This window comes from Abrus precatorius, unplaced genomic scaffold (genome assembly GCF_003935025.1).
Source record: "Abrus precatorius isolate BTA unplaced genomic scaffold, Abrus_2018 Scaffold5, whole genome shotgun sequence".
NCBI lineage: Eukaryota > Viridiplantae > Streptophyta > Magnoliopsida > Fabales > Fabaceae > Abrus > Abrus precatorius.
In genome coordinates, this window is record NW_020874395.1 from 19,132,152 (window position 1) to 19,204,240 (window position 72,089).

At 36.5% G+C, this 72,089-nt stretch overlaps 5 protein-coding genes and 4 non-coding genes across 9 annotated transcripts; 5 read left to right on the plus strand and 4 right to left on the minus strand.

Moving 5' to 3' along the window:
* Positions 1-6,100: 6,100 nt before the first annotated feature.
* LOC113866869 lies at positions 6,101-6,487 on the minus strand. The gene has a single exon (XM_027501666.1). The coding sequence runs from the start codon at positions 6,485-6,487 to the stop codon at positions 6,101-6,103; it is 387 nt and encodes a 128-aa protein (XP_027357467.1).
* A 2,763-nt stretch (positions 6,488-9,250) lies between these two features.
* Positions 9,251-9,649, minus strand: LOC113866870 (ATP-dependent RNA helicase glh-1-like). The gene has a single exon (XM_027501667.1). The coding sequence runs from the start codon at positions 9,647-9,649 to the stop codon at positions 9,251-9,253; it is 399 nt and encodes a 132-aa protein (XP_027357468.1).
* A 2,088-nt stretch (positions 9,650-11,737) lies between these two features.
* On the plus strand, positions 11,738-11,809 carry TRNAR-UCU. Its single transcript has one exon. It is a non-coding gene; the product is annotated as a tRNA-Arg (tRNA).
* Positions 11,810-15,153: 3,344 nt separating this feature from the next.
* LOC113868303 lies at positions 15,154-15,260 on the plus strand. The gene has a single exon (XR_003505324.1). It is a non-coding gene; the product is annotated as a small nucleolar RNA R71 (small nucleolar RNA).
* Positions 15,261-31,611: 16,351 nt separating this feature from the next.
* LOC113866871 lies at positions 31,612-32,760 on the plus strand. The gene has a single exon (XM_027501669.1). It carries the CDS (start codon positions 31,612-31,614, stop codon positions 32,758-32,760), a length of 1,149 nt encoding a protein of 382 aa, XP_027357470.1.
* Positions 31,660-31,766, minus strand: LOC113868237. The gene has a single exon (XR_003505260.1). It is a non-coding gene; the product is annotated as a small nucleolar RNA R71 (small nucleolar RNA).
* Positions 32,761-32,814: 54 nt separating the features above from the next.
* Positions 32,815-33,663, plus strand: LOC113866872. Its single transcript, XM_027501670.1, has one exon. The coding sequence runs from the start codon at positions 32,815-32,817 to the stop codon at positions 33,661-33,663; it is 849 nt and encodes a 282-aa protein (XP_027357471.1).
* A 14,402-nt stretch (positions 33,664-48,065) lies between these two features.
* Positions 48,066-48,172, minus strand: LOC113868298. Its single transcript, XR_003505319.1, has one exon. It is a non-coding gene; the product is annotated as a small nucleolar RNA R71 (small nucleolar RNA).
* Positions 48,173-50,543: 2,371 nt separating this feature from the next.
* On the plus strand, positions 50,544-52,973 carry LOC113866873 (the record flags this gene model as incomplete). Its single annotated transcript, XM_027501671.1, is given in 5 exon segments — positions 50,544-50,656; positions 50,757-50,995; positions 51,101-51,814; positions 52,109-52,811; positions 52,904-52,973. Coding segments are annotated over 5 exon segments (1,839 nt in total), but the record flags the coding sequence as incomplete, so codon positions are not given.
* Between the last annotated feature and the right edge of the window lie 19,116 nt (positions 52,974-72,089).

The window sequence follows — 72,089 nt, forward strand, 5'->3', positions numbered from 1 at the left end:
TACAATCATTCAATCCTTTAGCTCATGCCACTTTAGTCATTTCAATTATGAAAGATTCACCAAATAATGGTACTCTAGGTACTCACGAGTCCTAAATTGCTGCCAATATACTCTTCCTAGTTATGAAAGACTTATGTCAGCATGTATAGTCATCAGTCAACCACCACACACAGATACAATGTGTGCTTTATATGATATTCATAGCAAAAGTATAGTCAAGAGTCTAGTCAAGAAATGAGTTTAAGGCTTGTGTACACATCAGCTATTAGCATTCATCATCCTTATTTCTCCCAAATTTTCCAAATCGCCTAAGGACTCTATAACCCTGTTTTATCTCTGAACTATTCATGCATAAACTCAATAGTGAAGCACTAAAATCATATTGTTTACACCAATCAATATTGTCCTAATACATGTGTTGTAATCATACTAATTTACAACATGTACTATAATCTCACCCGTCGATGTATTACAACACATATATTATAATCACATCAATCAATATTTTTACGACATACGTATTAATTATTTCTTTTCTTTTACTAATATTTTCTAAGATATTCACATCAAATTTTATTAACCACTTTTACTATTAATCAAGTTTCCTTTATCTCTTCTTCCTCATTTAGTTCATGGAATCATGTCTAAATTAAATTACAATATACCCAAACTTAGTTCACATCACATATACTAAAGGAAAACATTTTAATCATTCTAAATCAATCAATTATACATCATCAACTTTTCATGACAATCAAAGATTTCATTCAAGCACATATTGGTAGAATAAAGAAACATATCATCATACAATTCAATACAATGTGTCAGAGGTCGAACACCTTCAGACTCATATTAATCGCACAATTCATAAGTATATTCTTAGATATCACACTTTCTCAATCTTAATAAAGTCTTTTATCCTAAATTTTAACATTTTCTAATTTTTCATCATCTAACACATATATTATTCAAAAATAATAATTTACAATATCAATAGTACATATATATAAATATAATGAGTTACTTACCTATGAAAACTTCGTAGAAATCTTTCTTGCTCATAACTTTTAGTATAAAATTCCATCCTAAGTGATTCTTAAAACAAACCTAAGCTCTTTCATGCCAAAAATCCATTTTCAATATTTCAGTTTCAAGAAAACTTTATAGATTTGTTAGTTAGAATAAAATAGTTGGGTGTTTCAAATCAAAATATAAATGTAAATATTGGGTTTGGAATCAAATCCCCTTACCTGGAAACAAGTTTTTGAGACTTAGTTCTTCGTGATATCTAGAGGAAAACTCAACGTTTTAATCGTGTACATCTATAGTTTTGAAGATGCACTTCAATGATGCGACCAGTTAGATACACGCTCATATACACAGGCGTGTACTTGCCCATGTATATCTCTGTTTTGATTATGCACTTGATTTATGCAACCAGTGAGATACACGTTCATGTACACGGCCATGTACTTGCCTGTGTATATCTCTGGTTCTTTTCTTGCTTCAATTCCTAATATCCTTTAAGCTCTCACTTTTTGATCCTTTTTCCTGAAATATGAATAAAATACACTTAATAATAAATTCTCTCAATGAATAGCTCAAAAATCTCAATTATCATTCATGAATTACAATGTAGGACCAAGTATAGAAAGCATTTATCAAATTCCTCCGAACTTGAACGATTGCTTGTCCCCAAGCAAAGAAATGGGTCAAATTTACCTTTGACAACAAAGAATCAAATTCCTGAATTTTTATTATTGTTATTTTATTTTATTTTTTTCAAATTTTTAGAGGGACAATAATTCTTAAACATCAAATTGTGCCATCTTTTGCTCCTAACTTTTGTAACTTCAAACAGAACTGAATAAGGACCTTTATGCCATTAGTTCTTAAAAATCACAGTCAAAACTTTGAATTCTTCCACAAGGTGTTATTTAATTTTCTTCACTTTGAGCCATGATCGACTAACAGGGTGCATCTTATGCTCCATCCCAATTAGCACAAGGTATTAATGGAAATTCCATCCTTTGCTTTCCACATCGGTACCTCAAACAATTTCGGGGTTCTAGGATGTGGTATCTGGACATTGCCTGCAATCCACATTCAACTAGATATGCTTCTATGGCATGCTCTTTTATTTTTGAATAGAGCCCCAATTTTTTTTTCAGATATTAATTATTCTATTAATTGCATATATTCTTAAACATTTGGCATAGATTCAAGGTCCTCAAATTAGAAAAGTCTTCTGATACTTCAGTCGAGAAACAATTAAAAACACAATTCAAATAATTAAAATAACTGCATATGAATTTTTTTTTCAACAAAACATTTTATTTATATAAACTATCCAGGAATATCATCTCTAATACAAAGGCAAAACTTACTCAATATTTGCTCGAGAACAAAATAAAAATCCAGTTCAGACATTTATAAGTATCCACCTCACACTGTAAGATTTGCATTGTCCTCAATCAAATATAAGAATTAAAGTGTAAACTGAAACTTCCCTGAAAAACAATAGAAATAAGCAAAGAGTGGTGGGAGTCACAGCTAATCTGAGATTCAAATGAAGAAGAAACCTGACCAAAGTGAATTTATAGGAAAATCATCTCAGTTCAAAATGACAAAAGGAGAGGAACAATCAAAATAACGCAATAAAGAAACAAAAGCAATAAAGAAATAGGAGCAATTTAAATTCTAAAAATAACATAAGTAAAAGAAATCCAACAACTAAGACTATCCTAATTGCAGACTAAACTGCTGCACTAGCATCATCTGAGTCTTCATCATCTGTACTAAGAAAGTGGTCAGAAGGAGATGAGGTTCATGCTGGGGGTGAGGACGCTTATTCAAAATATAAATAAATGAGCAAATAAATAACTAAATTAAAATAAACTAAACCTACCTAACCTAAACTATTCAATGTAATTCAACATTCAACATGGAGGAGTTTAAACTCCTCATTTGCAAAAGTTTGTAGTTGACCCCCTGATACAGTTTCAGCATATGTCCATTCACCTTAAAATTTATTTTTTTTGGATGAGTTAATTTAATTATCCCACAAGGAAATACCTTATGCACAGTAAACGGTCCAAACCAACAGGATTTGAGTTTATCTGAGAATAATTTGAGGTAAGAGTTGTACAATAGTGCTAAATCACCTTTTTGAAATAGTTTACCTTCCTTGATTTTTTTTATCGTGGTAGACCTTTAATTTTTCATCTGGTGGTTCATTAATGGATGAGTTGGGTTGCTTCTTTAATTTCTACTCCAAAACTTTGAAGTCCCTTTTTCTCCATAATGGCTTAGTGGCTTCTAAATGACACCACTGTTCTTGAGTTAGCACGCTCATACCATCTTTTCCTCCTTCATGAACTAAGCTTCTTTTCAATGGGTTTGAAATCAAGAATCCCTGTGCACAATCAGAAACATAATCATCAATTACATTAATAAAGTAGCAAGAATCATCTTGTTTCAAAGACTTTTTCATCACATCAGCAATTTTGAAAGTGACTTTTCTATCTCCAACTCTCAAAATTAACGTTCCATCACTCACATCAATTATAGCCCTTGCAGTAGCTAAAAATGGACGACCTAAGATCAAGGGGACATCAGTGTCCTCATCCATATCAAGAATCACAAAATCAACAGAAAAAAAAAATTTGTCCACTTTTACAAGCACATCTTCAATGATACCCCTAGGATATTTAATTAACCTATCAGCTACTTGAATACTTATCCTAGTTGGTCTAGGTTCCCCCAAACCCAATTTCTTAAAGACAGAATATGGCATCAAATTAATGCTAGCACCTAAATCAGCCAAAGCCCTATCAATTATCAATCTACTAATGAGACAAGGAAGAGTAAAACTCCCTAGATCCTTCAATTTCTTGGACATCTTGTTTTGTAGAATTGCTGAACATTCTTCATTGAGTTACCGTGGCTAACTCCTCCAACTTCTTCTTGTTGGACAATAGATCCTTCAGAAATTTGACATACTTGGGCATCTGTGCCAAAGCATCAACAAACGGTAAATTAATATGAAGTTGACGAAATAAGGAAAGAAATTTACTAAATTGTTCATCATCCTTGTCTTTCTTCAATCTTGCTAGATAAGGAATGTAACACCTTATAATTATAATTTCTAAATAAAATGAATTTCGTAAAAATGTTAACAAAATAGAGGTTTTCATTCAAACAGTAGTTCAAAAACTCAATTTCATAAAATGGTTCTTAATAGAAAATGATTACAAGTTCGTTTCATAGCTTGCTACAGGACTCAAATATACATTAAATTTTCAAAATAAACTTCTAAGTCCTATAGCAGTGTCATCCATCCTTCCTTCATGGGGCTTGGTCTGATCGTCTTGGTTACCTAAAAAATAAGCGTAAGGGTGAGTCCTCTACTCTAGCATAAGCACACAAACAAGCATAAGACTCACTTGAACTATCTCACTCAAGGCACACAACAACAATCACAGGCAGGTGCGCTCACTGCACCAACAACTAATCCACACAGACACACAATCACACGTGCACTCCCTGCACGTAGCCACCCTCCCTGCGGCAATGTGATCACAAATTCCTGATGCCCTCAACCTCAGGGACTTACTCAGTTATACCATGAATGGTCGCCTGAATAGCTCCTGCTCCACGGATACAACATGTGCGGTATTGAGCCCCCAGACAAAGGTGTCAGTCAGAGGCCGAGTCAGGAAGCGAGTGTGTGGCCTGTGGTGCACCCACGCTCACTGTTGGTGTCACCACTACCATCTCTTCCCCAAGGTATTACTACCGCCCCTATCTTCCACACCCCAGTGTATCTCTGAACCATTCATAGATTCAACACCCAAACACATCATCATTCATTCAACATGCCATCCTCACTCATTTCCAACCATTCACATTATTCAAATTGCAATCAAGGGCACGTCAACACAATTTCATTCATATTGCAACCAACCATTTCATCACAATCGTCACACATTATGCTCAACATATTCAAAATCACATTTCTATCATACACACATCATTTCTTTGCATCCAATGGCAACCAACACAATCACATCACTCAATTTCAAACAATATGCCAGAGGTCGGACACCTCTGGACTCAGCCCAATTCGTACAATTCATCAATACACATAACCTCGTCTCCTATTTCTATCACATTACTATATTCATTCAAATAAACTCATTCTTAACAAAGATAACTAGAGTAAAGTACTCCCCTTACCTCAAAAACAAAGACCAACCATGAAACGTTGATGGAATCGCCTCCCCACACGGATTTCATCCCCCCAAAGACTCCAAATGTATTTCCAACCTTCAATCAAGCTTCCAAACGTCCTTGGAGGGCTTTTAATTGGTAGGAATGGGTTTGGGTAGAGAGAATCGTGAAGGAGAGAGAGGGAAATCATGAAAAATAACCCTCCCCTCGAACCCTAACCCTTCAAATACCCCTTTGGTCACGACACTCTCGCTACAGCGAGAATAGCGAAGGGACCTCCTCTGGTTGCAGTGAACCCTTGCTACAGCGACACACCCTCTTACTACAGCGAAAAAATCAGAGAAAAATGCAGTCTGGTTTTTGGAGAATCTCGCTACAGTGAGACTCTCTCGCTACAGCGAGACTGCACCCAGAAATGCACCCTAAACTGTCGCTTTGTCGCTACAGCGAGAAGGCGACAGTTGCATCCCTTTCTCCCAGGGACCTCTCGCTACAGCGAGAATTATCTCGCTACAGCAAGAATGCTCTGCATCAGAACTTGACCTATTTCTTTCAATCCAAATTCCAATCACACACACACACACACACACATATATATATATATGTATATATATATATATATATATATATATATGTATTTACATATATTTGTATTCACACACACATTCCCATCAAACTAAGGTACGCTTATATCATCATCAAGTGAATCAATACACCGTAGAATGATATATATATATATATATATATATATATATATATATATATATATATATATACCCATATTTATATACTCAAACAATGTTACATTTCTCGGGGCGTTACAACTCTCTTCTCCTTTAAGGAATTTTGTCCCCGAAATTTAACCAAACTACATAAACAAGTGTGGATAGAACTCTCTCATTCGACTCTTTGCCTCCCGTGTGGCATCTCCTTCGTCACTTGAGTTCCATATCACCTTTACCAATGAGATCTCCTTGCCCCTCAGTTGGTTAATACGATGATCTGCAATCCTCACTGGGTACACCTCATATGACAAATCCTGCCTCACTTGAACTGGGTCGAGATTAATCACGTGAGAAGGATCCAGCACATACTGCCTGAGTTGTGACACGTGGAACACCGGAGGTAGATTTGAGAGGTTCGAAGGCAATGCTATCTGGTACACTGCAGGACCAATTCTACTTAGCACTTCGAATGGCCCAATGAATTTAGGAGATAGCTTCCAAGATTTCAGAGCTTTCCCAACTCCCGTCATAGGTGAGACCTTCAAAAATACGTGGTCACCCACCTAGAACTCCAAGGGTTTCCTCCTCTTATCATAGTAACTCTTTTGCCTATCCTGTGCAGCCTTCATTTTCTCTTTGATCATTTTGATATGTTCATTCTGTTTTTGGATCATATCTGGTGTACATAGAGTAGCCTCTCCTTCCTCATACCAACATAATGGAGTTCTGCACCTTCACCCATACAAAGCCTCGAACGGTGTCATCCCAATACTGGCATGATAACTGTTATTATATGTGAACTCCACTAATGGTAAACATTCCTCCCAAGTCCCTTGTTGTTCAAGCACACAAGCTCTCAGCAAATCTTCTAGAGACTGGATAGTCTGCTCGGTTTGGCCGTCAGTTTGCGGATGATACGCCGAACTGAGCTTCAACTTAATGCCTAACGCCCTCTGTAGGCTCTCCCAAAATCTCGAGGTAAACCTCAGATCTCTATCCGACACAATACTAGTCGGTACTCCATGCAGCCTGACTATCTCCCTCACGTACAGTTCTGCAAGTCGTTCCAATTTGTACTTCATATTGATTGGAAGAAAGTGCGCGGCCTTAGTCAACCGGTCCACTACCACCCAAATGGCATCATGGTTGTTTCTGGTCCTCGGCAACCCAGAAACAAAATCCATAGAAATGCTATCCCATTTCCACTCAGGGATCTCCAACGGTTGCATCAATCCAGGTGGACGCTGGTGTTCTACCTTCACTTTCTGGCAAGTTAAACATTAGCTACGTATTCAGCCACATCTCTCTTCATTCCATTCCACCAAAAACTCTTCCAGAGGTTCTGATACATTTTTGTCGCAGCAGGATGCGCCTCGTCAAGTATTATTTGCTTTAGTTCATCCACTTGGGTAATGCACACTCGATTTCGAAACTTAATCACTCTATTCCCATCACAGTGGAACTCCAAGTTTTTACCTTCACCCTTTTGCCTCATCACGTTTTGCAGGAAAGCATCTCCCTGCTGAGCCTCCCAGACGTACACTAGAAGGTCATTATGAATCGTCATTGTCCCGAGATACAAGCTCCTTGGTCTCACTTCCATAGCCAGATTCATATCCCAAAATTTCTCAATCAACTCCACCTCCTTCACCATCATTGCTGCCACGTGCAGTGATTTTCTACTCAAAGCATCAGCCACCACATTTGCCTTGTCGGGATGGTAAGACAACGTGAAGTCGTAGTCTTTGAGAAATTCCATCCACCTCCTCTGCCTCATGTTCAATTCCCTCTGATCAAATAGATACTTCAGGCTCTTGTGGTCGCTGAACACCTCAAACCTTGCTCCATAAAGATAATGCCTCCACACCTTGGGAGCAAATACCACCGCGGCTAACTCTAAGTCGTGAGTTGAATAATTAACTTCGTGCGGACGTAACTGTCTTGAGACATAGGCAACAACTCGCCTGTCCTGCATCAAGACACATCCAAGTCCATGTCCTGATGCGTCACAGTATACGTCAAACTTCCGTTCTGGGTCGGGCAGGGCTAACACCGGCGCCGACGTCAACCTTATCTTCAGCTCTAAGAAGCTAGCCTCGCACCCCCTAGTCCACTTAAACTGCTTCTCTTTATGGGTCAGCTTCGTTAGGGGCAGAGCTATCTTAGAAAACTCCTCAATGAACTTTCTGTAATAGCCTGCCAACCCCAGAAAACTACGGACCTCAGTTACATTCGTCGGTCTCGGCCAATCGACTACTGCTTCCACCTTTGCAGGGTCCACTCTTGTTCCTTCCTTTAACACTATGTGTCCCAGAAACTGAATCTTTGTTAACCAAAACTCGCACTTGGAAAACTTTACGTACAACTGTCTCTCCTTCAGGATTTGCAAAACAATCCTTAGATGTTCAGCATGCTCTTCCCGAATCTTAGAATAAATTAGGATGTCGTCAATGAATACCACCACAAATTTATCCAAAAACTCATGGAATATTCTGTTCATGTAGTCCATGAACATTCCAGGCGCATTGGTCACTCCAAACAGCATCACCAAGTACTGGTCCATCAAATCGTCAATCCTTGGCAGTGGGTACTTGTTTTTAATTGTGACCTTGTTTAACTGCTGATAGTCTACACACATCCTCATACTTCTGTCTTTCTTCTTCACCAATAGTACTGGCGCTCCCCATGGTGATACACTTGGTCGCACAAACCGGTGACATCCTATAAGGTGCCACAAACATTGGACTTGCTCCCGGAATGAGATCAATAGTAAACTTTATCTCTCTTTTGGGCGGTAACTCAGAAACATCTTCTGGAAACACTTCCAAGAACTCCCTCACTACCAGTATACACTTCGGTTCCACTGCACTCTAGGCCTCCATTGAAAACATAACCATGAAGGCCTTGGCCTCCATCGCATTTTCCCATGCTCCACGGTTCAAAAGTCTCGAAACTTCTAACATTGATGCACCAAAGATCAACGTCTTTTCTCTACAGTCCAATAACACATGGTTGGCAGCTAGCCAATCCATCCCCAAAATTACATCTAACTGAGAAAGAGGTAAACAAATCAAGTCTACCTCAAACTCCCTACCATGCACCATGATTGCACATCCCAAGCATACCCTCGACATCACAACTGATTTACCCGTAAGGGTAGTCACCACAATGTTACACGGCAATTCAGTAATATATAAATTCAAACTCTTCACATAATCCACAGAAATAAAGGAGTGCGTAGCACATGAGTCAAACAACACATCCAACAACTGACCCTTAATAGTGCATTTACCTCAGATCAGCTCTTCTGATTGTGATGCCTCTGCCCTGCTCATGGCAAAGACTCGCCCTGATATGCTCGGCTTTGGTCCAGTGCTCGGCCCAGTACTCCCTCTGGATTTAGGTCTCTGAGCTGAGCTTGTACTGCCACTCTTCTTTGGAGACCAGCACACATTGGCGGTATGCCCCAGCTTTCCACAATTTCCGCAGTTCGTCCTTGGATGTGGACAATCCCTCAGCATGTGTGGCCCTCCACACCGGAAATATTTAATCGGCCCTCTGAAAGAGCTAGTACCAGAACCACTCCCACTACTACTTTTCTTTTGGGATGAACTTCCTCTAGAGTGAGACTTGCTTGAGCTTGAATACGGTCCCTTCGAAAATTTAGGGGGTCTTCTAATCACAAGTTTCATGTTGGATGCAGTACTTATACTAGCAATTACGGTCAAGGATTATTCTATCAACCGGCATCTACTTTGGAGATACCCTCTGACACATTAAAAAAAAAAAAAATTCAGTATCCTCCCACGATACTATTGTTCCGTATCATTATGGAAGAAGATTCGGGTAAAATATGCACTTCCTCGGGAATGAAAAAAAATCGATCTACTTTGATTTGGTATTTTGGCTTAAATTCTTTAACTCCTTGATACTCAATTAAAAAATCCTCTTTTTTAAAAATGGAATTTATTCCTATAGTCCTATATTTTGTAATTCCTGAACTCTGCGTTCGGTATTGAGGATCATCGAAATAAGCAAGAATACTATTTCTACGAAAAATACCATTGATTGGTATTTCAATCGAGATACCGGAAGGGGACATTAGTTCTTTGTCTCGTTCTTGAATCGATTGGAATGGAAATGGAATGATGAATCTATTTCTTCGCCTCTTTGCTAATAAATCCGAAGTGTCATGGAAAATAGCAAGATGTGTAAAATGACAATAATCCATACATATGATTTGATTCAATATTGAATAATCAGGAATCCTTCCTTCTTTTTTACCAGAAAGATTGAAACTAAAGAATTTATGTCTTACTTGTTCATTACTTACTAAAAAAAGTATCTAATGCATTATGAGTTCAATACATCCTGTTTAGCAGAAAGACGGATATTCCTTGCTCATTATCAGACAATTACTTATTCACAAACCTTGTGGGGGGCTAATAGTTTTCATTTCCCATCTCATGGAAAACCCTTTTCGCTCCGCTTAGCCCTACCCCCCCTAGGGGTATTTTAGTGATAGGTTCTATAGGAACTGGACGATCCTATTTGGTCAAATACCTAGCAAAATGAAATAGGCTAACGATAAAAAACCTAAATGCTTAACCTTAGTTTTCTATTGAAAAGCTAGTTACTTGATTCTTGTGAATCTAATTCATAGAAATTCCGTCCAGTAAAATGGACGAATTATAAATCTCCAAAATAATAGATAGAAATATCGCAAATAGAGCCATTGCAACACCCATCAAAGGAGTAGTTCCCCACCCCGGAGCTACTTTACCATATTCTGGCAACAAACATACATGAACCATTTCACGAAGTATATGTCCAGATAACCCAAAGTCTCGATAATTAGCTCTCGGTCTTCCGGTCGAAAAACAACGTCGATGAAGACGTATAGGTGCACTATTACGCGGTAGTGATTCTAACTTTCCATGAATTTCCCATTTATCACTTAACGATGGAATTTTACTTATCTGATCTTAAAAATGGTTCAAAATGTTCGAATTTTTGTTTTCGAATAAATTCTGAATGAATTTTTTTAGGACATTATTCAAATTAAGGATCTCATCGAAAACTTACAGCAGCTTGCCAAACAAAAGCTAAGAGAAAAAAGAGTACGGGTATTACTGGCATAATATCTACAATTGGATTCAAAAAAGCGTAGGCTTCAGGCAATTTCGCCAAGAAAAAACTACTTGAATAAAGGACGGAGTGAATACAAATACAGACCAAACTAAGGATATTAAGCATAACAAACATTTTGTTCTTTCTTTAAAAAAATAAATTTAATTTTTGCTTTTTTTTTTGAATTCTAATTTTCATTTTTAGAATATTGTATTATGTAATGTATATATGTATAATTTATATCAATATAATTATATATATATTTTGTTTCGTTCGGCTTTGAATTAGAGACGTTAAATCATAATGATGAATCAACGTCGACTATAACCCCTAGCCTTCCAAGCTAACGATGCGGGTTCGATTCCCGCTACCCGCTTATATCCTATCTCTCTATTTATTCTATTCGAATCTATCTTTTTTCTATTCTAGAATGAATCTAAATTTCTTAGTGAATTTGTTAATTATTCATTTTTCTTTTTTAACTTAGTTTTCGTTATTTATATTCAATTGAATTTGATTATTTATTTATTATTCTATTTTTTTTTTATTCTATCTATCTATATCTATCTATAGATAGATAGATAGAATTCTTTTTTTCTTTAACCTTTTTTTAAACCTTAGTTTAAAAAAGGTTAAAGAAAAAAAGAGAAGCGTCCATTGTCTAATGGATAGGACAGAGGTCTTCTAAACCTTAGGTATAGGTTCAAATCCTATTGGACGCAAATAATTTGCCTATATATTTCCTTTTATTTCCGTATTTCTAAAAATAGAATATCTTGAATGATTTGAACTGAGCAAGAGCCACTAAAACTTTCTTTAGAAGAATAACTTATCTTATATATATATACAATTTATGCTTTATCCCTTTCTATATATAAATCTTTAATAATCATGAATTTCTTATTATTTTATTATTTATTTTATATTCGAATTAATATAATATTATTAATTATATTCAAATTAAAAGAAAAGATTTTAAAAGATAATAATTAGAAAATTGGTTAGTTATTAATCAATTTTTTTCTACTTGTTCTTGGAGTAAAAAGAGTTCCATCTGTTCTTGAATAACTTCCTTCAAAAGGGCTTCCGCTTCCCCAGTGAATGTCTTGGTAGAAGATATTATTTCTTTGAATTGGGGTTTAGGGTTTAGGGTAACTCAACAAGAAATTTCCTTAGGGTTTAGGGTTTAGGGTTTAGGGTCCACTCCCCCTAGTGTCCACAGTCTTGTCCTCTGAGTTGGCCTAGAAAATTCTACTCTTACTCACCAAGGTGGATAAGTCCGTCAGCTGAAATACATTGACTGCAGCTCTGATGTCCGGCCTCAGCCCGTGCTCAAACAGAGAACACAGGTCTTCTTCTCCATCCCTGTGCTGGTAGTGGGGCCAATACTTCATTAACTCTTGAAACTTTGCCGCATACTCCCCCACGGTCATGCTCCCCTATCTCAGCTTAAGGAACTCCCTGGCTTTTTGTTTCTTCAGGTCTCAGGGAAAGTAATTTCCCAAGAAGATGGTCTTGAAAGCCTCCCACTGTACGTAGCCATCTTCTTGTGGCAAGGTCTGACTAGCAAATCTCCACCAATCTTCAGCCTCCCCACACAACAAGTAGGTGGCATAGGGGACCTTGTGCTCCTCACGACACCCCATAGCATTGAATACTTTCTCCACATTAGCCACCCACCTCTGGGCTCCTTCAGGGTTAAACCCTCCTTCAAACATTGGGGGGTCATGCCTAGTGAAGGCAGACAACCCTCTATACTCCGCTGGTTCTCTACCTTGGTTGTGCACCAAGGCCTCCAGCATTTGAGCTATGTGCTCCATAGGATCCTCAGTGTTTCTAGCTCCTCTACCTCTACCTCTACCTCTACTAGCCATGCTTTATCTAAGCTAATCACAATCAACAAACAATATTCCATAACATTAGATTAATTATAACATTTATAATTCAGGTAAACAAAACAATCAACACTTATCTTGGACGCTTCAGCCCGATACCCCAGTTTGGTTGGATGAAATGCTCTGATATCAAATTGTAACACCTTATAATTATAATTTCTAAATAAAATGAATTTCGTAAAATTGTTAACAAAATTGAGGTTTTCATTCAAATAGTAGTTCAACATTATGCTTAACATATTCACAATCACATTTCTATCATACACACATCATTTCCTTGCACCCAATGGCAACCAACACAACCACATCACTCAATTTCACACAATATGTTAGAGGTCGGACACCTCTGGATTTAGCCCAATTCATATAATTCATCAATACACATAACCTCGTCTCCTATTTCTATCACAGTACTATATTCATTCAAATAAACTCATTCTTAACAAAGATAACTAGAGTAAAGTACTCCCCTTAACTCAAAAACAAAAACGCGACACGAAACGTTGATGGAATCGCCTCCCCACACGGATTTCGTCCCCCCAAAGACTCCAAATGTATTTCCAACCTTCAATCAAGCTTCCAAACTTCCTTGGAAGGTTTTTAATCAGTAGGAATGGGTTTAGGTAGAGAGAATCATGAAGGAGAGAGAGGGAAATCATGAAAAATAACCCTCCCCTCGAACCCTAACCCTTCAAATACCCCTCTGGTCGCGACACTCTTGCTACAGCGAGATATTCTCGCTGCAGCGAGGGGACCTCCCCTCGTTGCAGTGACCCCTCGCTGCAGCAACACGCCCTCTTACTACAGCGAAAAAATCAGAGAAAACTGCACTCTGGTTTCTGCAGAATCTTGCTATAGTGAGACCCTATCGCTACAGCGAGACTGCACCAAAAAATGCACCATAAACTGTCACTCTGTTGCTACAGCGAGACGTTTCTCGCTACAGCGAGAAGGCGACAGTTGCATGCCTTTCTCCTAGGGGCCTCTCACTACAGCAAGAATGCTCTGCATCAGAACTTAACCTATTTCTTTCAATCCAAATTCCAATCACACACACACACACACACACACATATATATATATATATGTGTGTATTTACATATATCTGTTCACACACACATTCCCATCAAACTAAGGTACGCTTATATCATCATCAAGTCAATCAATACACCATAGAATGATAAATAAATAAATATATATATATATATATACATATTTATATACTCAAACAATATTACATTTCTTGGGGCATTACAGGGAAGTGGAGGTATGAATTCCTTCACTATAGAGGGCTTTTCCACAGTCTCTTCTTGACTTTTATCTTCCTCTTCAATTGCAGCTTTTTCTACTTCTTGCTTCCCATTCTCTTGTAACATTTTGCCACTCCTTAATGTTACTGCATTGACGTGCTCCTTAGGATTAGTCTCAGTATTGTCAGGCCAGCTTCCTTTGGGTCTTTCTTAGAAGAGTCTAGAAATTTGACCCAACTGATTTTCTAAATTATGGATAGAGGCTTGTTGATTTCTTAGTACAGTCTCGGTGAATTGAAACTGAGATTCTGAAGTTTGAATGAATTTGGTCATCAACTCCTCAAGGTTTAACTTCTTTTCAGCTGGGGGCAATGAGGGATATGAAGCTTTTGACTTCTTTTCAGCTGGGGACGGTGGTGGATGTGAAGCTTGTTGAAATCCTGGGAGTGTGTTGTTTTGCATTGGCTGTTGGTTGTTGTTCCATGGTAGGTTTGCATAATTCTTCCAGCCCAGATTATTCGTGCCAGTATAATTTTGGTAAGGTGGTCTATTTCCTATCACATGGCATGCTCTTCCTGAATAGCTTGACACTCATGATTAGGGTGGCCTCATCCACAAATATCACATCTCATCACTGGAGCAACTGGATGGTTAACAGATAAACCATCAATCTTCTTCCCTAAGGCTTCAACTTGCATTGCCAAGGATGTTACTGCATTAAGACTATAAATCCCAGCAGATTTTGTAGGTTTGAATCAAGTGGAGCTCCATTGATAGCTGTTCATTGCCATTTCTTCAAACAATTCTTGTGCAAACCTTGGTGTCTTGCTATTTAAAGTGTCCCCAGCTACTGCATCTATCATTTGTTTTGTGGCTGGGTTCAACCCATTGTAGAAGGTTTGCACTTGAAGCCAGTCAGGAATCCCATGATGTGGGCACTTCCTTAATAATTCCTTAAACCTCTCCCATGTATCATATAAGGTCTCTGACTTCAATTGGTAAAAGGAGGAGATATCATTCCTCATCTTAGCAGTCTTTGCGGGAGAGAAATACTTTGCTAAGAATTTTTCTGCCATGGCTTCCCATGAAGTGATAGATCCACGTGGGAGAGAGTTCAACCACTGTTTTGCTCTGCTCTTGAGAGTTCCTTAAATATCTCTCAAACTCGCGACTTTCTCGCTATAGCGAAAAAATCAGAAGTTTTCTTTCTTTAGTGTCTGTCATTCTAGCTACAGTGAGAGCTCCTCGCTACAGCGAGAGGGCTCCAGAATGTTCTATTTTCACCGCCTCCTTCTCGCTACAACGAGATATCCCATAGTTCACACTAATTAAACACTTCTAATTTCAAATAACATGCACAAATAACTAATATTAATTGCAAAAATAATAAATTACAAAATGAGGATGTTACAGTGGTTGTCGCCTATAGTAATTACTATGAAAGTCATAGTAGCTACGCGCAGTCTCTCATCCTGTCATCCCTCTCTAGAGTGTCCACTATGAAGTTCAAAGTGACTACACGTAGTGCGCATAGCTACTATGGAATGGAAGTGGCTACACGCAGGACTGGGTCAATTTGGCCTTCTTTTGAGTGTCCACTATGGAGTTCAAAGTGGTTACGCGCAGACCCTCTTTAGTCTGGGGTCTCTATAGTGTCCATTATCCCCTGAAAGTGATCATTTTGGTTTGCCCTCTGGATCTAGCTTGTTGTAGTGTCCACTATCACTTTTGAAAGTGGTCACTTTCAACTCAAATTTTTTCAAAGGCTAAAAATCCATGGAATAAGCCTAGAAATTCCTGCACAATTATTCAAATGATCAAAATTGCAAATTATATCTATGTAAATCAATGTAAATTAACCAAAAATTAAGAAACTTATGATATTTGATCAAAATGATGTTTCTATGCTATTTACACTTCTTAAGTTTACTTTTTCTATCAAGGAACACTAAAAAGACAAGTAAACATCCAATCAAATGTGGATTCATCACCTGCAGGTTACAAGAAATCTACTTCCAATGTAAATCAAGTCACTGATTCAAATACTTCCTGTCAGGATCTATTTTTATAAAGGGTCAATGATATTCTGCTTTATTGTTCCTTATTCCATTATCTACTTATAGAATAATGTACACGTGGATTAGGGTATAAATTTTTTTAAAATCTGCATTTTAGTATCTCAATCAATAGAATAACAATGCTTCAAAACATTTTCATAAAACACAATAATTTACATAAATATGTCTATACATATACAAAGATAGCTCTACGAGGAGCTCAAAATAGAAGTTTTTGAATAGTAATAATAATTACATTACTGAAGACTGTAACCAAATAGTCTAGACCCACCACCTAGACCTAGACTAACAATATAAAATTACAAAAATCTTCACAAAATTTTGATCCACGCTTTCCTCAGCCAGACTTTCCAACCTAAGAAGTAGCTACAGAACCTGTCACATCTACTCATGTACCACAGTACGATCATTGCCAAACATATATAAACACCGACAAAATAGCAAGGGTGAGCTTGTAAAACACAGTGATAATCATTAAATTATGTAAATTTATATATATAAATTACCAACACAATTATTAAATCAACTTATTATTCAATAACTCCCATCACCTCAGCCAACAATACAACTCCTTTTATTAACTCATTGAGTGCTGATAACTATTATGATGATAACAAGAATGACATCATCATCATCATCAACAACAACAACAACATCATTAAATCTCTACGCAATGATTATAACAACAATTCAGCTCCATTCGACATCACAACATTAGCGAATCCTGAAGGAGCTTACTACTTGGCACAGTAGCCTACCACTCAGCACATTGGCCTACCACTCGGTATATTTACCTACCACTCAGCACATTAGCCTATCACTTTTCTATACAACTTCAACAACATATATCAAACAGTTAAATACATCTGTCATAATTCTTAACAATCATTTTCAGCATATTAACAGTCATATTTTAGCAATTATCTTGAGTATAAATAACTTTATATATTTCACACATCAAGCAACAAAACTTCATCATATCACTTCAGACTCAATATTCTCAATGCATATATCATAGTATTTCAGCATATTACTTCTCATTACCGTATTATAAGTGCTCATTAAGTAACGGAGAAATTCACTCAGTTACACTATCCTGGGTTTTAACTATGGTTTGATTATTCAACAACGTTTTCTCAACTAAGATAGAATTAAACTCCTAGAGAACTCAGCATTTACTAGACAAATAAGCTTACTCAAATAAGCTCTCTTTACCTGGAACAAGTTCCAAGATAATACTCCTAGTGAGTTCCATAGAGATGGATCAACTGTTTGGGTATGAAATACAACTTGAACGACTCAAATCTACTCAAAACAACACGGTATAAATCTCTTGAGAAAGAGAGAGAAGAAACAAGGTAAAAACTAAAAATTGAACCCCAAGAACTCACCTATATCTCGATGAGGTAGAAGATCTCAATTTGATCAGAGAGAAATTCAACTTCGGAAAAGTGTTTGCCAAGGGTAATAGAAGAGAGAACAGAGAGAAGTGAGAGAGAGAAGCTGTCTGGCGAGAAAATGAAGTTTCTGGGCGCTAAGGCCCCTTAAATACCCCTATAGCGCGCGCTCTCTCGCTTAAGCGAGATAATTCTCGCTTGGGCGAGATCACCCTCGTCTTGGCAAGAAAACCAAATAGTGGAACCTCTCAATTTTTTGATATTCTTGCTAGAGCGAGAGTGGGTGTAGAGAGTTACCAAATTTTCCTGCGATTCCTCGCTTGACCGAGAACCTCTTGTTTGAGCGAGGTCACCTCTCACCTGAGCGAGATTTCTTCTCATCTAGACGAGGTTACAACTGAGACAATCCTATCTTTTCTCACTTAAGCGAGACACCCTGCACTCAGACTCCAAAATTTTCTCTCCCGAGTGAAATACTAGCAATTCTTAATCATACTTTCTAATTATCCAAACACTCAATACATTTAACAATCATTCTTCAATTCACACAATACTTCACATATGTTAACATCATCATACAGCACAACAACTACTTTGTTCCTTATCCGACAATTATACAACTTTTATATTTCACACTTTAACATATAAACAATTCATATAGTTCAAATCTATGAAATCCCTAATTATAGGCATAATAATAAATACATATAACTATACCAGTCTGACACTTCCAACATAGGTAATATAGTCAGCTCTAACACAGGAGATAGCCCAATCCAGTTGACAAAGGCTCAATATGATCAGCTCCTAAACCTTCTTCAAACTCAGGTAGCACCTACTAGAATATCGCAGCAATATAACTTTTCAAACTCACCCAAAAATGGTAAGTTGAGTTTTTCTTTTTTCAAGAACTTAGCCTTCACTACATATCCAAACAAAGGAAATTCTTCAATTTGGATAGTAGACTCTGGGGCTACTACACATATTACAAGTTCTATAGCTAATTTTGTCTGCTACAGCAATTTAGGCAATCAATTTGTTTACCTTCCCACTAGAAGTATTGTTGAAGTAATCATTAGCCATTGGCACTGTTAAATTGAGTAACAATGTCATTCTTCACAAAGTCGTGTTTATACCTGACTTTAAAGTAAATCTTATATCTGTAAGTTCCTTAACTTAGTTTACTAGGAACACGATTCTTTTTTATCATTCTTCTTTTGCCATATAGGATCACCAGAATTTGAGGGTGATTGGCAAGGGTAGCATCTTGGATGGCCTCTATATTCTTAAAAGTCCAACCAATAAGTCTTTTAGTTTTTTCTTGCCTTCTTCATATCATACTGTTGCAACTGTTAGTAATAACAATGATACGACTACTACTATAACCAAATGGCACTATAGATTCAGCCATGTATCTGATGATGTACTTAGAATGATTCATGCTAATAAGAGTTTGCACTTGCCTAGTAATTTTTCATGCAAAGATTGTTGTATATGTCCTTTAGCTAAACAAAAATGTCTTCCTTTTCATAGCAATAACAACTTGTCTGATAATTGTTTTGACTTAGTTCATTGTAATATTTAGGGACCTTTCCATACTACCACTTGTGACAATCACAGGTTCTTTCTTACTCTTGTTGATGATCACAACAGATTTACATGGATTTTTCTTTTGAAATCCAAATATCAAACTTCTATTTGTATACAAAACTTTTTCCAACTGATAATTAAGAAAGCTATAGTATGTGACCCAAATGAGGTTTTTATGTTATTTACAATCTCTAAGTCTATTTTTCATATTAAAATTCTATAAAAAGCTAGACAAAATATCTATAAATTATGGATTCATCACAACCCCAAATTTAAACTTTTGCTTGTCTTCAAGCAAATCAAAACTTAAGAAAATTGAAGGTAAAGGGTTGGATTTATCCAAAAAAATTTCTCAAAATTTTCATTCCAATATTAGACCCTAATTGGCACTTCCAATATTTTCAAAATCATGGATTCATTCAACAATGCAATCACACTCATATCAATTATTTTCATGCAATGTCCCACTAAACTGAAACAAAAATCTAGCAAGGTTTCATGCAATTCACACAATGCAAAGAAATCATCCAGCTCACAGTATAGTGTTTCACTCTTCACTCATTAATGTTTCAGGCTAAGTGTTTTCCCTCAACTCATGCATTTTGCCTCATCCTACCATATGCTTGCCCATATTCTCAATCTCCTTTGCTTAGATACAATGAACCACCTATCATAAGGGCTTTGTTAGTCACAAATGTGGTTAGATTAGGTTCAATTTTGATCAAGGAAGGACAAAAGCTTAAGTGGGTTTATAAGAGGAGGGAATTCCTTTGAGTGAATGAGTACAACGACTAGAATGGAATGCCTTAAATGATGTAGCAAGTGAGATTCAAGCACTCTTTCACCATGTTTTTCATTATTTTGCCTTATGTGAGAATTTCTTTTTCTATCAAAATGCCTTGCTGTATTTCTATTTGTTTTTCTTTTTCTTCCATTTATTTATTTTTGTAATTTATTGGACTTTGACAATCATTCTTTTCTTCAAATTCAAGCTTTTTTTTTTACATGTAATATTGACATGTATAATGCTCACCACCCCGAACTTGAGGTCTTGCTTGTCCTCAAGCAACTACAGTCATAATTAGCACCACAAACTTAGTTTCATGCAATCACTCTTAATGCAACTCAAAAGAAATACCTCTCTTAAGGGAAGAAAATTATGTTTGCAGACTAAGTTGGGCAAAAGAAGGGAATGTAGAACAAGGGAAATTAGGTGCAAGGGTGTTCTAGGGTGAGTGGATATGTGCAAAGAGGATGGACTTATTATTTCTCTTGTTCATTTTTTATATGTATGTCTTTTTCTTCTCTAAACAAAAAGGATGGACTTATTTCTAAAAAATTAATATTAAAAACATTTTAAATCCACGCAACGGCCAAACAATTTTGATAAAGTGATGAATTTACCTTCAACATTGCTTGGATTGTAAGGGTTTATCGAGTAGTTGTGTGCTAACTTGAACCCTGTGCAGCAGTGGATTTACCTAAAAATAAAGTTTCCCAAGAACAATTTTTTTTAAAAAAAAAACTTATCAAAAACTCAGTTTTCAAAAGGAAAAGAACTACGTGATAGTTTTGATTCATCCGTTGCGTAACACCTTAAATTTAATTTCAATTAAATAATAATTTTGCAAATCGGATAACTAAATTTTCATAAAAGATTTCAAAATAAATAAAGGGTTACAAATTAATATCAAATAACTGCTACAAGACTAGTTCAATTACAACAATTTCAAAATAAAATCTAAGTCCTATAGTAGTCCATCCATTCCTTCACTGAGTCTGGTGTTGATTGTCTTCATTACTTGAAAAATGAATGTAACGGTGAGTACTCTACACTACCAAAAAACACATAGTCAACATAGAGTCTCACCTCCAGTACTTTTCCAATACATTAAACAATTACATTCACAAGTAGCATTCCACATCCATAAGTATAATTCATAAACCCATGCATATGCATGCCAGTCATATTCACTGCAGCACTGTGATCACAGATTTACACCATGAATGGTCGCCGGTTACCCCTGCCTCACGGATACCACGTGGGCAGTCACGGGTCGTTTAGCAAAGATAGTAGTCAGAGGTCTAGTCAATAAGAGAGTGTGTGGCCCATTGTGCACCCGTTCCGCAGTCGGTGTCACCACTACTCCCTCTTCCCCAAGGTATTTCTACGGTCCTCATCTCCCACATCCCAAGTGTATCGCTGAACCATTCACAGCACATTACAATGGCGCTAACACGCCCATTCACACATATTTCATTCATACATGCAATAGTCATGCTTACATATGGCACACAGCCCACATGACACTCAAATACACGGCACTAGGCCCACATTCATTTCACATTACATGCCACATAGCCCACATTTATTCACAATATCATTAATTCACCAATCAATGACATTCATCACACACAATCACCCTCACGGGTCCAATTATTCTATCACACATCACATTGCATATCAATTTCCATCAAACACACAATTTCTATCTTCTATCTCAGCCACATTGCATTAATAATCAAAACACACAAGAATTACAATACATTGAGATAAGGTAGAGTCGCCCCTTACCTTGGATTGACGTCCTACACTCAGATTCGCCCACGGACGTGCTCCCTACACAAATTTCGGCCTAAAACACATGGAAAAACTCCATGAGAACTCCAAGAAACTGAGAAACAGAGAAAAGGGGATGAGAAACGGAACCCTAACCATTAAAACTCACTTCTAAGCGTTCCCCACACGGATTTAACCTTCAATCAAGCTCCCGAAATGGTTTTGGAGGCAATTTCATTGATGGAAAAAGGTTCTGGGTCGAGAGATTCAAAGGGATTTTTGAGAAATAACTTCTCAAACCCTAAACCCCCTTTAAATCCTTTTCTGGTCACGACACTCGCTACAGCAAGATATCCTCGTTGCAGCAAAATGTCCTCACGCTGCAGCAAAAATATCAGACAAAGCTGCACCCTGGTTTCTGTAGAATCTCGCTACAGTGAGACTGCACCCAGAAATGCACCCCAAACTGTCGCTCTGTCGCTCCAGCGAGACATCTCTCACTCCAGCGAGACATCTCTCGCTACAGCGAGAATGCGACAATTTTTGTCCTTCCTCCTAAGGCCCTCTCGCTATAGCGAGAAAAGCCCAGTATCACGCCCTACACTTCATAGAAAATAAAGGAGAGAATAATATTTTGTAAATATTCATTTTCCCAAGTCAAAATTCAATTTTTTAGTTCTTTATTTAAAAAAAATAGAAAAAATGAATCTTCATTAAAAAAATAAAAGTAAAAAAATCATGTTAGATTTTATTTGAATTTATTTAATACAAAAATAAAAATAAAAAATATATTTTTATAAATAATCCATTTTTCTAATTCAAATTAATTTTTTTAAACTCTTTATTCAAAAATAAAAAATAAAAAAAACAATTTTTTTTACTAAAAAATAAAAATTAAGTTAAATTTTATTTAAATTTATTTAATATGAAAATAAGGAAAAAAGAGAATAATATTATGTAAATAATCTATTTTTTTAATTAAAACTCAATTTTTAGTTCTTTACTAAAAAGTACAAAAATAAATTTTTACTTAATAAAAAATCAAGTGAAATTTTATTCAAATTTATTTAATATGATAATATAAAAAGAATAACACTTTATAAATAATTCACTGTCCCAATTTAAATTAGATTTTTAGCTCCTTATTTAAAAATAGAAAATATAAAAAAATGGATTGTTACTTTAAGAAAAATAAAAAAATCATGTCATATTTTATTTAAATATATTTAATATGAAAATAAAAAAATAGCTTTTTTTTATATATAATTCATTCCTTTAATTCAAAACTTTTAATTATATTCTTTTAAAAAATATATATATAATTAAAACCTAAACAAAATTGTAAGAATAAGAAATAAGACTAAAAAATAAGGACAAATCAAAAAATAATAAAAAAGAAACATCAATGATTTTCTTTTAGAGTGAAATAAATATTTTTGAGTAAAAATAATTTTTGCACAACTAATTAGAAGGTAACTGTTTTAATCAACGAACGTCCTAAGATGCTAATACCTTCTTACACGTAAATGACTCTCGAATCCAAATTTGATTTTGAAGATTATTTATATTAAAAGTTTTTTCAATGTTTTTCTTTAATAAACTTTGGTGACGACTCTCTGTCACCGCTATCCCATTGTGCTCTTAGTTGCGACACATATAAATAATTTTTTTAAAAAAATTAATCTCATGTATAAATATTTTTAGTTTCAAATAGAATATAATTTTTATTTATTATAAATAAAAATATTTATAATATAATATATTAATATAATAATTAAATAATTAAATATTAATAATAATATAATTAAAAATATGAAAAACATATTAATATAATATTATTATTTTATTTTTAAATTTTAGTTTGTTTAGTTTTAATTGCATTTTGATGACTTAACTGTTGTTCAACTTATTTAAATATAGTAAATATAATAATTTATTATTAAATAAATTTATTATTTAAACACGTATCTAAATATCATTAGTTATATTTTTTTCATGCATAGAGCCTTGAAAATTTTTAAGTGTACTAGCACAGGCCATAGTTGTGAACGTATATATTTATAATATATGTGTCAAATTATGTTAAATTTTTGTGTTTTTTTTTTTATTCCTAACAAGCTCCTTTCTCTTAAAATCTAAATATGAGTTATAATAGTCATTTTCAATATAACGAATATTTTAACACTGAAACATAATTATAAATATGTATTTTTTTTAATAATATTCTCTCTTTTTCTATTATTATTAGTGTGAATTTTTATTATTAAATTTTAAATATCTCTATTATTAACTTTAAAATTTTATCTAAAATATTTATTTTATTTTCTAAGTTAATCATAAAATTGATAGTTTATGTTTAAAATTAACTATTGATTATATCAAAATTATCTTTGAAAAAAACTTAAAATGGAGACAAATGAAATACATAATTCATGTTTTAAAAGGAGATGGGTGAATATTTTAGAATAAGAGGAGAGTAAAGTGTAATATAAGCCTTTTAAGGTGAAAAAATATTTTATTCTATAAAATATAAAAATATTAAATTTTTAATTTTGAAATTTTTTAATTAATAAAATATTATTTAAATTGGTTTACAAATATTTCACTATACTTAACGTTGGTAAAATAAAATAAAAAATATTGTTTAAGTGAATTAAAAAAATTGTTTATAACTAAATAAATAATATCAATTTAATTTGAAATTTAATATAAATATATTGACAATGTAAATTATTATCTAATTATATATTATCATACTAATAAAAATTAATTTTTGTAATAATGAATATAAAAACTATATTTACAATGTATTTTAGTTTATTGATACTATAGAGTATTTGTATTGATTATTTATTCAAATTAAATTCTTTAATTTATTATAAAAGTTTAGCTGTCATACTTCTCAAAATGAAGAAGATACATAAATTTTATCAATTTAAATAATGAAAACTTGAATTTATTACGTATAAATGGATATCTAGTGTTTTTTTCTCTCTTTACAAAGTTAACTACAATAATAATATTAAGGACTCTTAAGTAGTTGCTTTTTGGCAAATGTATCCGTTAAAAAGTAATAAAAAATTTTAAAATAAGTTTCTGAATTATTGTCGTGCAAGAATTATTTTCAATTATTAAGAATCTCTTAATTTATTTGTTTGAATAACGAAATTTATATTAAGCTTATTTAAAAATAAATTAATTATCAATAAAATTAAAAGCAAGTAACATAACATATTCCTTGACTGAACTTATAGAAGAGGAACCTAAGGCATATAGATTTATTCATTTAATTTTTTATGTTATTCTTCTATTTAAATCTAAATCTGATTTCTTTGTAATTATCAATCATTGATATAAATATTATCAATACTCAATGGTCATGCAAGATATCAATTAAAGAAAGTATGAAGCATATATGAACATTTTAATTTAATAACGATTTGAAGAGAAAGATTGATTTGGTCCTCCTAATCCTTTATCTCATTTTATCCTAGAGGTCTATTAGCTAATCATGGTACGGTCGCTTATGATGTAATTAATTAAAGTTATGTTATGAGTGGCCAATTAACAACATACAATAATGCGCAATAGGACAAATACTAATCACAGACATAAATCAAACTTAGATTCAAATATCAAAATCACATAAATTTATTAACAAGAGTTCTCATAGTCCTAACTATGAACTTAGTTACTCATGCTAGAGAAAAGAACTAAAACAATCATAAACAAAGGCTTGTGGAGAATAATATCAAAAGGATGTCTAAGTCGCTCTCCCCAAGGTCTCGAGTTTGAAAATTCTAAAATTGCTTAAAATATGGACTTCTTGCATGTAAGAATGGTTGTGCATGCGTCTTGAAGCATGCTTGTGCTACCAGCAATGGAATGGGCATATTGGCTACTGTCAAGCCCAATTTTTCATCCAGTTTGAGCCCAAAATGGACTCAAAATCTGTAACATCCTAATTTTTACTCTCTCCATGTTCAAGTGTGTTAGCACGATTTAATCTCTTTCAAGGTAATTCAATGCATTTTGCAAAAATTTTACGATGTTGGTTAAAGAAATTTTGAAATAAAAGTATTTATTTTATTAAAATAATTCATCTTTAAATATTGTTTGATTTATTTTTGAAAGATGAAATTTTCTAATACTTTGAATTATTTATAATCCCTTAAGTATAATTGATTTCCAAATTTCTTTCACACCAACAAAGGTGGTGTAGTGGTGGACAAGCTACTCCTTTCTCTTATCTTTAAAGAACTTAGGTTCAAGTCCTACTAATTTTAATTTTGATTTCAGATTTTTAGTGTGTGAAAGGTCCATGATGCCCTTGCATGCAAAACATAGGTGGCAATTTACGAACATGCATAACATGTAGGTGGCAAAATTATGTTATGCACGATATAGGTGGCGCAAAATCTCATTCCAAGTTCTTTTGTTTCTCTTCTTCCTCCCGTAATCTCTCTCTCTCTTTCTTACTCTCTCTCAACTTTCCTCTTCATTTTGCAGCAACTTTGTGTTAGAAATCACCACCATCCAAAACGAACATTGCATCATTGAGTTACAAGGAAAATGGTGACATCACTCCTTGTTCTGCATTTTTAGTGTTACAGCAGCAAAGGAGACTATTTTTCTTAGTTCTGTGATCTCCAAAACCTGACATGCAACATCCCTATGTGTTCCTTGTAGAATTATCTTTCTAATGGTGTATCTTGAACTCAACTTCGATATCGTTTGCCCCCTTAATCGCCTAGAATACGTGAGGACATTTGTTTTTACATTTTTTGCAGAGATAGTATAAAGAAATAATTTTTACACCCTCTATATTGATCTGTTTCAACCTGAAAAAATAATTTTCATAAACTACATGAAAGCAGCTTTCCAATGCATATTTTTATGTTAATTTTGGACTTCGTTTGAATACCTTACGAAATGAATTACAAAAATAGTGTGAAGCTGAAAAACCTGCGTGAATAGCAGCAAAGTTTGATTTTTCTGCACTGTCCTGTGAATGAAAAATTAATTTTTAGAAGCTGATTTTGACCCGTAGGATCTTAGCTTTCTAACAAAATTTAAGGATCATGATTTAGACTTCATTTGAGTCCGTTACACTTAATTTTACAAACGTTGCGCAAATATAAAGTTTTCCAGTTTTCTGCGATAAATGCATGGCTATTTCTGAATTTTTAAAAATATTAGCTCTTGGCTATTTTGGCTCAAAGGATTCTGATAAACTCCTCTCTGAACTAGGAAATCAACAAACCAAGAAGCTACAAAATCGAGCACCGGGAAGTCCAAGAAAAAGAACCTGCAGACCACCTTACTCACCAAGGTAAGAGGGAGGAGGTATTTCAAGTAAACAATAAGAAAGCAAATAAATCAAAGAGGGTTGTCCCTTAACCCTGAGGTCTAGAACACATGTATTAGGAGACATGTGCTGTTTAAATTACATGTTGACATTTTTGAATATTTACTTGAGACTTTTGATGTTTTAAAATATAATTATGATTATACTTTGATTTTGACGAATTTCGATCTTTGAGTGAGAATTATTTTACACTTGATGTTTGAGTTAATATTATTTTGTAAAAATTGTGAATTATTTTAAGTGAACTATTTACCCAAGCTTGCCAAAAACTAAAGATCTATTAAACAGATTGTTTTATTGAAATGTCCAATATGAGTAATATGCCTGGTGTATTTAAATAGAATATCTTATGTGTTGTGCTCTTTGAAAATATACGGTTTGGCACATGTGTTATGTAAAGCACTAAGAATATGCATATAGGCATATGCAGGCTGAGTGGGCACCATTTGTGAACTTGAGCCCTTTAAGGGTGGGAAATGCGTGATGATATGCTGAGAGTAAATTGGTATGTAAGTATATGCGCTCTAAGGATTTTGGCCATGGTTTCAGCTCTAACCTTGAGTTCAATAATTGAATCCAATGACTAAAAGTAAACCTTTGTGAAAACTTTGTTTTCTTTCTTTTTGAAAATAAATGAGTAGTGTAATTCTAGCCGGGTAATGATTGAAACTCAAAGAAAGAGATGAAGTTAGTGAGCTTGGAACACTTAGAGAAAGTGCATTGAGGCACGGATATAAGTACTTTTCAATTCTCTATATATATGTGGTTCTGATTAGTTGATGAAATCATGTGAAATCTTAAATTTGGCCAGCGCCTGTGTGCGTGATTAAGGGAGTGAAACTCTGAAAGTATGCATGACTATTTAGAAGTCAAATGTGTGCGAATTCTTACTCCCCTGTGCAGGAAGTCACGAGGTTATTTTATAAATGCTGTTGGTGAAAGATAGGGAGGACTTCAACGTCTAGGGAATTTAATGGAGTTGGGTGACTTACCAATAGCCCTAAAAGTGTCCTAGGCCCCAGAACTCTGGTTGAGAGTCTCCACGCGATGCTCCTTTATCCAGACCTTCTCCTGAGGCTTATCTTGTTAGTCAAGCTAGGTCGATCGGTGGAGGTTCGAGTCCTCACCATACATGCGAAATGTAGGCCGGCTAGTGAAATTGTAACGCCTCGAATTTTGTGATATTAATTATTATCATTTATATAAGTATAAATGCATATATATATGTGCGTATAAGTGTAAATGGATGTTGTAAATTTACATTGAAGGCATAATGATGGTGTTTTTGTATGTAATGAGTATGAATATGTGTATATATATGTATGCGTGGGTGTATGATTGATTGGATTGGATTTTCTGATGCTGAAAACAGGTTAAGGGGGGTAATACTGGACTATCCTCGTTGTAGCAAGAGGGCCCTGGGAAGAAGGGGCGAAACTGTCGCCTTCTCGCTGCAGCGAGAGAGTCTCGCTGTAGTGAGATTCTGCAGAAACTAGGGTGCAGTTTTGTCTAAGATTTTCACTGTGGCAACAGAGGGCGTTACTGCAGCGAGAATTTCTCGCTGTACTAAGAGTGTCGCGATCTGAGGGGTTTTAAAAGGGGGTTTAGGGTTTGGGAATTCATTTCTCAAAATCCCTTCGATTCTCTCGATCCAAAACCCTTTTCCACCGATTAAATTGCCTCCAAAGCCGTTCGGAAGCTAGATTAGAGGTTGAATCCGTGTGGTGAACGCTTGGAGGTGAGTTTTAAACGTTTAGGGTTTTCGTTTTTCCTCTCTATTCTCTGGTTTTGGTGATTTTTGGGATTTTTATGGAGTTTCTCCATGTGTTTAGGCTGAGATTTGTGTGGGGAGCACATCCGAGGTTGAATTCGAGTGTGGGTCTTCAATCCAAGGTAAGAAGGGAACTCTACCCTATCTCATTATTGTGATTTTTGTTGAATATTGCTATGTGACTGAGATAGAGGATAGGGATTGTGTGTTGGATGAAATTGATGTGCAATGTGATGAGTGTTGGAATAGTTAGGCCCCACGGGGTGATTGTGTGTGATGGAATGCCATTGATTGGTAAATAAATGTTGTCGTGAATAAATGAAGGCTATGTGCCGTATGTTGTGGATAAAATATAGGCTGTGTGCCATGTGTAAATATGAATATTGCGTGTGTGAATGAAATGTATGTGAATGGGGCGTGATGGCGCTGTTATAATGTGTTGTAAATGGTTCAGCGATACACTGGGGGTGTAGAAGATGAGGATGGTAGAAATACCTTGAGGAAGAGAGAGTGGTGGTGACACCGACTGTGGAACGGGTGCACTGATAAATGCTCTAAATACTTAGTCCTATATTATGATAATTGAGAGTTTTTAAGCTATTCATTGATAGATATTATTATAATTAATCTCATTTTATTTATATTTCAGGAAAAAGGATCAAGGATATGAAAACCTTAAAGATGTCAAGAATTGAAGAAAAAGAATCCAGAGATATACACGGGAAGATGCACGCCCGTGTATATGGTCGTGTATCTCACTGGAATGCAATGAACAAGGAAATATCCAGCCAGAGATATACACGGGAAGATACACTCCCGTGTATATGAGCGTGTACATCACTGGTGTTGTCAAGGAATGCATCATTTGGGCCAGAGATATACACGGTCAATGTGCATAACCATGTATATAAGCGTGTACTTCGTACAAAGATTGTGAAGGCCAAGTATCACAGACCAGAGATGTACACGGCCAGATACATGGCCGTTTACATGAGCGTGTACTTGTCAGGAGAGATTTGAAGGACACCTATTAGAAGACAGAGATGTACACGGCCAAGTACATGGCCGTGTACTTGGGCGTGTACTTTTACGCGCATCAGAATTTTAACTTATGTGAGAAAATTAACCCTAGGATAATTTCTATAAAAGGAGAACTGAACTCAAACCTAAAAAAAGAATGCAGTTTGTGGAGACGAAAGACTCAGAGACGGTAGGAGGATAGGATCAAGCGTTTTAATTCACCTCTTTTGTAATTTTAATTTCAAGATGTTTAGGTTCTAACTTTTCTTGGAGTATCTAGACGTAATGAATCCTAATTGACTAAATTTTCTGGAATTCTTCTAATGCTATTTCATGTTCTTTTCTCTTGGGTTTAATTGAGTAGTATCAATTTTCTCTATCTTGTTTTCTTGTTTGAATTTGAGTAAAATTCCTGCATGAAATTAACATTGCTCAATTAAAAAGACTTGAATGTATTTCTAGAGATAGAAAGACGTGAGTTTTCTGTATTAGGATTAACCCTAATTATGGAATTCATAATGAACTTAATGCAACCAAGGGGTATTAATTAAGGAAGAGATTCCGATTAATCAACTGAGGGTTAGGAATCATTATCCTTGAGAAAGGTATTGATTTAATTTCGAATTTCCTGCAGCGATAAGGGTTTGGAACTAAGTAGTTGAAGAAGAATTTCAGTTATTTGGACACTTAGGGGGATTTACAGTCTAGATACTTACCCTTTTACATTGAATATTTTTAGTCATAATTTTCTATAATTTATTTTCACTAGAATATCTGTTCCTTTTAATTTATTGTTCTTTTACTTTTAGCAATTTCATCAACAAGGTTTATTTTTCATATTTATTAACCATTACGTAATTAAGGAAAAGTTTCTTAATAACAGTCCCTGTGGATACGACAATTGGTACTTTAATTTTAATTTTAATAATATTACTTCGACAACGGGTACACTTGCCCAGTGATCAGTTTTTACACATCAAGTTTTTGGCGCCATTGCCGGGGACTGTTTAATTAGGATTCCCTTTATTACGTATTTACTAATTTTATTTATTTCTTTAGTCTTGAATTAACTTATCTATTTTGCTTTCATTCTTTTTAGGAGCTAATTTTTCTGGTGTATGATCAGAACCCGTTCTACTGCACTGTCTGAAGAACTATTTGAATTTGACCCAGAGATCGAAAGAACTTTGCGAAAAATTCAGAAAGAGAGACGACTGCTAGTACAGAGGGAAAACGCACAAACACCCATGGAAGGAATGGCAAACAACGAAGATCAACTAAGGACCATGTCCGATTATGCTCGTCCATCATTAACTGGGACAGAATCTAGCATTGTTTGTCCGGATGTGCAAGGAAATTTTGAAATAAAGCCCAATATTATTCAGATGGTTCAGCAGTTTGTCCAATTTGATGGATTACAAGATGAAGACCCCAATGCTCACATTGCAAATTTTCTAGAGATTTGTGATACTTTCAAGATTAATGGAGCTACTGATGATGCAATTCGTTTGAGGCTATTCCTATTTTCTCTCAGGAGCATAGCAAAGCAATGGTTGAACTCTCTCCCGTGAGGATCTATCACTTCATGGGAGGCTATGGCAGAAAAATTCTTGGCAAAATATTTCCCTCTCGCGAAAACTGCCAAAATGAGGAACGATATCTCTTCCTTCTATCAGTTGGAGTCAGAGACATTATACGATACGTGGGAGAGGTTCAAAGAATTGTTGCGGAAATGCCCACATCATAGGATTCCGAACTGGCTTCAAGTGCAGACCTTCTACAATGGATTAAACCCAGCCACAAGACAAATGATAGATGCTGCAGCTGGGGGCACTTTGAATAGCAAGACACCAAGGGCTGCACAAGAATTATTTGAAGAAATGGCAATGAACAGCTATCAGTGGAGCTTAACTCGATCCAAACCTGCGAAATCTACGGGGATCTATAGTCTTGATGCAGTAACATCCTTGGCAATGCAAGTGGAAGCCTTAGGGAAGAAGATTGATGGTCTATCTGTTAACCATCAAGTTGCTCCGGTAATGAGATGTGATATTTGTGGAGGAGGCCACCCTAATCATGAGTGTCGAGCTACTCAGGAAGAACATGCCAATGTGATAGGAAACAGACCACCGTACCAAAATTACAATGGCATGAATAATCCGGGTTGGAGGAACTATGCAAACCAACCATGGAACAACAACCAACAGCCAATGCGGAACAACACACTCCCAGGATTTCAACAAGCTTCACATCCACCACCACTCCCAGCTGAAAAGAAGTCAAACCTTGAGGAGTTGATGACCAAATTCATTCAAACCTCAGAATCTCGGTTCCAATCCACCGAGACAGCATTAAGAAATCAACAAGCATCCATCCATAATCTGGAAAATCAGTTGGGTCAAATCTCTAGACTCCTCTCGGAAAGACCCCAAGGGAGCCTACCTAGCAATACTGAAACAAATCCTAAGGAGCAGGTGAAGGCAGTAACATTAAGAAGCGGCAAAATATTACAAGAAAATGGAAAGCAAGATGCAGAAAAAGCTACAATTGAAGAGGAAGATAAAGTTCAAGAGGAAACTGTAGAAAAACCACCTACATTGAAAGAATTCATACCCCCACTTCCCTACCCAGCAAGATTGAAGAAAGACAGGGACGATGAACAATTTGGTAAATTTCTTTCTTTATTTCGTCAGCTTCATATAAATTTACCGTTTGTTGATGCTTTAGCACAGATGCCCAAATAGGCCAAATTTCTGAAGGATTTACTATCGAACAAGAAGAAGCTGGAAGAGTTGGCCATGGTAACACTTAATGAAGAATGCTCAGCAATCCTACAGAACAAGATGCCTGAGAAATTAAAGGATCCAGAGAGTTTTACTCTTCCTTGTCTTATTGGTAGATTGATAGTTGATAGGGCCTTAGCTGATTTAGGTGCTAGCATTAATTTGATGCCATATTCTGTTTTTAAGAAATTAGGTTTGGGAGAACCTAGACCAACTAGGATGAGTATTCAACTAGCTGATAGGTCAATTAAATATCCTAGGGGTATCATTGAGGATGTGCTTGTAAAAGTGGACAAATTTATTTTTCCTGTCGATTTTGTGATTCTTGATATGGATGAGGACACTGAGGTCCCCTTAATCTTAGGTCGTCCATTCTTAGCTACTGCAAAAGCCATCATTGATGTGAGTGATGGGAAGTTAATTTTGAGGGTTGGAGACGAAGAAGTAACTTTCAAAATTCCTGAAGTAATGAAAAAATCCTTGAAACAAGATGATTCATGTTTTTTCATTAATGTAATTGATAACTTTGTTTCTGATTTTACACAGGAATTCTTGATTTCAGACCCGTTGGAGAGAAGTTTGATACAGGAAGAAGGAACAGATAATATGGGCATGCTAACTCAAGAACAGTGGTATCATCTAGAAGCCACTAAACCATTATTGAGAAAGAGGAACTTTGAAGCTCTGGAACAAAATTCAGAGGAGCAGCCCAGCCCATCCACTGACAAGCCACCAGAAGTAGAACTAAAGGTTCTACCTGAACATCTAGAGTATGCTTTCTTGGAAGACGGTTGCAAGTTACCCGTCATCATTGCTTCGAAACTAACACAAGAACAAAAAGGCCAGCTACTGAATGTGCTCTGAGAGCACAAGAAAGCAATAGCATGGAGAATCTCTGACATCAGAGGGATTAGTCCTTCTTTTTGCACTCACAAAATTTTGATGGAGTCTAACTTTAAAGCAGTAGTGCAACCACAAAAAAGACTAAACCCAAACATGAAAGAAGTGGTGAAAACGGAAGTGATCAAGCTACTGAATGCCGGAATGATCTATCCCATCTCAGACAGTCCGTGGGTGAGCCCGGTGCAAGTCGTTCCAAAGAAAGGGGGGATGACTGTAGTTCCTAATGAGAAAAATGAGTTGGACCCTACTAGAACTGTCACTGGGTGGAGAGTGTGTATTGATTACCGAAAGCTAAATGACGCAACGAGAAAAGACCACTTCCCTCTCCCATTCATTGACCAAATGCTCGAGCGTCTCTCAGGCCATATGTTTTATTGCTTCCTGGATGGCCTCTCCGAATACTTCCAAATTCCAATAGCACCAGAGGATCAAGAGAAAACTACCTTCACATGCCTATACGGAACATTTGCTTATCGCCGGATGCCATTCGAATTATGTAATGCACCAGCAACTTTTCAACGGTGTATGATGGCTATATTCGACGAGATGGTAGAAGATATCATGGAGATATTCATGGACGACTTTTCAGTCTTCGGTGATTCATTCTCCCATTGCCTACAGAATTTGTCAAGAGTGCTTCAAAGATGTGAAGAAACTAATTTGGTACTTAATTGGGAGAAATGTTATTTTATGGTACAAGAAGGCATTGTACTTGGTCATAAAATCTCCTGCAAGGGAATTTAGGTGGATAAAGCAAAAATTGACACAATCAAAAAGTTACCACCCCCTACATCTGTCAAAGCAATTCGGAGCTTCTTAGGCCACGCAGGCTTCTACAGGAGGTTTATCAAGGACTTCTCAAAAATCACCAAACCTCTGACCAAGCTCTTAGAAAAGGAGAACTCCTTTAATTTTGATGAGGAGTGCTTAAGTGCTTTTGAGCTACTAAAGGGAAAACTTACCCAAGCCCCTATTTTATGCGGTCCGGATTGGAATTATCCATTCGAATTAATGTGCGATGCAAGCGACTATGCTGTGGGAGCTGTGCTTGGCCAGAGAAAAGACAAGCATTTTCAACCCATTTATTATGCTAGCAAGACCCTAACAAGTTCCCAATAGAATTACACTACGACAGAAAAAGAATTATTAGCTGTGGTGTTTGCGTTTGATAAATTTCGCCAATATTTAATTCTGTCTAAAGTGATAGTATATACAGATCATTCTGCATTGCGTTATTTACTAAATAAAAGTGATGCAAAGTCGAGACTAATGAGATGGGTCTTGTTACTACAGGAATTTGACTTGGAAATCAAGGATAAGAAGGGTTCAGAGAATTTAGCTGCTGATCACTTGTCAAGGTTGGAGAATCCCAACATAGAGAAATTGGAAGAAGGAAGCATCAATGACAAGTTCCCGGAAGAACATCTATACAATGTGGTAACTGCGTCCGATTTTTCTTTACCATGGTTTGCGGATTTTGCTAATTATTTGGTTGCTAAGGTTCTACCACAAGAATTTTCAAGTCAACAAAAGAAGAAATTCTTTTCTGACTTGAAATACTACTTTTGGGAGGACCCATATTTGTTTCGAATTTGTGCAGACCAGGTTATTAGAAGATGTGTGCCACACTCCGAAGGATGGAGAATTCTAAGACACTGTCACACTGGCCCTGCTGGAGGACATCATTCTGGGACTAGGACAGCTAAGAAGGTGCTAGATTCTGGATTTTACTGGCCCTCTATCTTTAAAGATGCCCACAGGTTTGTTGAGTTGTGCGATAATTGCCAGAGGTCAGGTAATATCTCTCAAAGGAATGAAATGCCTCAGAATTACATCTTGACGTGTGAAATTTTTTATGTTTGGGGGATCGATTTTATGGGACCCTTTCCTAGTTCAAAAGGGAATAAATATATTTTAGTGGCTATTGATTATTTGTCAAAATGGGTAGAGGCACAAGCATTACCTAATAATGATGCAAGAGTAGTCACTAGGTTCCTCAAAAAGCTGTTTTCACGATTTGGCACACCAAGAGCTTTAATAAGTGATAGGGGTACACATTTCTGCAATACATAACTGGAAAAAGTTTTGAATAAATATGGAGTCACCCATAGAATTGCTACCCCTTACCATCCTTAAACGAGTGGCCAAGTTGAGGTAGCTAATAGGGAGTTAAAAAAAGTATTAGAAAAGACAGTAGAAAGGAATAGGAAAGACTTGGCTGACAAATTAGATGATGCCTTGTGGGCCATCAGGACAGCTTTTAAAACTCCTATAGGCACTACACCATATAGACTTGTATTTGGAAAGGCCTGTCATCTCCCAGTTGAATTAGAATATAAGGCATTCTGGGCAATTAAATCTCTGAATATGGATCTTGATCATGCAGGAAACAAACGGTTAATGCAACTGAATGAGTTGGAAGAGTGGCGCATGGAGGCCTACGAAAACTCCAGGATCTACAAGGAGAGGATGAAAGTATATCATGATAGGAAAATCAAGGGAGGTAAACAATTCAAAAAGGGTGATTTAGTACTGTTATACAATTCTCGTCTCAAATTATTCCTAGGTAAACTCAAATCCCGTTGGTCTGGACCTTTTACGGTGCATGAAGTGTTTCCTTACGGTACAATAGAATTAACACATCAGGAGAAAGGAAACTTTAAGGTAAATGGACACAGACTAAAACTGTACCAGGGAGGTCAAATTCAAACATTTGAGAATGAGGAGTTCAAACTCCTCCATGTTGAATACTGAATCACATTGAGTAGTTTAGGTTAGGTAGATTTAATTTGTTTTAATCTGGTTAATTATTTGTTTAGGTTAGAAGTTTTAGTTTATTACAATTTAGTTGGTGTTTGGTTCAATTGTTTCCAATTATTTGTAATAATAATCATAATAATAATAATAAAAAAAATAAATAAATAAAATTTTAAGGAAAATAATAAAAGGGAGAGGGCAGTGAGATACATGGTCAACTACACGGCCATGTACATGGCCGTGTATTTTTGTTTCATGACAATTCTGCTGTGCAGAGATGTACACGGTCAGATACACGTCCGTGTATCCAACTGTGTACTCAGACAAAATTGGGCAAAGATTTACACGCCTAAGATACACGCCCATGTAGATCTCATCTATCTTGTACAGAGATATACACGGTAAGATACACGGCCGTGTATCCAACCATGTACATGCCCAGTTTCGTAATCTTTTTAAAAAATTCATTGGGCCGAGATCTACACGCCCAGATACACGGCCGTGTATCTGGCGCGATAACCCCCTCTGTTTTAATTTCCCGCGCTGTACCTCTGTTTTATAAACCCTGTTTTAAATCTCCTTCAAAACCTAGGTTTCCCCTTCCCCTCCTCTGTTTCTGGTTCAATACTCCTTCTCCTCTGCAAACCCCTCACCCTCTCTTTTTCTCCTCCTTCTTTCATAGCAGAAAAAGAATTCTGCAATCCTTCCCCATCCATCTACGCGCCCAGTTTTTCTGCAACTACCATGGCTGATGGGTCTTCCTCCAGAGCACCAAGAAGAGGCAAGGAGCAAGTGAGGAAACGTCCTCGTCCCCAGACTGAGCGCCCACCACAACCCCCTCCATCCCAGCTGCTCCGATTCAACGCCCCTACTCATCTGACAAGGTACGATAAGTTGAAAACAAGGGTTTGGGGCCAGAGCAAATACATTGATTGGGAGGTTCTACAACATTACAATTTGGTTGATGAAGTGAGAGAATTGATAGGAATAGGACATTGGGAAGTTCTGTTTTCCATTATTGAGCCTACTTATAAAGAACTCACTTTAGAATTCCTCACTACCTTAGTTGTTGAACGTAATTTTTCGGGTTGGGACTATGAAGATTCCATTCAATTCAGAATGATGAATACCATGTGCAAGATGAGCTATTCTGAATTCTCCTTCCGAATGGGTCTTTACACAGCTGATTTTGTACTCACTGAAGAGTACCGAAACCTTGCTCATATTCCCATTTTGGGTTGTTCAAATAAAGACTTCTGGCGGAGAATTAGCGCTGCTGAGAAAGATTGGAATCCTGCTCGCTCGAAGGCCTCCACATTAAGGAACCCGGCTTGGAGATATATACATGCCCTGTTAGCTCACACTCTCACTGGGAGAGGTCACAGTTTCGGGGTCGTGGGTACAAAGGATCTAGAATACCTGCGGAGCATGATTGATCAAATACCAATCCACCTAGGTATTTGTTTAGCAAAATTTCTGTTCTCTCAAGCCAGTGATGATCGGGTTGGGAGTATTTGTGCAGGTCCTTATGTCAAAGGGTTAGGACTTCTGAGCAATGATTCTGGTTTAACACTCGTGAATAACATGGCCCCTATCCAGCACGACACAATGAGAGCCATGCATTTTGAACCAGTAGCCGATACCCCCTCTGCTGCCCAAGACAACCCCTTTGATGAGTTCCCCCCACAACCACCTAGGGTCGACAGTCCCCCTACACCTACCGAAGTTCCCAGCCCCATTCACCATCACTTACAGCAGATCATTGCATCCCAGCGGTCTTTGAGAAGCAGCCACCGAGACTGTATTCATCGTTTGACTAGGCTAGAATCCACAGTCGAAGCTAATTTTGCTGCTCTGTTTAATCACTTTGGTATCTCAGCTCCGACGATTCTCCATCCATCTCCACCCCCTTCTGATCATTTTTTCAGTTCAGATGATGAAGACTCAAGCGATGCTAGTGCTGCAGTTTAGTTTAGCTTAAATTTAGGATAGAAACAGTTTTGAGTTTTCTTTTACTTATGTTATTTTTAGGATTTATATCGCCTTTGTCTCTTTACCAATTTTGTTCTTTATTGCATCATTTTGATAGTTCTACTCCTCTTGTCATTATGAACTTAGTTAAATCTTCTTATAAATCAATTTTTATCAGGTTTCCTTTCCAAGTCAATCTCCGATTAGTTTTGCTTCCCAAGATTCTCTGCTTACTTATTTACTTTTCAGGGAAGTTTCAGTTACACTTTAACTCTTATATTTGATTGAGGACAATGCAAATCTTACAATGTGGGGTGGATAATTATAGATGTTTGAACTGAATTTTTGTTTTATTCTTAAGCAATATTGAGTCAATTTTACTGTTGCATTAGAGATGATATTCCTGAAAATATAATAAATAAATAAACATCACACGCAATTATTCTGGTTATTCTAATTGTGTTTTTAATTGTTTCTTGATTGAAGTATCATTAGACTTTTCTGAATTGAGGACCTTGAATCTATGCCAAATTATTTAAACATGTTTTTGAATTAATAAAACCAGGAAAATCTAAAAATAAAAAATAAAAAATTGGGGCTCTGCTCAGAAATAAAAGAGCATGCCATAGAAGCATAACTAGTTGAATGTGGATTGCAGGCAATGTCCGGATACCACATCCTAGAACCCCGAAATTGTTTGAGGTACCGATGTGGAAAGCAAGGGGTGGAATTTTCCATTAATACCTTGTGCTAATTGGGATGGAGCATAAAATGCACCCTACTAGCCGATCATGGCTCAAAGTAAAGAAAATTAAATAACACCTTGTGGAAGAATTCAAAATTTTGAATTAAAATTTTAAGAGCTAATGGTAGAGAGGTCCTTATTTCAATTCTGTCTGAAGTTACAGAGGTCGAGAGCAAAAGAAAACACAATTTGATGTTTAAGAATTACTTTCCCTCTAAAAATAAAATGAAATAAAAATAATAACAATAAAATAAGAAAATTCAGGAATTTGATTCTTTGTTGTCAAGGGTAAAATTGATCCATTTCTTTGCTTGGGGACAAGCAATCGTTCAAGTTTGGAAGAATTTGATAAATGCTCTAAAGACTTAGTCCTATATTATGATAATTGAGAGTTTTTAAGCTATTCATTGATAGATATTATTATAATTAATCTCATTTTATTTATATTTCAGGAAAAAGGATCAAGGATATGAAAACCTTAAAGATGTCAAGAATTGAAGAAAAAGAATCCAGAGATATACACGGGAAGATACACGCCCGTGTATATGGTCGTGTATCTCACTGGAATGCAATGAACAAGGAAATGTCCAGCCAGAGATATACACGGGAAGATACACTCCCGTGTATATGAGCGTGTACATCACTGGTGTTGTCAAGGAATGCATCATTTGGGCCAGAGATATACACGGTCAATGTGCATAACCATGTATATAAGCGTGTACTTCGTACAAAGATTGTGAAGGCCAAGTATCACAGACCAGAGATGTACACGGCCAGATACACGGCCGTGTACATGAGCGTGTACTTGTCAGGAGAGATTTGAAGGACACCTATTAGAAGACAGAGATGTACACGGCCAAGTACATGGCCGTGTACTTGGGCGTGTACTTTTACGCGCATCAGAATTTTAACTTCTGCGAGAAAATTAACCCTAGGATAATTTCTATAAAAGGAGAACTGAACTCAAACCTAAAAAAAGAAGGCGGTTTTTGGAGACGAAAGACTCAGAGACGGCAGGAGGATAGGATCAAGCGTTTTAATTCACCTCTTTTGTAATTTTAATTTCAAGATGTTTAGGTTCTAACTTTCCTTGGAGTATCTAGACGTAATGAATCCTAATTGACTAAATTTTCTGGAATTCTTCTAATGCTATTTCATGTTCTTTTCTCTTGGGTTTAATTGAGTAGTATCAATTTTCTCTATCTTGTTTTCTTGTTTGAATTTGAGTAAAATTCCTGCATGAAATTAACATTGCTCAATTAAAAAGACTTGAATGTATTTCTAGAGATAGAAAGACGTGAGTTTTCTGTATTAGGATTAACCCTAATTATGGAATTCATAATGAACTTAATGCAACCTAGGGGTATTAATTAAGGAAGAGATTCTGATTAATCAACTGAGGGTTAGGAATCATTATCCTTGAGAAAGGTATTGATTTAATTTGGAATTTCCTGCAGTGATAAAGGTTTGGAACTAAGTAGTTGAAGAAGAATTTCAGTTATTTGGACACTTAGGGGGATTTACAGTCAAGATACTTACCCTTTTACATTGAATATCTTTAGTCATAATTTTCTATAATTTATTTTCACTAGAATATCTGTTCCTTTTAATTTATTGTTCTTTTACTTTTAGCAATTTCATCAACAAGGTTTATTTTTCATATTTATTAACAATTACGCAATTAAGGAAAAGTTTCTTAATAACAGTCCCTGTGGATACGATAATTGGTACTTTAATTTTAATTTTAATAATATTACTTCGACAACGGGTACACTTGCCCAGTGATCAATTTTTACACATCATGCACCACAGGCCACACACTCTCTTTCTGACTAGACCTCTGACCACTATCTTTGCTGAGCGACCCATGACTACCCACGTGGTATTCGTGAGGCAGGGGTAACTGGCGACCATTCATGGTGTAAATCTGTGATCACAGTGCCACAGTGAGTGTGGCTGGCGTGCGTATGCAGGGTTTATGAATTGTACTTATGGATGTGAAGTACTGCCGATGCCGTGAGTGCATCGGTGTTAAATTGATATAAGCTGTGTGATAATGCTGCCTGTGATTGTATTTGTTTAATGTATTGGAAATGTGCTGGAGGTGAGACTCTATGTTGACTGTGTGTTTTTGGGTAGTGTAGAGTACTCACCCTTACAATCATTTTTTAGGTAATCAAGACGATCAGCACCGGACTTAGTGAAGGGACGGATGAACTGCTATAGGACTTATTTTTTTATTTTTTAAAAATGTTGTATTGAACTAGTTCTGTAGCAGTTATTTGATATTAACTTGTAACCCTTCCCCAATTTCAAAATATTTTATGAAACTCTGTTATTCGGATTTGCGAAACCATTATTTAATTGAAATTAAAATTAAGGTGTTACAAAAACTCCCAACAACTTCCGAACAATAGGATTGTTATGGATCCAGAGTCGCATAAGCATGAAAATGAGAATTTGCCAAACCAAGAGTTATCATTTGCATTAATCATGCATCATGTAATTAGACTTGCATTTTGTTAGATTGTAAAAATTATAATGGTGTTAATTGACGTATGCTCTTACTTTGTTTTGTTTCTTTTCTAAAAGATATTTACTTAGAAATATATCTCACTCCTTCTTTTCTTTGTTGAAATATGTTGTGGTGTTGGACGTTTTCTTTTAGTTGTCACAAATCTTAAGGATGACCTTTCTTTGTCTTATGCTCCACGTTAAGCTCAATTTGAAGAGGATCCTTCAGATGCCAAGGAGATAAAGGAGGACCCTTCTAAGGAGTCATAACCGCTGTTTGGTTATTTCTTTTATTGTCCGCTGCTAAAGGACTCCACTCGTTGTATGGTGGAGAATTCGATACTGTATATTTTATTTTGGTAGCTTGGGTGTAATGTTATTTGTTTTGGTACTCTGATGGTCATGGATTGTGTTTTAAGATTCTTGGATAATTTGCGGTTACTTTGGATAATTATAGGATTATTTATATGACCAGGTTTATATTATCAGTTATCTTCTAATTTTTATTTGGATGGAATTAAATAGGCAGGAAATTGGTTCTTCAAAGCAAACAGGTAATGAATGTGAACTCTGTGGGTTCGTCCCCTCAGAGAGTTCTAGTTGAAGTGATAAACCACATGTTGTATCTCATATTATTAGTAATTGGCTCATGAGCACATGAAAAAGATTGAAGTCCACTTGTATAGTTATGTCAATACATGGTATGGCTATATTATTCAAGTGGTACTTACTAATATTATGATTTTATAAAGGTTCCAACTATGGGTAAATGAAGAAAACAAAATGTCATGAGTAATTATTAGTAATAAGAGTATGACATGAATCTTTATAACTTGTCGTCTATCAGGTGCATGAAGAATCAAGATCTAAGCCGTGGCTGCGTATCACTTTAAAATACATTTAAAAAAGCAAGTTTCTCAATACTCAATAATGATATTGGTATCTATAAACCACGTTGAATAATCCTATGCACTCGTGTAAAAAAAAAAATTCCTATTTGGTCCAAGACTCTTAATAGCAATCTATATACATTACACGTTAAGTTATCTAAAAGTAGTAGGATTGTCAGGTCTTGGTCTTCGTCGTCGTTACAAAATCTAACTGTGGCCTTCTCATATTAATTTGCATAATAATCATATAAATTAAAAACCTAATAAAATAATGGCCACAAATAAATATATAGACTAAAAAAGCATGTCAAAATAAACTTATCAATCCCAAGATCTGATTGGATAGGATAGCTACATATCCGGTTTAGATTAATTTATCTTGTTACCTATCCTATCTTATTCGATTAGTGTAATTGTTATCCTAAAAATATGGCTGGATTATAAGAGAGAGGAAAGGATAACAGTTGTTTTCCCCAAAATACCATTAAGTTATTCTATTTTCTTTCTCTTCTTTTCCCTCCTCTCTCCTCTCTATTTTATATATTTTTAAAATTAAAAAATATTTAAAATTATTTATTTATTTTCTATAAATTAAAAATAAATAACTTATACAAATTATAAAAATTAAAAATTAATTTAGTAAATATAGACAAAAGGGTAATTTTGTTATTTTCTGTATATTTATATCATATGTTTCTTTCTATCAAGTATGCATCAAACATTAGATGTGATAAAAGCTTATCATATCCTACTCTTGTCTAGGATGGAAATAAGTTAGGCTAGACTTTGCATAAGTAAGTTTGACCTATTTAATAATTTTAAAGTCTAAGCTAAAATATTCGATGAGCAAGGGTACTCATCAAAAAATAATACAGGGTTCTTAAATTATGTTTGCATTTATAGTTTTATTTTGATTTATAAACACTTTTAATATGCTTTATTTTTAGATTTTTTACCTTTTTCTAATTATTTGAATAATTAGGCTTGTTATAAATAAATGCTTTAATTTCATATTTTCGGTTATTTTGACCTTTGACTACTCTTTTGGCCATAAGTTTTTCTATAGATATCGTTTTTGGCTAATTCTAGTTGCATTGGATTCTACACATCTAGGGCTTCAAAATGCATATATGGATTGCTAGATTTGGAGTTTGTTTTTTTTTTTTTCTATGTTTTTATGAAGTTGAGGCAGATTTGCTGAATCTTGTTGTGGGATTGCATTTGGACCATTATTATTTAATAATTGTATTTGGGCTGTTAGATATAATTGAGGCCCAAATTTTGGCTGTTTAGTTTATGCTAATTAGAACCTATAAATAGACTGAAAAGATTCTGAATTAGGGTATGTGCGATTAGACACTTTAAATTTTTGAGATTTGGCTGAAATAAGAATCATTATTTTTACTTTCTCTCAAATTCTCTCATTTTCACTTGGGTTAAGTGCTTCGATGGAAGGCCAAATCTCTTGTTCAATTTGCAAAATCTACATGCTGTAAATTCGATTTGAGTTTTGGGTTGAATTGCTCCGAGTTTGTTCCTTTTTTCTTTAATATTAGATTTGTGTATTGTGATTATGATTAACATATCTTTGGTTAAAATTTAAATTAGGACTCAATTGATGCTCTGATTTGATAATTAATGTAGATTAGGTTAAATGATAATATGTTTTAATTTATGATCTAGTTCAATTAAGTTATTCGATTAAATTAATAATTAGATTGGGTAATCGCTCGAATTCAGATTAAAACTTTTAGATAAGTGATAATCAAAACTATACACATTTGGGATTCTGTACATTGATGTTTTTTAATTTGTTTTTATTCACGTTAATTTTGTTTGTAGCTTTAATTCAAATAATTTGAAATTTTCAAACCCCCAAACTTTAGTCGCATTTTTTAGAGAACCTAAAATTGAATTCAACTGAATATGTGTCTCTGTAAATCGACCTAGGGTGAGCTCTATGTAACATCCCTATTTTTATATTAATTAAAATTTACATGGTTATGATAAATATGCATGTGAGAGTATGTTAAGAGAGTTTTGAAGCGTTGAACTGTAAGTCTCTCGCTGTAGCAAGATAATTCTCGTTGTAGTGAGAATAAGGCGGTGAAAATGGAACATTCTAGAGCATTCTCGCTGTAGTAAGGATGTCTCCTTGTAGCAAGAGGTCCCTCGCTGTAGTAAAAAATTGCAAAAAATATAATGTAATTTTGTCTGATATTTTAGTTGTAGCGAGAGAGAGTCTCGCTATAGCAACAATCTCTCACTATAAGGAGAAACTACTCGTTGTGGCGAGAAAGGCTCGTTGTAGTGTGAATGTTGTAATTCTGAGGGTATTTAAGAATTTTTCTGCATGAAAATCATATTTCCTACCATTTTCACGTTCCCTTTAATATCTCTCAACTTTCACCCTTCCTTTTCAGATAAAACTCCTCAAAACTTCGATTGTTCTTTGAATCTAAGACCATGGAATCATCCTACATGATTCTAAATAATTTTCTTTGAGTTTAATCATGTTTTTACCCCTACGTAGGTAGAAGTACTATTTTAGGACGTTCTCATTATCAACCTTTGTTTAGATCTTCATTTTAAGGTAAGTGGAGCTCTATTCTATCATTGTATAATGTGAGTTATATGTTGAGTTCATGAGAGCATGGTTGTGTATCAATTTTTTGATGATGTATGTATAAGTAATGAGTATTAATGAAGAAAGATTACTAATATGCATATGTTTGATGGTTTGGCTGACTGGTTTTACTGTGTAAATATGAAATATATTATGAGAAAACATGATATCATGACTAAGCTAGTTTTGGTAATATTTGATAAATATACTAAATGTAATATGGCTTTATTGTTGAGAAATTTTGAATATGATGAACATGTCATCGATGATTTGTTGAATAATGTGGTTATTGAGACCATGAGTTAGCTATATGAGATTGATTAGGAAGTGCTATTAAGCAAAATCTTGTGATGAAATTGGAAAATGATTGAGAAAGTTGAATGGATTGGTGTAAATAGTTACAGAAATATTGATGAATCCATATTTTTACTGATATTTTAGCATAATTCTAGCTCATTTAATAAGGAAAATATATGAAGAAAGCAGAAAAGCTCAGAAAAAGAGAATGATTGAAAGTTTTATTTCAATTTGTAGTTATTTTCGCATTTGTAGAAATTATGCTTAGTTCTTAAGGAATTTATCTTGTTTTTGAAGGAATAATCTGAGCAAAAGTCATGGAAATGGATTATCAATGGAAAGGAAGAGGAAGAACGGCAATGTTGGACTCCAAAATACAAGAATTATGGGATGTAGGCTGGGAGTGATCACTATTGTTAGTGAAAGTGATCATTCCAGAGCCTAAATGAGAAAAGGAGCCTGTGCGTTATCACTTTCGCCAGCGAAAGTGAACGTTCCAGAGAAGACTCTATTCCTGAGGAGCTGCGCGTTGTCACTTTCGCCAGCGAAAGTGAGCGTTCCAGAGGCACTTGTATCAGGACAGCTTGCGCGTGGTTACTATTATTCACGAAAGTGATCACGCGCAGCCCTTGACCTCCTGCGTTGCCACTATTCTGAATAAAAGTGAATGTTCCAGAGAAGCCTTCAACTCTGCAAGTTGCGCGTGGTTACTCTTGCTCTTGAAAGTGAACACGCGCACTACATAAAGCTTCTGCGTGGTTACTCTTGTGAAGAAAAGTGACAACACGCAGAACTGGGGTTTCTATATATACATGATTGAAGCGCGAAAACCGGGATCGGTTGCTCATTTTCTGTTTTGTTAGTTAGATTCTCGTTGAGAGAGAGTGGAGAGAAGACTGGGGTCGAAGCTTGAAGCTCCAAGAAGAAGGATCGGATTGGAGCTCGTGGCCATGGCTGCTTTGCATTCTTCTTCTTCTTCTTCTTTTTCTTTCTCTGTTTTTGTTGAAATGTGTGCTTAATTTCCCATAGTTAAGGGTTTATGGAACTCGAATTGATGTATTGATTCGACTTTATCTTCTGAACTTTAAGTTCTTGGATTAATTGAGTTGTTAATTCTGCTTTTCATACAATCTCTGAATGGAAATTCATTTGATTAATCAAAAGGAATCTTTACCAATGGGAATTGGATTGTTTGCTCCGATCTGAATTGGCAACCAGAGTTTAGGGATTTCTTAGGGATAAGGAGACCTAATTCTGCAATCTTATAGTTCTAATTCTTAATGCAACCTGAAATTGAATCTCACCTAAGGGATTAGGGAGGTTTAGTGGATTGTTAGGGCCAATGAGTTAAGGAATTAACCTTTGGCTAGATATATGTGAAACTGATTGTCAATTATTCAATTGCTTGAATGTTCAGAGGATTTAATTGGATTGATATTGATATTCTTGTGAAGTAAATTCCTAACTATCCTTCATTGCTATTTCATTTCTTCACAAATCTTATACTCTGTTTCTCTGCAAGTTCTTTGCTTTATATGCTTTGGTTTATTGCTGTTATATGTTACAAATCTCCTTCAAAAATTCGTATGGCTCAAATGGTTATAATTCTGTGAAGTGGTACTTGAAACCTAAATTCCCTGTGGAGACAATATTCTGATCTTAAATTACTCATCACTTGCTGCAATCCTAGTGCACTTGCTAGTGTTAGATTGCGAACAACAAGTTTTTGGCGCCGTTGCCGGGGAAATTAGAGTTTCAATATCATTAGTAACATAAGAATAGCTAGATTGAGTATTTTGTTCTCTGAATTTCTGTAGTAGTAGTCTGTAGTTAGACATTTTGTCCATTCTGCATAATTCTGCAACTTTTAAACTTGTGTTTCAATTATTTTACTGATATTTGCTGCATAATTCTCGTGGTGTAGTTCTGAATACTAACGTGTAGTTTACTTTTGCTTCATTTTGAATTGTATATGCGTGGCAAAAACAAAAACAAATCAACTCTAGTCTTTGATCCTGACATAGACATAACCTTAAGAAGATTGAGAAAAGAGTCTAGAGCAGAAAAAGCCATAGGGAGTGATAGTGAGTTAGAAGCTGTCCATTCTCCAGAATCTCAGAGTAATCCTAGAGTGAAAAGAACATCTACACCCTTGAGACAACCAAATCCAGCAATAGAAATGGAAGAACAGAACAGATTTAGAACATTAGGGGATTATGCTATTCCTAACAAGCAAGGTTTTAACTCTTCTATAATCAGGCCAACTATTCAAGCCAACCATTTTGAGATCAAACCTGCCTTGTTACACTTAGTCCAACAAGATCAGTTTGCTAGAGGAAATTCTGATGATCCTAACTTACATATTTCAAATTTTCTATAGCTATGTGACACCATAAGAATAAATGGGGTTAGTGAAGAAGCCATCAGACTAAGACTATTTCCTTTTTCCTTGAGAGATAGAGCAAAATGCTGGTTACAAGCTCAACCACAAGGAAGCATCACAACCTGGACAGAACTTGTGAATAAGTTTTTAACCAAGTACTTCCCTCCATCCAAAGCTGTTAAGCTGAGAGGAGAAATTACATCCTTTGTGCAGCAAGAAGGAGAATCATTGTATGAAGCTTGGGAAAGATACAAAGAATTGCTAAGAAGGTGTCCACATCATTGTATTCCAGATTGGATGCAATTGGAAACTTTTTATAATGGGATGAATGCAGTAACAAGAACAATGGTTGATGCTGCTGCTGGAGGTTCATTAAATACAAAGTCCTTAGAAGAAGCTCAAAGGATTATTGACATGATGGCATCTTCAGTGTATTAGAATTCAAACTCAAGGAATCAAGGAAGAAACTTTGGTCATGAAGCTAAAGTTCTGGAAACTTTTCTTGCACAAAATCAGCTACAAAATCAAATGTTTTCAGAACAATTAGCTGCCTTAACACAACAAATCAACAATCTGCAAACAGGGAGTATGCCTACCAGTCAGCTAAGTTGTGATTTTTGTGGAGGAAACCATGCAAATGGTGCATATGAGGCATCCACAAGTGAACCACAAGAGCAAGTGAATTATATGAATAATTTTCAGAGACAACAACCATCATATCCCCCTGGATTTCAATTTTCAAATAATAGAACTCAGCAGTATTCTAATTGGAATAATCAATATTCTGCTGCAAAGAATTCTAATTCAAATTTGCCTTTTTCTAATGCAGGTCCAGCAACACAACAGCCTTATTTTCAGAGGAATTCATCCACTCAACCTCAAGGAAATCAAAAATTTTCCAGACCTATGAATGAAAGGTTGACTGAGATGGAAGAGACTATGCTGCAATTCATGAAGGTGACTTAAACAAGCTTCAAAAACCAAGAAGCCTCCATGAAGAAACTAGAAACACAGATCGGACAAATAGCTGAACAAATATCAAGCAGGGATGAAGGAAGATTTCCAAGCAACACAGTAATCAATCCTAAAGAGCAATGTCAAGCCATAACTACAAGGAGTGGAGCTGTAGTTGCAAGCCCTAAACCAGCAGAAAAGAAAGTGAATGATGCAGCAGAAAGAAACATTGAACAAGATCTGCAACAAGGAAATTTTAAACTATTGAAGAAAGACCATTCAGAAGAAAAAGACAAAGTTCCCATGAATTCTGAAAGGAAAACCAAAAAGCAACTCTTTGAGGAAGCTTGTAAGCCAATAGACCCAGAAAAATACAAGAGGCTACCTTATCCTCAAAGAGTCCAAAATCCTAAACAAGAGGAACAATTTGAAAGGTTTATGAATGTCTTTTAGAAATTACAAATTAACATTCCTTTTGCAGAAGCTTTGGAGCAAATGCCTTCATATGCAAAGTTCATGAAAGAACTACTTTCCAGAAAAAGGAAGCTAGAGCATGACAAAACAGTACCTTTGACAGAGGAGTGCAGTGCCATTCTCAAGAGAAAGCTTCCTCAAAAGTTGAAAGATCCTGGATCATTTAGCATTCCTTGTGAAATAGAAAACTGCACTGTGGGAAGAGCATTGTGTGACTTGGGAGCAAGCATAAATCTGATGCCATTAGCTGTTCTACAGAAACTTGGCATAGAGGAAGTGAAGCCTACCAACATTACACTGCAGCTAGCTGATAGATCATACACTTATCCATATGGAGTTGTTGAAGATTTATTAGTTAAAGTTGACAAGTTCATTTTTCCTGCATATTTTGTGATTCTGGACATGGAAGTGGATTCTAACATTCCTTTGATCCTAGGGAGGCCATTTCTTGCAACTGGAAGAGCTTTAATAGATGTGCAAAAAGGTGAACTTATGCTTCGAGTTCAAGATGAGAAGGTAATATTTAATGTGTTTGAAGCTTTAAAATATTCAGTTGAAGATAATACATGTATGAAGATAGATATACAGGATACTTTCATTACACAACATTATATGAAAGAATTTGATGAAATTGTTGTGTTAGAAGAGATAATATCTGTAGGGAATGACAAATCTGAAACTTTGAATGAAGAAGATATCATGGAAATGCAGCAGCAATTAGAAGCTCTGCCAATCCAAAAACCTACAGAAAATTTAGTGAAAGAAGAGCTGAAAAAGGATGATAAAGAAGAGGAAAGGCAAAGGCTAGAACTGAAACAACTCCCTTCACACTTGCGGTATGCATTTCTGGATGAGAATCATGAAAATCCAGTCATCATCAACAATGAACTTAAGGAAGAACAAGAGGAAAAATTGCTCAGAATTTTGAGAGAACACAAATCTGCAATTGGCTGGAGTATTGCAGATCTGAAAGGTATAAATCCCTCATTTTGTAAGCACAGAATTTTATTTGAAGAGAATGTTAAACCTGTTGTGCAGACAAAGGAGGTTAAACCCAGCCATGAAAGAGGTAGTTAAAAAAGAGGTCATAAAGCTGTTAGATGCAGGAATAATATACCCTATTTCTGATAGCAATTGGGTAAGTCCAGTCCAAGTTGTTCCAAAGAAAGGTGGTATGACAGTTGTACCTAATGAAAAGAATGAACTTGTCCCTACTAGGACTTTGACTGGATGGAGAATGTGCATAGACTATAGAAAATTAAATGATGCAACCAGAAAAGACCATTTTCCACTACCATTTGCAGATCAAATGTTAGAAAGACTTGCTGGACATTCATTTTATTGTTTTCTTGATGGGTATTCAGGATATAATCAAATAGCTGTAGATCCTTTAGATCAAGAGAAAACTGCATTTACATGTCCATTTGGAGTCTTTGCATATAGGAGAATGCCATTTGGTTTGTGTAATGCCCCTGCCACTTTTCAAAGATGCATGCTTTCTATTTTTTTTGATATGGTAGAAAACATCATAGAAGTGTTCATGGACGATTTCTCTGTTTTTGGTGATTCTTTTGATGATTGTTTAGCTAATCTATCCACTGTTTTGCAGAGATGTCAAGATACTAACCTTGTGTTAAATTGGGAGAAGTGCCATTTCATGGTACAAGAAGGCATTGTCCTTGGTCACAAAATTTCAGAGAAGGGAATGGAGGTGGACCAAGCTAAAATAGAAGTCATTAGTAAATTGCCTCCACCTGTCAATGTTAAGGGAGTTAGAAGTTTTTTAGGACATGCTGGTTTTTATAGAAGATTCATAAAAGATTTTTCCAAGATTGCTAAACCCTTGAGTAATTTACTTGTAAAAGATGCAGATTTCATATTTGATGATAATTGTTTGCATGCATTTTCTGTTTTAAAAGAGAAACTGATTTCTGCACCTATTCTTGCAAAACCAGATTGGAAATTACCTTTTGAACTTATGTGTGATGCAAGTGATAGTGCAGTGGGTGCTGTTTTAGGACAGAGGAAAGATAGGAAATTACATGCTATCTATTATTCAAGCAAAGTGTTAAATCCTGCACAAGTGAATTACACAACAACAGAAAAAGAACTTTTAGCTGTTGTACATGCTTTTGATAAGTTCAGATCATATTTAATGGGTTCAAAAGTGATTGTATACACTGATCATGCTGCTCTTAAATATCTTTTGACAAAACAGGATGCAAAGCCCAGATTATTAAGATGGATTCTACTCCTCCAAGAATTTGAGCTAGAGATCAAAGACAAAAAAGGGAAAGAAAACAGTGTTGCTGACCACTTGTCAAGATTACCACTTGAAGTCATACCATTTGGAGTGGAACAAATTAAAGAAGAATTTCCAGATGAAAGCCTATTCAAGATTGAATCACAGCCCTGGTTTGCTGATATAGCCAACTTTAAAGCTACACACCATGTTCCAAATTGGATGAATTGGCAGCAGAGAAAAAAATTCTTCCATGATAGCAAATATTATGTTTGGGAAGATCCACTACTGTTCAAAATTGGAATAGATGGATTGCTGAGAAGGTGTATACCAGAGGAAGAGCAGCAAGATGTTTTGTGGCATTGCCACAGTTCAGAATATGGAGGACATCATGGAAGTTCAAGAACAGCAGCAAAAGTTTTGCAATCTGGTCTTTTCTGGCCAACTTTGTTCAAAGATGCTAAGAACTATGTGGAAAGGTGTGATAGATGCCAAAGAATGGGGAATATATCTAGAAAACATGAGATGCCATTACAAAATATACTTGAAGTAGAATTGTTTGACATGTGGGGAATAGACTTCATGGGTCCTTTCCCTACCTCATTCTCGAATGAGTACATGCTTGTAGCAGTGGACTATGTGTCCAAATGGGTGGAAGCAATTCCTACCAGAAACAATGATGCTAAGACTGTTATTGCATTTATCAAAAAGAACATTTTTTCAAGATTTGGAGTGCCCAGAATTCTGATAAGTGATGGAGGAAGCCATTTCTGCAACAAATATCTAGAATCAGTCCTAGAGAAGTATGGAGTAAAGCATAGAATAGCTACACCCTATCACCCTCAAACAAGTGGTCAAGTGGAGGTTTCCAACAGAGAAATAAAACATATTTTGGAGAAAATAGTTAGTAGTTCAAGGAAGGACTGGTCTAAGAAAGTGGATGATGCTTTGTGGGCATACAGGACAGCTTTCAAGACACCAATTGGCATGTCTCCTTATCAATTAGTATATGGAAAAGCCTGCCATTTACCAGTGGAACTAGAACATAAAGCTTTTTGGGCTGTGAAATGGTTGAATTTTGATCAAGTGAGTGCAGGAAATAAAAGATTGTTACAGCTGCATGAATTAGACGAGTTTAGACTCAATGCATATGAAAATGCCAACATGTATAAGGAAAGGACCAAAAAGCTGCATGACAAGTTTATTCTAAAAAGAGATATAAAACCTGGGCAGTCTGTTTTGCTTTTTAATTCAAGGTTGAGATTGTTTTCAGGGAAATTAAAATCTAAGTGGTCTGGACCTTTTGTGGTAAAAGAAGTATTTCCATATGGTGCTGTACTAATAGCAGATCCAAAGGATGGGAGAGAGTTCAAGGTGAATGGACAAAGACTAAAAATCTATCATGGAGGTCAAATTGAGAAAGTCCAAGTGTGCTTGAAATTGGTTCCTCTTGAGTGAGGAACAACTAATGTCAAGCTAGTGACATTAAAGAAGCGCTTTGTGAGAGGCAACTCACATTTCTAACCCAATTTAAGTTTTCTACATTAATTTTGAATTAACAGTATTCACAAAAGTCAAAATCTGAACTTTTCATCTTGGTTACCTTGCTGAATTTGATGTTTGGAATAAATTTGGTGGCTGAAACAAGAATGCAGATTGAAATTAATTAGAATGCTTAAAGTTCTTGTACAGTCTGAATAATAGTTATCAAATTCTGCAAATTCTCTGCAAAATACAAAGTTCTGCATCATACTCATCATATTCTGTAATTTTGATGCAAAAGATAAATTTTGAAGCATGCTAAATCTGTCATTTGTGGCAAATCTGATAAATGCAATTGGACTTCATATTATAATGTGTTATGGAAAAGTCAGAATTGCATTGTGAATATGTTAAGTAGAAATTCTGCAGAATTCAGCCTTGGATGAATGTTGCATATGTAATTAAAGGTGAACATGATGAGGGAAATAGGTATTTTATATGGTGAGTGTGTATTGGAATGATTATGATTTGTTAAGTGAGCCAATTAAAGTTTGGAGAACTTGGATTGATGAAAGGAATCACTCTTTTGCAGGAAAGCAATCACGCAGAGATGGAATTCTAAGATTTCCCCTCTGGAACAATCACTCTCGCTGATGAGAGTGATAACGTAGAAACTGACTGGGAAACACAGCTCTCTGGAACAATCACTCTCGCTGATGAGAGTGATAACGCAGAGGCAGATGAGAAAAACACACTCTCTAGATCACTTCCTTTCCTTGTCAAGAGTGATCACGCGCAGGTAAGTATGGAATATTTCATAGCGCGTTACTCCTTTTACTGATAAAAGTAACTACGCTCAAGCAATAAGCTTGCGCGTTATCACTTTGCCCAGCAATAGTGATAACGCGCATTGCATTCAAAATTTTCAAGTTCTCTGGAACACTCACTCTGTTCGACAAGAGTGACAACGCAGAATTTTATTCACAAGGGAACGTTCACTTCACTTAAAAAGTGGGCACGTGCACACGCGTGACCCCAAACTCCATATAAAGGAACCACGCTCACATCCATTTAAACCTAAATCCCCATTTCCCTCTGAAATTTCTCTGACTTTCAATCTTTCGTGAAGCAACCAGCAAGCATTTGTTCCTTTTTTTTCACTATCATTCACATTTCTGAAGCTCAAGGTACGTTCTCTGCATTCTCTGAAATTGTATTTAGGGTTTTTCTTTGCTGCAACTCTGGAAAAATGTCAAAAATGGCAAATGGGGAAATATCTTGAGCGTAATTGATATAAGGAACTTTAAATACTGTGAATAGGTTTTCAAAGTCATTCAATCTCCTCTGTTAACATATTCACATCTGCATTATGCGAAAAATTTGAACATGACTTTGAAAGAAATAGAAATACTCCAGTTGCCATCAACGAAAATACTCCTTGCATGCAATATTTGAATGTTGATGTCTGAACTGAGTCGTATGGAATGAGTTACTGTTGTATATTGCACTGCATGATTGTACAGATACCATACTGATAGTCCTGCATTAAACTGATCTTTAGTCTTTGATGATAATGAATGAGTGCATTGTCCTAATTGTATGTGATTCAAAGAAACAATAGGCAATATTCTGGATGAATTTTACTGACAGAAGAAAATTTCTTTTAGGAACCATTAGTAGTTGAATTTGGTTGAAAATTTTGATTCTTTTTCTGCATTCTTGGTGAAATTGTGAACTTTGAGTTTACAAATTATGAAGGCCAGTTTAAAATCCCCTGAATATGGTTTGATTAATTTTGTACCTAAGTTCTGGTATATCTGAAAAGTTAAGAGAGCATGTAAAAAAATATGTTGATGACCTATAATAGCATCTCTGTGTTAACCTGATGTGCTTTGAGAGTGTGCACTCTAAACTACAAATTTAAAGGTTTAACCAATTTTGACTGTGATTGCTTAGTAATTTGCAATAGTGCTTGTGTGTTGATATGATTACATTCTCATGACAGCAACTGATTGTAAATAGATACATACTGCAAGTTGGAATTCTGCACATGGATTGATTGAAATTATCTAGTAAAGAGATGTATACTGTCACAATTCTGTGTCATGAATTTTAAACTGTCAAATTACTTGCTTGTTTTTGCAGCCACTTCAAAATGGTCAGAACTTCTTTGAATACACCAGTTGGACCTTCTAAGAAGACCAAAGCTGGATCTGCCAGCAACACTCCAAGAAGGAGATCTATCAGGAATATGCAAGCTGGAACAGCCAGGAATTATTCAACCACTAAAAGAGCAAGAACTGATGGTGTCTCACCTTCCTCACCCATTGAAATTGCTAACCCTCCTCAGCCAAGTGTAACCACACCTGCAACCTCTTCACCACCTCAGCCGACCAGAAGAAATGTGCCTTCTACCTCTACCCCTACTGATCATGATCCAAGATTCAGGAGCATTGCTCATGAAAACTATTTCAAGGCAAATATTCTGAGGAGGAAGATTGTCCTAGATAGAGCCTTTGAAATTGCTGAAGGTAACTACCTTGAGTACTCAGAAGAAATTCAGAAAAGGGGATGGGACAACTTCTGCTCCTTGGCTGATAATGGTTGGAGAGAAATTACACAGGAGTTTTATGCAAATGCAATGTGTTGTTCGCAATCTAACACTAGCAAGTGCACTAGGATTGCAGCAAGTGATTAGTAAATTTAAGATCAGAATATCGTCTCCACAGGGAATTTAGATTTCAAGTACCACTTCACAGAATTATAACTATTTGAGCCATACGAATTTTGGAAGGAGATTTGTAACATATAACAGCAATAAACCAAAGCAATTAAAGCAAAGAACTTGCAGAGAAACAGAGTATTGATGAATCCACTTTTTATTATATTTTTACTTGCCTTTTTTATGCTTCTTGATAAAAAAAATGGACTTAGATAGTGAAAATAATATAGAAATCACATTTTGAATAAATATCATAGGTTTATTAATTTTTGGATAATTTGCATTTAATTACATAGATATAGATTGCAATTTTAATTATCTTGATGATTTTGCAGAATGCCCAAGTTAAATTTGAGAAATCTTGGTCCTTAGATGAAAGTTGCCCCCAAAGTAGCTACTTTGAGGAGTAAAAGTGGCAACTACAGCAAGCATGGGCATTAAAGGTTCCAAAGTAGCCACTTTCAAGTCCAAAAGTGGCAACTCCAGAAGCTCCAGGGACGCCAATTTTGAAGCATGATGCGCGTGGTTACTATGGGCTCTCATAGTAGCTACGCGCATCCAAAGTAGTTACTTTGAAGACCAAAAGTGGCAACTTCAGAAGCCCCTGGACGCTGATTTTAAAGCCTTCCTGCGCGTGGTTACTATGGGCTCTCATAGTAGCTACGCCCATCCAAAGTAGCTACTTTCAGCACAAATAGTAGCAACTCCAGAGAAGCGGCATTCCTTGCATTCTGCGCGTGGACACTTTCAAGGCCCAAAGTGGACACTTTCAAAGGCAAAAGTGGACACTTTGGTGACATGTCATCCACTATAAATAGATTTTAGGAATTAGGGTACGGGACTTTTGACACTTTACACAATTTTTCTTTGCCAAATTAGGATAATTTCTTACGACATTGGAGTCTTGGGTGACAGCCAAGGATCCTCTATAGGTTTTAATTTCCAATTTCTCCTTTGATTGTTGTTGGATTTACATTAATGATGTTTACGTTCTTGCATTTCTTTCTCTCATTCGTGAAGCCCATCCATATAGAGGGCTAAACCTCCTTGTAATTCCTAGTCAATGCACATGAATCTTGAATTCTGGGGATTAATTGCAATACAAATCTTTCTTTTCTTGAATTTATTAACCCCAATCTCTGAATGAAATGGAATTTGCATGAAGGGAACATTGCTTAATGAACCCTAATTTACCTAACGAAATTCTAATTCAAAATTGCTTAATTTTGGTTAATCCTTGAGGTTGCTTAATCTTAAGGGTAGAGATTGAAGCCCATTAAGATGCTTAATTTTAATTAGGATGTTAAAGTTAGTCTTCGCTTGTTAGATTAACTTAATTTAAGGGAAAGAAAGGGGATTATTGAATCATTTAGAAGAATAATGATAGAACTCATTGCTTGACTAAGGATTACTCATTTTAATTGATTGAATTTCATTAATTTACATTTCGTTCTTGTTTAAAATCCGGAAATTGACAAACCTCCCCCCAATTTACTTGCTTTAAAATACATGTTCACACTTGTTCGATGTATGTTCTCAACCAAAAATTCCTTGGAGACGACCTAGGATAACACCCTAGTACTGCATTCATTTCTTTGCATATTTGATGAGGATTAACGACAATCTTTTGCATGACGAGTAGCTCAAATATCGTTTCATCAAGTATAAGATTTGTGATGAAATGAAATAGCAATGAAAGATAGTTAGGAATTTACTTCACAAGAATATCAATATCAATCCAATTAAATCCTCTGAACATTCAAGCAATTGAATAATTGACAATCAGTTTCACATATATCTAGCCAAAGGTTAATTCCTTAACTCATTGACCCTAACAATCCACTAAACCTCCCTAATCCCTTAGGTGAGATTCAATTTCAGGTTGCATTAAGAATTAGAACTATAAGATTGCAGAATTAGGTCTCCTTATCCCTAAGAAATCCCTAAACTCTGGTTGCCAATTCAGATCAGAGCAAACAATCCAATTCCCATTGGTAAAGATTCCTCTTGATTAATCAAATGAATTTCCATTCAGAGATTGCATGAAAAGCAGAATTAACAACTCAATTAATCCAAGAACTTAAAGTTCAGAAGATAAAGTTGAATCAATACATCAATTCGAGTTCCATAAACCCCTAACTATAGGAAATTAAGCACACATTGCAACAAAAACAGAGAAAGAAGAAGAAGAAGATGAAGAAGAATGCAGAGCAGCCATGGCCACGAGCTCCAATCCGATCCCTCTTCTTGGAGCTTCAAGCTTCAACCCCAGTCTTCTCTCCACTCTCTCTCAACGAGAATCTAACTAACAAAACAGAAAATGAGCAACCGACCCCGGTTTTCGCGCTTCAATCATGTATATATAGAAACCCCACTTCTGCGTGTTGTCACTTTTCTTCACAAGAGTAACCACGCAGAAGCTTTATGTAGTGCGCGTGTTCACTTTCAAAAGCAAGAGTAACCACGCGCAACTTGCAGAGTTGAAGGCTTCTCTGGAACATTCACTTTTATTCAGAATAGTGGCAAAGCAGGAGGTCAAGGGCTGCGCGTGATCACTTTCGTGAGTAATAGTAACCACGCGCAAGCTGTCCTGATACAAGTGCCTCTGGAACGCTCACTTTCGCTGGCGAGAGTGACAACGCGCAGCACCTCAGGAATAGAGTCTTCTCTGGAACGTTCACTTTCGCTGGCGAAAGTGATAACGCACACTGGCAACGCTCACTCTTATAACTAAAAGTGATTACGCACAGGCTCCTCTTCTCATTTAGGCTCTGGAATGATCACTTTCACTAACAATAGTGATCACGCCCAGCCTACATCCCATAATTCTTGTATTTTGAAGTCCAACATTGCCGTTCTTCCTCTTCCTTTCCATTGATGATCCATTTCCATGACTTTTGCTCAGCTTATTCCTTCAAAACAAGATAAATTCCTTAAGAACTAAGCATAAATTCTACAAATGCAAAAATAACTACAAATTGAATTAAAACTTTCAATCATTCTCTTTTTCTGAGTTATTCTGCTTTCTTCATATATTTTTCTTATTAAATGAGCTAGAATTATGCTAAAATATCAGTAAAAATATGGATTCATCACCACCCCAAACTTGAATTTTTGCTTGTCCTCAAGCAAATCAAACTAAACCAAGGGTAAGTTCCTCCATTTTCAAATTCAAATAGCAAACTGCTTTTCTCAGATTTTCCAATTTCCAATTCTGTGTTTTCTGCAAAATTTTCAATCAAGTTGTTTATCCAAATACTCATCATGATATTCCTACTGCATAATCATCATTAAGTAAGAATTGCTACCTAAGTTCATATATTTCATCAAAATTCATGTGAGTACAATTAATCAACATGATCACAGCTCACTTGGAAGTGTTTCTCTCATCACTCAACAGTGTTTAGGTGCTGTTTTCACTCTAAATCATCAATTTCACTGTACTCTACCATATGCTTGCCCAATTTCTCCATCTCCTCTGCTTAGTACAATTAATCACACATCTAGAGGACTTTTTCAGGTTATAACAAGGCTAAGGTTAAGGTAGGTATCAAAGAAAATGGAAAATAATACATGCAATTTCAAAAGATCAGAGGCATTTTGAGTGATTTGTTTTAAAACTAGCATGGATCTGCATTATTCCTCCTTAATTCTCTCACTTATACAGCAAACAAATTTTTTCTTGCAGCAGAATTTTCACTGATACTTTTCTTCTTTTCTTGCTTTCAGTCACTATCTTCTTTTCTGCAGCACTTTGCTGCACTTCTTTTCTTTTGAAATCACATTTTTGTTCTTTTCACAGCTTTGCTTCATAATTTTTTTTTTCATTTTGCTGCAGCACTTTTGTTCTTTCTTTCTGGCTTGTTGAACTCCAACTTAGATAGCATGCTATTTCCCACCCCAAACTTAGAACATTGCTTGTCCTCAAGCAATTAAAATCTGGATGCCACCCCAAACTTAGTTTTAAAACTCATTCTTGATTAAACTCATTATGCCTTTGATCTTTTGAATGGTAAAAATTGGTTTTTCAGGCAAGGCTTTATAATGAGGTAATTTCAAGAAAAGGGATATTAAGCTCAAAAGGGTGAACTAAGATATGCAATCATAAAGGAAGGCCTTTAGGCTGACTAGGTATAATCAAACATGGCCTCTATCATGTGGGTGAAAACTGTAGCATGCATATTCAATTAAGAACAAGGGCAAGTTCTAGAGAATACAGCCAAATATGATTAATCACACAAGAAAAGAATTAGACAGCTCAAATCTCACTAGGTATTATAAGTGATCATGTGGAATAATGAAAACACAATGCACTTTTCAGAAATTTATGCACCTAGTGGCAACTGCCTCATTTTTGAAAATACAAGTGTGATCTCATTTTGAGAATGGGAAAAACAACTTAAAAAAAATTCACACAAAATTCACAAAATTGTCACTCATCTTGCAGTTAATTTGCAGAAAACAGCTCATAACCTAGACTATTATCAATAAATTTTCAGTGTATTGTGTAGCTAACACATGAATCAAGAGGTAAGGAATAACCCCCCTTTCATGGCAGCTTGTGCAGGTGTCATCAGCCAATGTGTGTGAGTGTTGTGAGTGACATTTTCTGCACAAAACACCAAAAATTTTGTCAATTAGCAAGTGAAAAAGGGATTGAATTTTGCATAATTAATGTGTGTTCAAAACATAATTGTTCAGAATTAGCATGAAACCAAAATATACCAAGTGTGCAAATTACAAACCCAAATTCTAAAATGAAACCAAAAAGTTTGAAACTTAATTACAAAACCATCAAGAGAAAATTCGAATTAACAGAAAGGAAAATAAAAATCCTAAGCTAGTCATCTTGAGCATCCTCCTCATCAGAAATTTCATCCTCATCTTCTTCCTCGTCCTCCTCATCTTCTTCTTCCTCCACCACTTCTTCAGTTGGCTGTGGAAAATGAGTCTTGTATATTGGCAAGTCTTTAAAAACTGATGAGCGTAGACATTGAGCATTCTCAGCCAAGTCTGGTGTGTGATAAAGTTCATCTTTGGTCATTCCCATCTTCTGACCAAGACTCATCAACACACATTCCACTAGCATGGTTCCTGCCTTCAAACTGTTGTGGAGCTCAGTTTGTCGTTCAGCCAATTGATTTTGCCTTTCAACCAAAAGATGTAGGATGTCCTTCATCTTCATTGGTTTCTCCTTTCTGAACTGAGTAGGGATAGGTGCAGCTGAAGTGCAGGAGGTGGTGGCATAGATTTCCTTTACCATTGAGACAGAGATAGGGGGAGCAGATCTGATTTTCTCTTGGTAGTCTCCAACTTCAACCCCTGCATCCTCACAAAGTAAAGTGATTAATGAGGGAAAGGCTAGTGAATCTCTTTTTGTTTTCAGAATATTTAAGATACATTCACTAATTACTTCCCCTGCATCAATGTACATATCATTAACAATAGCAAACAATAATTCAGCCCTCTTTACTGCCAGGGTTGAACTATGCTTCACAGGCATGAAAGAATTCAATAGAAAGGTACTCCAGACTTTAGCAAATGGTAGTAGGTTTTTGGTGGTGATGCACTTGGGTTTCTGGGCGAGGTTCAGCTGCCAAGTTGTGCCTGGCCTTCCAATTCTGTTCAGGATTTCAATATAATCCTTGTCTTGACTATTCTTAAAGTCAGTGAAGTCCATCTGCCCAGGTTGTCTTTCAGTGTAAATTTCCAACACTCGATTGATGTTGGCAGCAGTGAAATCCACCCTCATACCCTTGACCATTGTGTGAAATTTGGGAATTTGGTCTCCCTTGAACCGCATTGCATTTGCATAAAACTCCTGTGTAATTTCTCTCCAACCATTATCAGCCAAGGAGCAGAAGTTGTCCCATCCCCTTTTCTGAATTTCTTCTGAGTACTCAGGGTAGTTTCCTTCAGCAATTTCAAAGGCTCTATCTGGGACAATCTTCCTCCTCAGAATATTTGCCTTGAAATAATTTTTGTGAGCTATACTCCTGAACCTTGGATCATGATCAGTATAGGTAGAGGTAGAAGGAGCATTTCTTCTGATCGGCTGAGGTGGTGAAGAGTTTGCAGGTGTGGTTACACTTGGCTGAGGAGGGTCAGCGATTTCAATGGGTGAGGAAGGTGAGACACCATCAGTTCTTGCTCTTTTAGTGGTTGAATAATTCCTGGCTGTTCCAGCTTGCATATTCCTGATAGATCTCCTTCTTGGAGTGTTGCTGGCAGATCCAACTTTGGTCTTCTTAGAAGGTCCAACTGGTGTATTTAAAGCAGTTCTGACCATTTTGAAGTGACTGCAAAAACAAGCAAGTAATTTGACAGTTTAAAATTCATGACACAGAATTGTGACAATATACATCTCTTTACTAGATAAATTCAATAAATCCATGTGCAGAATTCCAACTTGCAGTATGTATCTATTTACAATCAGTTGCTGTCATGAGAATGTAATCATATCAACACACAAGCACTATTGCAAATTACTAAGCAATCACAGTCAAAATTGGTTAAACCTTCAAATTTGTAGTTTAGAGTGCACACTCTCAATGCACATCAGGTTAACACAGAGATGCTATTATAGGTCATCAACATATTTTTTTTTTTTTACATGCTCTCTTAACTTTTCAGATATACCAGAACTTAGGTACAAAATTAATCAAACCATATTCAGGGGATTTTAAACTGGCCTTCATAATTTGTAAACTCAAAGTTCACAATTTCACCAAGAATGCAGAAAAAGAATCAAAATTTTCAACCAAATTCAACTACTAATGGTTCCTAAAAGAAATTTTCTTCTGTCAGTAAAATTCATCCAGAATATTGCCTATTGTTTCTTTGAATCACATACAATTAGGACAGTGCACTCATTCATTATCATCAAAGACTAAATATCAGCTTAATGTAGGACTTATCAATATGGTATCTGTACAATCATGCAGTGCAATATACAACAGTAACTCATTCCATACAACTCAGTTCAGACATCAACATTCAAATATTGCATGCAAGGAGTATTTTCGTTGATGGCAACTGGAGTATTTCTATTTCTTTCAAAGTCATGTTCAGATTTTTTGCATAATGCAGATGTAAATATGTTAACAGAGGAGATTGAATGACTTTGAAACCTATTCACAGTATTTAAAGTTCCTTATATCAATTACGCTCAAGATATTTCCCCATTTGCCATTTTTGACATTTTTCCAGAGTTGCAGCAAAGAAAAACCCTAAATACAATTTCAGAGAATGAAGAGAACGTACCTGGAGCTTCAAAAATGTGAATGACAATGAAAAAGAGGGAGAAATTGCTTGCTGGTTGCTTCACGAAAGATTGAAAGTCAGAGAAATTCAGAGGGAAATGGGATTTAGGTTTAAATGGATGTGAGCGTGGTTCCTTTATATGGAATTTGGGGTCACGCGTGTGCACGTGCCCACTTTTTAAGTGAGAAGTGAACGTTCCCTTGTGAATAAAATTCTGCGTTGTCACTCTTGTCGAACAGAGTGAGTGTTCCAGAGAACTTGAAAATTTTGAATGCAATGCGCGTTATCACTATTGCTGGGCAAAGTCATAACGCGCAAGCTTATTGCTTGAGCGTAGGTACTTTTATCAGTAAAAGGAGTAACGCGCTATGAAATATTCTATACTTACCTGCGCGTGATCACTCTTGACAAGGAAAGGAAGTGATCCAGAGAGTGTGTTTTTCTCATCTGCCTCTGCGTTATCACTCTCATCAGCGAGAGTGATTGTTCCAGAGGAGAAATCTCAGAATTCCATCTCTGCTTGATTGCTTTCCTGCAAAAGAGTGATTCCTTTCATCAATCCAAGTTCTCCAAACTTTAATTGGCTCACTTAACAAATCATAATCATTCCAATACACACTCACCATATAAAATACCTATTTCCCTCATCATGTTCACCTTTAATTACATATGCAACATTCATCCAAGGCTGAATTCTGCAGAATTTCTACTTAACATATTCACAATGCAATTCTGACTTTTCCATAACACATTATAGTGTGAAGTCCAATTGCATTTATCAGATTCGCTACAAATGACAGATTTAACATGCTTCAAAATTTACCTTTTGCATCAAATTTACAGAATATGATGAGTATGATGCATAACTTTGTATTTTTTAGAGAATTTGCAGAATTTGATAACTATTATTCAGACTGTACAAGAACTTTAAACATTCTAATTAATTCCAATCTGCATTCTTGTTTCAGCCACCAGATTTATTCCAAACATCAAATTCAGCAAGGTAACCAAGATGAAAAGTGCAGACTTTTGACTTCTTATGAACACTGTTAATTCAAAATTAATGCAGAAAAGTTAATTTGGGTTAGAAATGTGAGTTGCCTCTCACAAAGCGCTTCTTTAATGTCACTAGCTTGACATTAGTTGTTCCTCACTCAAGAGGAACCAATTTCAAGCACACTTGGACTTTCTCAATCTGACCTCCATGATAGATTTTTAGTCTTTGTCCATTCACCTTGAACTCTCTCCCATCCTTTGGATCTGCTATTTGTACAGCACCATATGGAAATACTTCTTTCACCACAAAAGGTCCAGACCACTTAGATTTTAATTTCCCTGAAAACAATCTCAACCTTGAATTAAAAAGCAAAACAGACTGCTCAGGTTTTATATCTCTTTTTAGAATAAACTTGTCATGCAGCTTTTTGGTCCTTTCCTTATACATTTTGGCATTTTCATATGCATTGAGTCTAAACTCGTCTAATTCATGCAGCTGTAACAATCTTTTATTTCCTGCACTCACTTGATCAAAATTCAACCATTTCACAGCCCGAAAAAGCTTTATGTTCTAGTTCCACTGGTAAATGGCAGGCTTTTCCATATACTAATTGATAAGGAGACATGCCAATTGGTGTCTTGAAAGTGTCCTGTATGCCCACAAAGCATCATCCACTTTCTTAGACCAGTCCTTCCTTGAACTACTAACTATTTTCTCCAAAATCTGTTTTATTTCTCTGTTGGAAACCTCCACTTGACCACTTGTTTGAGGGTGATAGGGTGTAGCTATTCTATGCTTTACTCCATACTTCTCTAGGACTGATTCTAGATATTTGTTGCAGAAATGGCTTCCTCCATCACTTATCAGAATTCTGGGCACTCCAAATCTTGAAAAAATGTTCTTTTTGATAAATGCAATAACAGTCTTAGCATCATTGGTTCTGGTAGGAATTGCTTCCACCTATTTGGACACATAGTCCACTGCTACAAGCATGTACTCATTCGAGAATGAGATAGGGAAAGGACCCATGAAGTCTATTCCCCACATGTCAAACAATTCTACTTCAAGTATATTTTGTAATGGCATCTCATGTTTTCTAGATATATTCCCCATTCTTTGGCATCTATCACACCTTTCCACATAGTTCTTAGCATCTTTGAACAAAGTTGGCCAGAAAAGACCAGATTGCAAAACTTTTGCTGTTGTTCTTGAACTTCCATGATGTCCTCCATATTCTGAACTGTGGCAATGCCACAAAACATCTTGCTGCTCTTCCTCTGGTATACACCTTCTCAGCAATCCATCTATTCCAATTTTGAACAGTAGTGGATCTTCCCAAACATAATATTTGCTATCATGGAAGAATTTTTTTCTCTGCTGCCAATTCATCCAATTTGGAACATGGTGTGTAGCTTTAAAGTTGGCTATATCAGCAAACCAGGGCTGTGATTCAATCTTGAATAGGCTTTCATCTGGAAATTCTTCTTTAATTTGTTCCACTCCAAATGGTATGACTTCAAGTGGTAATCTTGACAAGTGGTCAGCAACACTGTTTTCTTTCCCTTTTTTGTCTTTGATCTTTAGCTCAAATTCTTAGAGGAGTAGAATCCATCTTAATAATCTGGGCTTTGCATCCTGTTTTGTCAAAAGATATTTAAGAGCAGCATGATCAGTGTATACAATCACTTTTGAACCCATTAAATATGATCTGAACTTATCAAAAGCATGTACAACAGCTAAAAGTTCTTTTTCTGTTGTTGTGTAATTCACTTGTGCAGGATTAACACTTTGCTTGAATAATAGATAGCATGTAATTTCCTATCTTTCCTCTGTCCTAAAACAGCACCCACTGCACTATCACTTGCATCACACATGAGTTCAAAAGGTAATTTCCAATCTGGTTTTGCAAGAATAGGTGCAGAAATCAGTTTCTCTTTTAAAACAGAAAATGCATGCAAATAATTATCATCAAATATGAAATCTGCATCTTTTACAAGTAAATTACTCAAGGGTTTAGCAATCTTGGAAAAATCTTTTATGAATCTTCTATAAAAACCAGCATGTCCTAAAAACTTCTAACTCCCTTAACATTGACAGGTGGAGGCAATTTACTAATGACTTCTATTTTAGCTTGGTCCACCTCCATTCCTTTCTCTGAAATTTTATGACCAAGGACAATGCCTTCTTGTACCATGAAATGACACTTCTCCCAATTTAACACAAGGTTAGTATCTTGACATCTCTGCAAAACAGTGGATAGATTAGCTAAACAATCATCAAAAGAATCACCAAAAACAGAGAAATCGTCCATGAACACTTCTATGATGTTTTCTACCATATCAGAAAAAATAGAAAGCATGCATCTTTGGAAAGTGGCAGGGGCATTACACAAACCAAATGGCATTCTCCTATATGCAAAGACTCTAAATGGACATGTAAATGCAGTTTTCTCTTGATCTAAAGGATCTACAGCTATTTGATTATATCCTGAATACCCATCAAGAAAACAATAAAATGAATGTCCAGCAAGTCTTTCTAACATTTGATCTGCAAATGGTAGTGGGAAATGGTCTTTTCTGGTTGCATCATTTAATTTTCTATAGTCTATGCACATTCTCCATCCAGTCACAGTCCTAGTAGGGATAAGTTCATTCTTTTCATTAGGTACCACTGTCATACCACCTTTCTTTGGAACAACTTGGACTGGACTTACCCAAGGAAGACATGGAAAATTCATCTCAGGCCACTGAAACTCCTTGAATATAACTCCTAGGACTCAAAGGAAGGCTTTCACACCACCTTCTCCCCTTCTGGCACTTTCTGGCGCTTTTGAACCTAAATTCCAGTTTTGGTCTCTTTTGTCCCCCTTTTTGCTTACCGGCAAAGAAAGACGTGCAAAACTCGTTTAAGGCCACTTAAACTCCTTGAATATTATTCCTAGGACTCAAAGGAAGGCTTTCACACCAGCTTCTCCCCTTCTGGCACTTTCTGGCGCTTCAAGACCCAAGTTCCAATTTAGGTCTCTTTTGATCCCCTTTTGCTGACCGGCAATGGAAGACGTGCGAAACTCATCTTAGGCCACTGAAACTCCTTGAATATCAGTATTAGGACTCAAAGGAAGGTTTTCTTACCAGCTTCTCCCCTTCTTGCACCTTTAGACCCAAGTTCCAGTTTTGGTCTCTTTTGGTCCCCTTTTACTTTCCGGCAAAGAAAAACGTGCGAACTTCGTTTCAAGCCACTGAAACTTCTTGAATATCACTTTAAGGACTCAAAGAAAGGCTTTCTCACCACCTTCTCCCCTTCTAGCACTTTCTGGCGCTTTTATACCCAAGTTCCAGTTTTGGTCTCTTTTGGTCCTCTTTTGCTTACCGCCAAAGAAAGACGTGCGAAATTCGTGTCAGGCCACTGAAACTCTTTGAATATCACTCCTAGGACTCAAAGGAAGGCTTTCTCACCGCCTTCTCCCCTTTTGGAACTTTCTGGCGCTTTTGAACCCAAGTTCCAGTTTTGTTCTCTTTTGGTCCCCTTTTGCTTACCGGCAAAGGAAGACGTGCGAAACTCGTTTAAGGCCACTTAAACTCCTTGAATATTATTCCTAGGATTCAAAGGAAGGCTTTCACACCACCTTCTCCCTTTCTGGCACTTTCTGGCGCATTTGGACGCAAGTTCCAGTTTTGGTCTTTTTTGGTCCCCTTGTGCTGACCGGCAATGGAAGACGTGGGAAACTCGTCTTAGGCCACTGAAACACCTTGAATATCAGTATTACGACTCAAAGAAAGGTTTTCTTACCAGCTTCTCCCCTTCTGGCACTTTCTGGCACCTTTAGACCCAAGTTCCAGTTTTGGTCTCTTTTGGACCCCTTTTGCTTTCCGGCAAAGAAAGACGTGCGAAATTCATCTCAAGCCACTGAAACTCCTTGAATATCACTCCAAGGACTCAAAGAAAGGCTTTCTCACCACCTTCTCCCCTTCTGGCAATTCTGGACCCAAGTTTCAGTTTTGGTCTCTTTTGGTCCCCTTTTGCTTACCGGCAAAGGAAGTCGTGCGAAACTTGTCTCAAGCCGCTGAAACTCCTGGAATATCACTGTTAGGACTCAAAGGAAGGCTTTGTCACCACCTTCTCCCCTTTTGGCACTTTCTTGCGCATTTGGACCCATGTTCCAGTTTTGTTCTCTTTTGGTCCCCTTTTCCTTACCTACAAAGGAAGACATGCAAAATTTGTCTCAGGCCTCTGAAACACCTTAAATATAACTCGCAGGACTCAAAGGAAGGCTTTCACACCACCTTCTCCCCTTCTGGCACTTTCTGGAACCTTTAGACCCAAGTTCTTGTTTTGGTCTCTTTTGGTCCCGTTTTGCTTACCGGTAAAGGAAGCCATGGAAAATTCGTCTCAGGCTACTGAAACACCTTGAATATCACTCCTAGGACTCAAAGGAAGGCTTTCACACCACCTTCTCCCCTTCTGGCACTTTCTGGCACCTTTAGACCCAAGTTCTTGTTTTGGTCTCTTTTGGTCCCGTTTTGCTTACCGGTAAAGGAAGCCATGGAAAATTCGTCTCAGGCTACTGAAACACCTTGAATATCACTCCTAGGACTCAAAGGAAGGCTTTCACACCACCTTCTCCCCTTCTGGCTCTTTCTGGCGCTTTTAGACCCAAGTTCTTGTTTTGGTCTCTTTTGGTCCCCTTTTGCTTACCGGTAAAGGAAGCCATGGAAAATTCGTCTCAGGCTACTGAAACACCTTGAATATCACTCCTAGGACTCAAAGGAAGGCTTTCACACCACCTTCTCCCCTTCTGGCTCTTTCTGGCGCTTTTGGACCCAAGTTCTAGTTTTGGTCTCTTTTGGTCCTCCTTTGCTTACCGGCAAAGGAAAACGTACGAAACTAGTCTCAGGCCACTGAAACTCCTTGAATATAACTCCTAGGACTCAAAGGAAGGCTTTCACACCACCTTCTCCTCTTTTGGCACTTTCTGGCGCTTTTGAACCTAAATTCCAGTTTTGGTCTCTTTTCGCCCCCTTTTTGCTTACCGGCAAAGAAAGACGTGCGAAATTCGTTTAAGGCCATTTAAACTCCTTGAATATTATTCCTAGGACTCAAAGGAAGGCTTTCACACCACCTTCTCCCCTTCTGGCACTTTCTGGCGCTTTTAGACCCAAGTTCTAGTTTTGGTATGTTTTGGTCCCCTTTTGCTTACCAGCAAAGGAAGACGTGCGAAACTCGTCTCAAGCCAATGAAACTCCTTGAATATCACTCCTAGGACTCAAAGGAAGGCTTTCAATCCAGCTTCTCCCCTTCTGGCACTTTCTGGCACCTTTAGACCCAAGTTCCAGTTGTAGTCTCTTTTTGTCCCCTTTTGCTTACCGGCAAAGGAAGACGTGCGAAACTCCTCTCAGGCTACCAAACTCCTTCAATATCAGTACTAGGGCTCAAAGGAAGGCTTTCATACCAGCTTCTCATCTTCTGGCACTTTCTGGCGATTTTGGACCAAATTTCCAATTTTGGTTTCTTTTGGTCCACATTTGCTTACAGGCAAAGGAAGTCATGCGAAAGACATCTCAGGCCACTGAAACACCTTGAATATCACTCCTAGGACTCAAAGGAAAGCTTTCACACCACCTTCTCCCCTTCTGGCACTTTCTGGCGCTTTTGGACCCAAGTTCAGTTTTGGTCTCTTTTGGTCCCCTTTTGCTTACCGGCAATGGAAGATGTGCGAAACTCGTCTCAAGCCACTTAAACTCCTTGAATATAACTCCTAGGACTCAAAGGAAGGCTTTCACACCACCTCTCCCCTTCTGGCACTTTCTGGCACCTTTAGACACAAGTTTCAGTTTTGGTCCCCTTTTGCTTACTGGCAAAGGAAGACGTGCGAAACTCATCTCAGGCCACTGAAACTGCTTGAATATCAGTACGAGGACTCAAAGGAAGGCTTTCACCCCACCTTCTCCCCTTCTGGCACTTTCGGGCGCTTTTGGACCCAAGTTCCAGTTTTGGTCTCTTTTGGGCCCCTTTTGCTTACAGGCAAAGGAAGTCGTGTGAAACTCGTCTCAGGCCACTGAAACTCCTTGCATAGCACTCCTAGGACTCAATGGAAACCTTTCACACCACCTTCTCCCTTTCTGGCACTTTCTGGCACCTTTAGACCCAAGTTCCAATTTTAGTCTCTTTTCGTCCCCTTTTGCTTACCAGCAAAGGAACACGTGCGAAACTCGTCTCAGGCTATTGAAACTCCTTGAATATCAGTACTAGGGCTCAAAGGAAGGCTTTCACACAAACTTCTCCCCTTTTGGCACTTTATGGCGCTTTTGGAACAAGTTCCAGTTTTGGTCTCTTTTGGTCCCCTTTTGCTTACAGGCAAAGGAAGTCGTGCAAAACTCGTCTCAGGCCACTGAAACTCCTGAGTATCACTCCTAGGACTCAAAGGAAGGCTTTCACACCACCTTCTACCCTTCTGGCACTTTCTGGCACCTTTAGACCCAAGTTCCAGTTTTGTCCCCTTTTGCTTACCGGCAAAGGAAGACGTGCGAAACTTGTCTCAGGCCACTGAAACTCTATGAATATCAGTACGAGGACTCAAAGGAAAGCTTTCACACCATCTTCTCCGCTTCTGGCACACTCTGGCGCTTTTGGACCCAGGTTCTAGTTTTGGTCTTTTTCGGTCCCTTTTTGCTTACCGGCAAAGGGAGACGTGCGAAACTCCTCTCAGGCCAATGAAACTCCTTGAATATCACTCCTTGGACTCAAACGAAGGCTTTCAATCCAGCTTCTCCCCTTCGGGCACTTTCTGGCGCTTTTGGACCCAAGTTTTAGTTTTGGTCTCTTTTGGTCTCCTTCTGCTTACCAGCAAAGGAAGACGTGTGAAACTAGGCTCAGGCCACTGAAACTCCTTGAATATCTCTCCTAGGACTTAAAGGAAGGCTTTCACGCCACCTTCTCCCCTTCTGGCACTTTCTGGCACCTTTAGACCCAAGTTTCAGTTTTGGTCCCCTTTTGCTTACCGGCAAAGGAAGACGTACGAAACTCATCTCAGGCCACTGAAACTCCTTGAATATCAGTACGAGGACTCAAAGGAAGGCTTTCACACCACCTTCTCCCCTTATGACACTTTCTGGCGCTTTTGGATGCAAGTTCCAGTTTTGGTCTCTTTTGGTCCCCTTTTGCTTACCAGCAAAGGAAGACGTGCGAAACTAGTCTCAGGCCACTGAAACTCCTTGAATATCTCTCCTAGGACTTAAAGGAAGGCTTTCACGCCACCTTCTCCCCTTCTGGCACTTTCTGGCACCTTTAGACCCAAGTTTCAGTTTTGGTCCCCTTTTGCTTACCGGCAAAGGAAGACGTACGAAACTCGTCTCAGGCCACTGAAACTCCTTGAATATCAGTACGAGGACTCAAAGGAAGGCTTTCACACCACCTTCTCCCCTTATGGCACTTTCTGGCGCTTTTGGACGCAAGTTCCAGTTTTGGCTCTTTTGGTCCCCTTTTGCTTACCGGCAAAGGAAGATGTTGTTCGCAATCTAACACTAGCAAGTGCACTAGGATTGCAGCAAGTGATGAGTAAATTTAAGATCCAAATATTGTCTCCACAGGGATATTAGATTCAAGTATCACTTCATAGAATTCTAACCATTCAAGCTTTTCAAAATTGTAAGGAGAGTGGTAACATGTAATAACAGCAAACTAGAACATATGGAAGTAAAATGAACTTGCAGAAAACAGAATAATGAACACACAGTTATGTGATAACAGAGGAAGAAACCATAGCTAGGGAATTGCTTCACCAAAACTCCAATGTTTAATCAATAAAGTTCTGAATTAACAAGCAATTGGAAAGAATGACAATCAGTTTCACATTATACTATTCAGAGGTTAATTCCTTAACTCAGTGAACCTAACATTCAATTAAACCATTCTAATTCCTTAGATCTGATTCAATTCAATGTTGCTTTAAGTGTAAGAAACCAAAAGATTACAAGATCAAAGTTCCTTATCCCTAAGAAAACTAAAATCTCGGTGATTGGTTCAGATCTGAAGAACAAATTCAATTTCCATTGACAAAGGTTCCTCTGAATT

Bases quoted from the DNA above. Each gene is read 5' to 3' on its own strand.
- LOC113866869 (XM_027501666.1), bottom strand. From the start codon at position 6,487: ATGACGGGAGTTGGGAAAGCTCTGAAATCTTGGAAGCTATCTCCTAAA.
- LOC113866871 (XM_027501669.1), top strand. From the start codon at position 31,612: ATGGCAGAAAAATTCTTGGCAAAATATTTCCCTCTCGCGAAAACTGCC.
- LOC113866870 (XM_027501667.1), bottom strand. From the start codon at position 9,649: ATGAAACTTGTGATTAGAAGACCCCCTAAATTTTCGAAGGGACCGTAT.
- LOC113866872 (XM_027501670.1), top strand. From the start codon at position 32,815: ATGGTAACACTTAATGAAGAATGCTCAGCAATCCTACAGAACAAGATG.